The sequence below is a fragment of the Phacochoerus africanus genome, chromosome 16, assembly GCF_016906955.1.
Source record: "Phacochoerus africanus isolate WHEZ1 chromosome 16, ROS_Pafr_v1, whole genome shotgun sequence".
Lineage (NCBI taxonomy): Eukaryota > Metazoa > Chordata > Mammalia > Artiodactyla > Suidae > Phacochoerus > Phacochoerus africanus.
The window spans coordinates 48423580-48494794 of record NC_062559.1 but is presented as its reverse complement, the minus strand read 5'-3'; the positions used below and the strand labels follow the sequence as shown (position 1 = coordinate 48494794).

General features: G+C 45.9%; 2 protein-coding genes and 1 pseudogene across 5 annotated transcripts; 1 reads left to right on the top strand and 2 right to left on the bottom strand.

Annotated features, from left to right (window-relative positions):
- Nucleotides 1–4975: 4975 nt before the first annotated feature.
- On the bottom strand, nt 4976–21619 carry HUS1 (HUS1 checkpoint clamp component). 4 transcript variants are annotated; one of them, XM_047763224.1, is made up of 9 exons: nt 21462–21618; nt 20720–20847; nt 20447–20623; nt 18502–18609; nt 17453–17527; nt 13619–13718; nt 12005–12124; nt 9583–9762; nt 4976–6241 (listed from the first exon to the last, which is right to left on the bottom strand). In XM_047763224.1, the coding sequence occupies exons 1-8, from the start codon at nt 21511–21513 to the stop codon at nt 9680–9682; spliced, it is 843 nt and encodes a 280-aa protein (XP_047619180.1). In that variant the 5' UTR covers nt 21514–21618; the 3' UTR covers nt 4976–6241; nt 9583–9679. The 4 variants fall into 4 exon arrangements, with proteins under 4 accessions (XP_047619180.1, XP_047619181.1, XP_047619183.1 ...); XM_047763225.1 differs by having other exon boundaries at nt 21436–21498; XM_047763227.1 differs by lacking the exon at nt 13619–13718 and having other exon boundaries at nt 21462–21619.
- Nucleotides 21620–25279: 3660 nt separating this feature from the next.
- Nucleotides 25280–61846, bottom strand: SUN3 (Sad1 and UNC84 domain containing 3). The gene is made up of 10 exons (XM_047763600.1): nt 61725–61846; nt 53939–54000; nt 44627–44730; nt 40961–41001; nt 39234–39405; nt 38729–38813; nt 31742–31857; nt 29868–30035; nt 27651–27743; nt 25280–25583 (listed from the first exon to the last, which is right to left on the bottom strand). Exons 1-10 carry the CDS (start codon nt 61844–61846, stop codon nt 25464–25466), a joined length of 1083 nt encoding a protein of 360 aa, XP_047619556.1. The 3' UTR covers nt 25280–25463.
- LOC125117744 (alanine--tRNA ligase, cytoplasmic-like) lies at nt 54381–58035 on the top strand (annotated as a pseudogene).
- Nucleotides 61847–71215: the final 9369 nt, after the last annotated feature.

The window sequence follows — 71215 nt, the reverse complement described above, 5'->3', positions numbered from 1 at the left end:
AGGGTTAACAAAAACAGTGACAAAGCCCAATGCAGTCCGTCCAGATGAATAAGGTGAGATGCCAAAGAAAACTTATAGTTTGGTTGTCCTGGATCTCATGAACGTAAAGTTTATATTTACCACCACCAGAACCATCAGATGCATCCTTTTAAAAGGGAAACAGGAGATTTCAGACACACAGAAAGGAGAAGGCGGTGAGACCCGAGAAGCAGAGACTGAGTGACGTGGCTACTGGCCCAGGAAGGCTGGCCCTCTGAAATAGTCCTCCAGCAGGAATGTTTTCCATCAGCACGCTCCGATGGCTGTAGTGAGCCATCCTAGAACCACGTGGCACAAATCTTACGACAAAAGCCAACTCCAAAGAATGCACGGCAAAAACAAACCACCACCACCAACAAAAAATGAATCTGGGTCCTTAATAGCGTCACTGAGCCACTTAACCACCCCCGAAGGCATCCTACCTCAGGACAGACTATACAAGAGTAACTGATTCTCCCTCCTGGTATGAGACATTATTCAAGCCAGTTAGATGGGAGTTTTCTGTTATTGCAGCAGAAAGCATCTCAACAGATGGAAAAGCACTGCTTTTGTAAATGAGAAAATACTTTTTTAAAGAATGCAGCTGTCACCCTATGGTCTTACTCTCTCTGCCCCTTGGTCACATCTGGAATAGATGTTATCACTGAGGTTAATGCTAAGCATCACTATTTTAAATAGGCCACACTTTAATTTTAAAAATTACTTTCATCTTCATTTAATATCCTACCAGCTTGCATGTTTCTTGGGTTAGAGAAAATAAATACACATTAGAATTTTTAAGGCTATTGCTGAATATATAAACCTTAGACCTGACACAACTACAGAAAGAACAAACCCAAAGGGAATAGAAGGGAAAAAATCATAAAGATCAGAGCAGAAATAAATGAAATAGAGCCAAAGAAAACAAATAAGGTCAAATGAAATTAAGTTATTTGAAAAGATAAATAAAATTGATAAACCTTTAGCCAGACTCATCACAAAAAACAAAAAACAGAGAGGGCTCAAATCAATGAAATTAGAAATGAAAAAGGAGAAGTTACAACTGACTCCACAGAAATACAAAGGATCATAAGAGACTAGAACAAACTAAGAAATATGTACAACACCAAGAAATGGACAAATTCTTAGAAAGGTACAATCTTCCAAGACTGAACCAGGAAGAAATAGAAAATATGAACAGACCAATCACAAGCACTGAAACCAAAACTGATTTAAGTCCTATTGCGGCGCAGCAGAAATGAATCCAACTAGGAACCATGAGGTTGCGGGTTCAATCCCTGGCCTTGCTCAGTGGGTTAAGGATCCAGCATTGCCATGAGGTAGGGTGTAGGCTGGCAGCTGAAGCTCCGATTAGACCCCTAGCCTGGGAATGTCCATATGCCGCAGGTGTGGCCCTAAAAAAGCAAAAAATAGTAATTAAAATAAAATAAAACAAAACAAAAAGTTCATGCTTGCTTTCATACTTGTGTCACAAAACACAGTGGCTGATCTTCTGCTTGCCTCTGCAGACAGGTCTCAGCCCGTTTTACAGGGTCAGTGCCCAGGAGGCTGACCTTGGACATAAACTGACTACAGGCTCTTGCCTTCTGACTTCCTGTTGGCTTGTCAGCGGTAACACACTGCTCCGCAGGCCGATGTGGGCTAGTGTGACGCTTGACCCAAAGTTGCAGCAACTGGCAGATCCCAAACTTTACGAAGTTTTCTGTCTGAGATTGAGTCCTGGCAGAGGTGCCAGCTCAGGCCCAGGGAGATGGTGGTCCTGCCCCCGTTACTTACCTGCACTGCAGCATCATTCCTTGAGATTCCTTACACTCTGCTTTTACACCTTTGCTAGCAGTGCCTTTACTGATATTTTTCTGTAAGGACTCTGAACCCTTCAGTTGGCACCACTTTCCTAATTTTACAAATGTGAAAGCGGAGGCAGGAGGCATTGAGGAGTTCCCGTCATGGCTCAGCAGAAACAAATCTGACTTGCATCCGTGAGGACGCAGATTTGATCCCTGGCCTCGCTCAGTGGGTTAGGGATCCAGTGTTGCCGTGAGCTGTGGTGTAGGTCACAGATGTGGCTTGGATCTGGCATTGCTGTGGCTGTGGTGTAGGCCAGTGGCTACAGCTCTGATTCCACCCCTCATCTGGGAACCTCCATATGCTGTGGGTATGGCCCTAAAAGGACCAATAAATAAATTAATTAAATAAAACAAAATCTTGTCAGAAATCATGCAGCTATTGTATGCCCAGGCCCAAATGCACATTTGAGTTTAAAGCCAGAGCTTGTAACTATTGTCGCCCCAAGAGATGTTCTTTGTTGGAGATTGCACTGGCCACACGGTTTCAGACAAGAAATCCTAAAACTCTGCAGGAAGGCCTGGCATCTGGAGGCTGACTGCTTGGGGTGTATGGAAATACAGACTGCCTTTGTGACAGTTATTAAAGCCATTCACCCAATATTTCCAAGTCTTCTTTCAGGGACTCGTCTGAGCTCTTCCAATCTCCTTAGAGCTGGGCGTGACCACACCACTTTCTTTGGCTGGTGGAGGCGGGGAGAAGTGGCACTTCCAGGAGAAATCGCCGCGAACCAGTGGGTGACTCCCCTCTAGTTTCCACCCCCAGCAGCTGCGGCGATGACTGAGGCATCTCCCTCAGCCCGCGGTTCTGAGTTTGGCTGACAGAGGTAAGCGCTCCCTCCCACCCGACCCACGAGAGGCACCTAAATTAGGGAAAAGCTTCTCTGAGCCACTGAGACTTGGGGGCTGTTACGACAGTATAACCAAGCCTAACTCCCTGCTGCAGACGGAAGTGTAGGTAGAAGACACTGCATCTGGGGGAGAGATGTTAACGGGATTAAAACAGGGCTCGTATCTCAAAGAACACCGAGCACTGTGAGTTACCGGGGTGGCTATGAAACATGTCCTCACTACAATACAATCAGCTTTGCGGATAAGACGTCCTCGTGCGTCCACACCGTGACACTTCACTGAACAAGGACCAAAATCCCCCCTCCCTTCGAGAGGCTTCGGCTGGAAGGAAAATTAAGGAAGACGACGCCCAACTCCCCCCTTCTCAGTGAATATTCCACCTATTCGTTTGAATGCCCCTCGTAGCCAGCGTGCCAAAGGAACAGGGCAGTGACTGGCCGCCCTGCCCCTCTCTTTAAGAGGTGAATTGCTCACGTAAACAAATCCTCACTTTACTTTCTCCACTTCCGTCTTGTTTCTGATTCCTTCTGCGATGAAACAAGAACCTTCCCTTCGGGACCATTCTGGTGGAGCCAGTCAGGAGGTTTTTGGTAAGCCTCTACCTCTCCTCCCTCGCACTGGACAGGGGCTGCCTTCCTTTCTGCCATTTCCCTCTTAGCTCGCCCCCTTGTGGGCTGGAGAGGTATTGCCTTACTTCTTCCCACAACACCCACTCTCCCCCCACGGCGCTCTCTTCCACGGTCTGTCAGTCCCATTTTCTGACCTATTGCCACAAAACAAGTGGGTGTGAGACACACAATTAAAAGGCATCAGGGGAGGTCCCGTCGTGGCGCAGTGGAAATGAACCCGACTAGGAACCACGAGGTTGCTGGTTTGATCCCTGGCCTTGCTCAGTGGGTTAGGATCCCGCGTTACAATGAGCTGGGGTGTAGGTCGCAGACGTGGCTTGGATCTGGCGTTGCTGTGGCTGTGGGGTAGGCCGGCAGCTGTAGCTCCAATTGGACCCCTAGCCTGGGAACCTCCATATGCCACGGGTGCGGCCCTAAAAAAGAAAAAAGGGGCAAAGCCATCAGGGTGTGTGCCACGTAAAAGACATCTGTGTTTCAAAGGGTAAGTGGACTGTAGAACAGACTAGAGTGAGGATGGGTCTGTGCCCGCCTCAAGGCAAACTCCACACAACATTTTTAGGTGCAGTTAAAAAAGCCTAACACTGACCCTCCCTGCGGCGACCCTTCCAGGCTCATTATTGGCCCACCTGTGCCTGACTATCCTGTCTCCACTCTGCACCCACCTCACGCTTCCTTCCCACTCTTCTTCTGGGCTTTACTCTGCTAGAAATGAGGAAAGAAATCTGCCAGTTTTCCTGCCTTTCCACTCGTCCCCTACTTCCTACTATTGTAAAGCACAGGTCGTGTCAGGGGACACTTCCAGCCATCCTCTAAGGACCGGAGCTAAGGGCTTTGCCTATCGGTCACTTCATCACCCGCCATCAGGTTCAACTGTGCAGGAATATAAAATGCAGGCGTCCTCAGAGCGTGTGCCATGGTTTTGGCCTCAGGAGCTCCCTCCCGTGGTGTGTCCGTGGTCCGTGTGCACCCTCCAAGATGGGGCGGGAAGGTCCTGTGCTGCCCAGCTGGACTCCTGAAGTCTGGGCCGCCACCTTCGCAGACAGCCCCGATCGCTGCCTGGTGTTGGGCAGTTTTAACACCCAACTCTCAGTGATGGATAGAAAACAAGACAGAATACAGGTGAGGGAACAGAGAGCCAAAAACACAGCAAACCAACCAGACTCACCAGGCCTCACACGTACCAGGCACTAAGTAGACGTCACATGCAGGGGACACCCTACTTAACAGCAGGGACACATTCTGTTCAAGAGCACAGGGGACATTCTCCAAGAGCCTGTACCTTAGGCCTCAGTAGACTTTAAAAGATAAATATCACATAAAGTAAGATATCTTCTCTGAACACAACAGATGAAGTCAGAATTCATCAGCAGAAGAAAAATGGAAAATTCCCAAACATACAGAAATTATACAACACACTCTAGAACAACCAGCGGGGCAGAGGAGAAATCAATGCAGACTAGAAAATACTTGGAAATGAATGAAGGCACCAAAACTTAGGAGATGCAGAAAAAGGGAAATGCGGAACTTTAAATGCCTACATTAAAAAAAAGGATCTCAAACCAACACCTAACTTTACAACTTAAGGAACCGGAAGGACCAACCAAACACACATTTAAAGCCACGCCAAGTGTATTCTTTTATAGAATTGATATCCTAAAACATGAATAAAAGTCGTCCTTAGAAAGCTCTGCATTTACATCAATCCAGACCACGTGACAAAAGTCAAACCCTGCATTTGCAAGGCAAGGCTGATTCAGGACAACGCCACGGTCCCTGGCAGATGGCCCCGCTAAGCTCCCCCTGCAGAGCTGAATTTGAGCCACCACTGTCTCCTGGTTGTTTCCGACACGTCCAGTCTGAAGGGAGGTCTGCCTGCATCACTAGGAACAGAGTGATGCAGGCAGACCCCCAAGTCACACTGAGGCTTCGTTCCCGTTTGGTAAGACCACAGGCTCCAGAAACTGGTGATGCCCCGTCATGAGCTGCTTCGGAGGATGTGCTGTGAAAATTAAGTCTCAAGTCCAATATTTAGGAAACTACAATTGCCAGCTGATTATGTACTGCATTCAAATAACAAGTATTACTCAGTCCCGTAAAAATGATTTATTTTCGTTACAAAGCCAATTATAAAAGTTTTAGAAAATACTTAAGTTTACAAAAGTTGAAATCAAACATCCAGAAATAACCACGTTTAAATGCTGGTACCTATTTTCCCAATCTTTTTCTATCACGCACACACATACATTGTTATTCTCCAAACTGGGATCAGACGGTACACACGGTACACACGAAAGCCTGATCTGCTTTTTGTAACTTAACTGGAAGTCACAGACATTTTGCATTATTAGTACATTTTTTTCTGCAACATTAGAGTATGAAACACTGTATCAAACTATAGATTGTTTAACCAATCCCCCCTATTTCATGTTTTTTTAGTAGAACTGTATAAAAGACTCTTTTTTTTTCTTTTTGGGCCATACAGAGTCATGTGGGAGTTCCTGGGCCAGGAACGGAATTCCAGCCACAGCTGCGGTAACACCAGATCCTTAAGCCGCTGCGCCAGGCCGGGAACTGAGCTGGAATGGCACCGCGACAAGCCGGATCATCAACCCACTGCGCCACATCAGAAACTCCTCAAACACCTTCGAATATGCGAATGTGTGTGTAAATTCCTAAAAGGAGTATTAAAGCAAAGGGCACACACCCCTCTGAAGGCTTTCATACGTCACCCACACCAGACTGGACTCCGAAGAAGGCGCACACACAGAGTCCACACTCCCACAGCAGTGGCTGAGGGGCCTCATGCTTCCCCTGGTCGTCTCGTTACGGAGGCTAACAGTCAAAGAGACGGCTCGTCCCTCCTGCACTGAGAAGCAGCTGTAAAAACACAGAAAAGTGTCCAAGCCTCCTTGCAAACCCCCATTAGAATCCGCATAAAAGGGCAGACCTGCAGCTCTTCAAAACCATGCTCTGCTCACTGGGCCACACCCACCAAGAACGTGGGCACCGTGAAACCCCCGCTGCTCCTGCAGCAGGGCCGGGATTCCAGCCCAGGGCTGCCGCTGAGGCCGCAGTCCAGGACTGCCCCCACCAGGCCCTGGGGACTGTGGTGGGTAAGAGGCCCCGTAGGGAGGATGACCAGGAGCTCGGACAGTCTCTGCCCACTGGGGATCAGGGATTCTTAAACACCCCTGACCCTGAACAGACTGAGCTCCAGACGTGGTTCCCAAAGCGACCTGGGTCTGAGCATGGCCACCCGGAACAGCCCTCCACACAGCTGAGTCTTACACGAGCACCATCGAGGTGTGTCTCTAAAAGCCAGAAAGCTATTTACAAAGAAACCTCAACACTCTGGACCTCCCTCTGTGGCTCAGCAGAAACGAATCTAACAGGCATCCATGAGGACACAGGCTCGATCCTTGGCCTCACTCCGTGAGGATCTGATTGCTGCGAGCTGTGGTGTAGGTCACAGATGTGGCTCGGATCCCGTGTTGCTGTGGCTGTGGTGTAGGCTGGTAGCTGCAGCTCCAATTCAATCCCTAGCCTGGGAACCTCCATATGCCTCGAATGCGGCCCTAAAAAGACAGAAAGAAAGAAAGCTCAACACTTTGAGATGTCAGTCTTGAAATAAGTTAATTTTTCAAATTATATTCCTTCCTCTAAATGGACTAAACTGCTATGTCCTGGCCCAGCGACCTTGCTTTGGTAAACTGTGCAGAGAAGCAGCACTGCTCGCTGCCCCGGGCTGCAGTTTCCATCAGCTCCCAGCAGTGCGGGAAGAAGGGCCACCCTCGCTCAACAGCTCTGTGGGAGGCGGAGGCCGAGGCAAACACAAAGCAGCAAGTCTCACCAACCATCAGCAAGAGACCCCAGCGCCTCAACTCCAACTCAGAAGGCCCCCTTGGCCACACCCACCCAGAGAAAACCTTGAGCCATCCAGAAAACCATCAAATCAGGTTTACTTAACTATATGGGGTGAGGGGAGTTCCCGTCGTGGCGCAGTGGTTAATGAATCCGACTAGGAACCATGAGGTTGCGGGTTCGATCCCTGGCCTTGCTCAATGGGTTGAGGATCTGGCGTTCCCCTGAGCTGTGGTGTAGGTCGCAGACACGGCTCGGACCCCGTTGCTGTGGCTCTGGTGTGGGCGGGTGGCTACAGCTCCAATTCGACCCCTAGCCTGGGAACTCCATGTGCCGAGGGAGTGGCCCTAGAAAAAGTCAAAAAGACAATAATAATAATAAAGCGAGACTTTAAAAAACAAACATACAAACAAAAAAAACTATATGGGATGATGGAAATTATGTCTGGTTTGATTCTAATCCCAGCCCTGCCATCAGCTATGTGGCCTGGGGCAGGTCACTTAACCTACTCTGCCAAATCAAGCCTCAGAATGCCTGTGCTGCTCTGATCTGCCCAGGCCCTGCCTGCGTCCTCCGCACAAGGCCTGCGTGTCTGACACCTGGACGACGGGGGGCTGAAAACTGAGGGCGCTCTGTGTGACGCAGGTGAGGAGATGAACTTACACCATCTTCATCATACACCGAAAACCATCACTGGAATAATCAGGAAGAACTAATCTTCCAGGTTGGTAAGCCACTAGCACATCTTAACAGAAATCTAAGTTTCATTAAACTATTTTCAGGTATTGCTTCATTGTACGTCATGATTTTTACGTTTCATCACTATAGCTAGAATTAATTTTGCTATAAGCCATAAAGGGGAGACTTCGAAATTCAAATGAGGAGTTCCTGGCTCAGCAGGTTAAGAACCCAACTAGTGTCCATGAGGAGATGGGTTTGACCCCTGGCCTTGCTCAGTGGGTTAAGAATCTGGCACTGGCGTGAGCTGTGGTGTAGGTCAGAGACTCGGCTCAGATACTGCACTGCTGTGGCTGTGGTGTAGGGCAATTCAACCTCCTAGCCTGGGAACTTCCATACGATGCAGGTGCGGCCTTAAAAAAAAAAAAAACTCAAAGGATATTCTGACTCTGATTTTAAAAGTGTTAGTTTAACAAAATATTACATCCCATTTAAACTAACATTAGTAAACACTGGAGGAGTCATTCAAAAACAGTGCTTTTACCAAATAATGGGAAAATACATAGAATAATTTCTCAGTGTGGCTGTTGTCCCATTTCTTCCTTTTCTCCGAAGCAATTGCCTTGCTTTTCACGCTGGTGTGGTGACGGTAAGGTCATGCTTATGATGTCCACCTCCAGAGGACAGGTGAGAGTCACTCAAAATAGGAATTACGATGAAAAATGAGAAAGCGGACCCACCAGCACCCACATCAGCCATGACACCCAGACAGAAACATCATCTCATTGCTGAACACAGACACTGGCTGAAACTTCTTGTTTGTTTCTCCTGTAAATACACAGCTGTTCTTTCCAGAACAACAGATCCACTGCGATGGGGAAGAAAGAATTATAAGGATTACAACCTGGGACCACACCGGCCTCAGGAAGGCACTGGAGGAGCAAGGGCCTAGAGAGCTGGGTCAGCTGGACCAGCTCTCACAGCACCACCAGGGGCCGACTCGTGGATGTCACATCAAGACTCCACACGCTACATACAGCCAGACACCCACTGATGCTCTGGGTGACCGAGGTGAAAGGAGAGTCTCCAAGTGATGGCCCAGGATAGGCAAGTGCATGGAAACTTAAGGGCTCCAGGTCTGTCCCCTACAACATGCTGAGCTGGAGACAGGGCCTTGGAGACAAAAGTGTCACGCCCAACAAACATTATTTTTGCCATTTTTTTTTTTTTTTAGGGCCGCACCTGCAGCATATGGAGGTTCCCAGGCTAGGGGTCTAATCGGAGCTACAGCTGCCAGCCTACACCACAGCCACAGCAACACAGGATCTGAGCCATGCCTGCGTCCTACACCACAGCTCACAGCAATGCCGGATCCTTAACCCACTGAGTGAGGCCAGGGATCGATCTCTCAACCTCATGGTTCCTAGCTGATTTGTTTCTGCTGCACCATGACGGGAACTCTTATTTTTGCCAATTTTGATTACCACACCAATTCTAAATACAGGAGAATGTTCACAACTTCGATAAGAAAGTTTAAAGTCTGAAAAAAATTAATTTTATCCTTTCAATCTCTTAGCGGCAAAACAAAGCAGACAGAACAAAGAAGTAATATAAAGAAATATATATCATTAATTCAATTTCTAGTTAAAATATTATAGAAGGAAAAAGTAAAAACACACCGGATCGGCTGTGCGAACACAGACAATGACTTAGAAGACATCACCCACTGCCTTCGGGCTGAGACCCAGGTCCCAGGCCCCGTCCGGGGAGGGGGTGCTATGACAGCGCGGGGATGAAGTACTGCAGGGAAGCATCCTCGTGCAGCAGGTCAAAGTGGACAATCTTGTTCCTCACGATATCTGGGGGGAAAGAAGCCTCCGCTGTACAGACCCGCTCCAGCAACACGTTCTCCCCTCGCAAGGCTGCCGCAGCCTCTCCCCGCATCGCCCCTGAGGCACACGGCCTCCCCCACCTGTCCACCAGCCCCTGGGACACCACGGGGCGCCACCTCACCCACAGACTGCCCCCAGGAAGCTGCTGAGGTCTCCGGTGAAAAACACACAGGGCAGACTTCCCAGAACCTCCCCAACCCCGGTCAACGTGCCTGGGGCAGGCAGCGTCGTCCCCCGCCCCCCTCCCCCGGCACAGCCTGAGCCAGCCGTGGGACGTGCAGGAGGCAGCCTCCGAGGCTGGGGCGGTGCCAAGGCCCCAGGCCTGGGACACAGAGCAGCGAGCCAGGGGAGGTCACGCCGCCGAGGCAGGTGAGCTGCGGGGCAGGCCACCCCTGAGGAGAGCTGGCCGAAGCAGATCAAGCCAGGTGGTGAGGGGAAGGGCGGACCGAGAGCCGAGCCTGGCTGCAGAGACCAGTCCCAGGAGGAGGGAAGGTGGGGAGGGGACCCCGAGGACCAGCAGAAAGACACTACTCAGGAAAAGTGCTGACAGAGGCAGCGGAGCCAACACCTGGAGGACGATGCCCCAAAGACAGAACTGCTGGCAGAAAAGGAGGTCCAGGGGCGAAAGAAACGGTGTGAGAAAGTCAGCTCTGGCTGCCTTCATCTGCCAGTCCCCCTCTCTGCCACCTTTGGGTGCACCAGTCACCTTTCTGAGTCAGGAGCCGCTGGGATGCAGGCTCAGGCCTGACGCAGCGCAGCTGGGGCCACACCCCTCCCCACGCTTCCACTATGCAGACGGGAGGGGTGGCTGCCAAGGACCTGCGTGGGGCATCACTAGGAGCTTTTTCCGAGGACAGACTCCAGGCTCTGAAGAGGCATCAGCACTTAACAAGGCCCCGGTGATGGGTGTCCACGCTGACAATCTGGGAAGCACTGGCTGAAACCTACGAGGACCTTGCTCCCTCAGCCCGAGGAGCACCCACACCACAGCTGCTCAAGATGCAGCGCAGGTGGATCTGGCACCTCGCAGCACGACCCCAGAATCCAGGGGCTCTCGCTGCTCCTTTCCCGACAGGGTTCTCCGACCCTCCTCCTGGGCTCTCTCCCCACCTAATGCCTTCCTCCTGCACTCATGCTTCTCCCCTCCCTTTAACAGAGCCATCTAGAATTTTCTAATGCTTCTCTACAGAGTGCTGACCATTTGATGATTACCAGTCATCCTGGGCCACCCTTCTCAGCTCTGTTCACTGGAGGCTGAGTGCTCAGGCTGGGAGTTCACACGCATCTGGTGTCACTTGCAAGCAAGGCCACAGTTTACTTTCAATGGCTGTGATCTCGATAGCAAGGAAACAGAGCCTTGAAAAATTCTCAGCAAGTGAGCCCTTCCTCATATGATCAAGGAATGAAGGGTGATGAAGCAGGTGTGAAACTGAGAAAGACAGGCCAACCAGAATCAAGAGACTAGCGTTAAAAACCACTGTTAAAAATCAGGTAGGAGTTCCCGTTGTGGTGCAGTGGAAACAAATCCAACTAGTATCTATGAGGACACGGGTTCAATCTCTGGCCCTGCTCAGTGGGTTAAGGATCAGGCACTGCCATGAGCTATGGTGTAGGTCACAGACACGGCTCAGATCCCGCACTGCTGTGGCTGTGGCGTAGGCTGGCAGTTGCAGCTCTGATGTGACCGCTAGCCTGGGAATTTCCATATGCCGTGAATATGGCCCTAAAAAAGGCAAATCAATCAATCAATCAATCAGGAGTCGAGAGGAAGCATGGATGACAAGACACAGGATAAAGGAAAAGGTCATGTTTAGACAGAGGGAGGGAACAAATGCACTGAGATGGGAACTTAAATCCAAGCCCAGTGGCGTCAGGGACTCCGCACAGGTTAACACTGGATTAACACAACCAGGCTGGGCTGGGCAGGCCCCTGCGGCTGCTCTCCTGATGCAGACCCCATGTGACGCCAGACGAGGCAGCCCAGGCCCATCTCCATGCACTATGGCTGCAGGCCTCCAGGAGCCAAGAGTCCTTGCAGGTGTTTTTGTAGCCAAAAACACCCAAATACTCAAAACACCCAATACCCCAGAAACTGGAGTCCACGTGCCTGAACTGTTTTGCGGCTTTTACGAGACTGCATACAGCTTGTTAACACTACAACTGATTAAAGTATCTGAAATATGAAAAACAAATCAAAATGCAAACTTACTGCATGTGGCCTTTGTAGGATTTACTTGTTGTCCAGCAAGAAACTGTAAGAGCTTCCTAATATCTATTTGCACTTCAGCCATTTGTTCTGAGTTTCCATCTTGCGAAGTGTTTTCAGAAGCTAAAATGACAGAACATTTTAAAATACAATTATCTTTAGGTGGAACAGGGAACCCAGAGACAGCACAGTGACTGTTTAGTTAAGTAGACGCCTTAACGTTACCACTGATTTGGGCAGCCTGCAGTACTGCATGATACTCAGGAATCATTCGCTAAGCAAACACTGAAGTGCTCACTCTTCAAAACACTAGGCTAATTTCCAGGGAATCCTCATTTACAGGGATCTGAAATATGACCCCATGTCCTCCTTCAGGTCAAAGAAGCTGGTTATCTATTAGAAACACATACACAGCGAAAGGAAGGCCTCTCATGATCAAGTGGAATGAAAGGAACTGTCCTCCTCTCCACTGCAGGAAGGATCAAAGCCCTTCTTTATTATCAAACAAAGTGAGGAATCCAAAACACGTCACTCGGTGCAGCTGCTATCAAAGCTGTATTCACACGGATTTCACTTTGCTCCAGCAGCGTGCCCTTCACTACAAAGTGCCAGCCCTCTCAATGCTGCGCTCAAGTGTGTCTGTAATAAGGACACATGCAGTAATAAATTTTAATTCTTTCTTTTTTTTTGTCTTTTTTTGCTATTTCTTTGGGCCGCTCCCGAGGCATATGGAGGTTCCCAGGCTAGGGGTCGAATAGGAGCAGGAGCCACTGGTCTACGCCAGAGCCACAGCAACTCGGGATCCGAGCTGCGTCTGCAACCTACACCACAGCTCACGGCAACGCCGGATCGTTAATCCACTGAGCAAGGGCAGGGACCGAACCCGCAACCTCATGGTTCCTAGTCGGATTCGTTAACCACTGCGCCACGACGGGAACTCCTAATTCTTAAACTGACAGGGGCCTTATCAGATCTACCTGGGAGCCCATGGATGACGAGAACCGTTTTCATGCTAGTGAGCACTGTCCCCAGGGCCTCTGCCTGGCTCCCTGCTGGAACACTGCTTCCAAGGCCTGCCCACTGCTGTGTGCTCTGCAGCACAGCTTCTAATCCCTGAGTCCATCCGCTCAGCCACAGCTTATTGTACAGATTCCATAGTCCCTCAGCACCTTGTATGAGACAAAAAATCTGATGATGTGTGAAAAGCTTGTATTTGCGAATATAATTTTCTAAGTACCAAAGAGACTAAAGTAGGAGAAATTAAGAAATGTTATGTACATTTCTGACTCCATCTCAGATGAGAAACTGCCATCTTTAGTAGCAGAAACAGGAATTCAAGGACACTATCCAGCCCCAGCCCAGACTTCTGCACGTGGTGAGCGCAAGGCCAGTCCTTCAGCCACCCAGCGGAGGCAGAGCCCCTTATGCCTGGAGGCTGACCTTCCCACCACACTGCAGCAACAAGGGACTCAACCTCAATTATGTGTTCCCTCCCCAAGCACTGCATTGTTCCGAATTTCAACCATTTTCCATTTAGAGCCCTACATCTAGAGGAAGGCGTGTCATCTGAAACAACTGATTTATCAAAAGCACAATAAGGCCCACTGGGAAACATACCTAACGGAGGATTTCCAAGATCTTTAAAATGAGTTGTAATACACACTAGTTCAGTTTCTATTTTCAAGTTCAATTCTCCATTTAGGTTTGCTTCAATAATCTGCAAATTGAGTATTTTACAGTCTTAAGAAGGAAAAGCAAAAGGGAAAAAACAAAGTGGATGTCAGCTTCCAACAAACTAGGTGACAAGGTGGCCCCCCCCTCAAAGCCCAGTACATCCTGACAGCACCAAGTCCCACACGGCATCAGTGACAGATCAACAACAAGGCTGGAGAACCGGGAACTCAGAAGTCCCCAGAGCAGCCCCTCTAAGCGCAGAAGGAAGACCTGAGCATGGGAAAGGGGGGCGGGGGGGAGGTGGGGGGGCCTCTGCCAGGCACTCTGACTCTGCGGACATCATGTAACTGGCGTGAAATGGAGCAAGGAGGACAGCGGGGAACGTGGAGGTTGTAAGCTCGCCAACTGCCTTATTTTTACAAATGGGCCAAACCACCTATTTTAACTACCAATTCGACGTAACCAGAAAGCCTTCAGAATTTCAGGGCAACATAAGTGTTTACCTATCAAGTAAAGTCAGATGTTGGGAGGGGAGATTTCCACATTTGGAGAGGCCCAGAGATACTGTCCAGGGCCCCGTGGGCGCTGAGATCTCTGCATTCACAGCACATCTGCACTTGGTGACCCCGCCCCCCCCCCAACGCCAGGCCTCCCGTGTCGCCCCTCACTCCCAACAGTGCCCCGGATTTCTCCCAGGATCGAGGGGCCCTTTCCTTTCAACCTCCACCCTCCACCAACCAGCTGGGTCTCTGGACTGAGCAGAACCTAGAAATGAAGTTCAGAGAAAGATACATGTACCAAGATATGGCTTAAGATTTTGTGAATTGGCCCATGGCCTACTGCACTTTTTTTTTTTTTTTTTAATTTTATGGCCTCGCCCATGGCATATGCAAGTTCCCAAGCCTGGGATTGAATCTGAGCCACAGCTGCAACAACACCGGATCTTTTAACCCACCGTGCTGGGCAGGGGATTGAACCTGTGCCGTGGCAGCAACCTGAGCCACTGCAGTGGGATTTTTAACCCACTGCGCCACGGTAGGAATGCCCCTGCACTACTTTTGATGTTGGCATCTCCCCATTTCTAAGCCTGGCAGGTGTTTGGGAAGCCCAGGCAGTTCCCAAGTCCGTATTTACTCAAACAATAATTCAAGACAGCCACCCGTCCAGTGGAAAGCCAAAGGCGGCGGTCCACTTGGGGCTGAGGTGGGCCGAAGGCGCAGCACGGAGGGAGGAGGGGTGAGACTGGTGGAGAATGAACTCCCTGCTCCTCTGGGCTGTGCCACAGCTAAGTCTGTCTACACTTGGGAACAGGATCTCGAATTCCTCATTCATGTTCCTCCAAATTACTGAACTCCTAATAGTTCTCATTCTAGAAACAAAATCAAAAACATTGTTTAAACTTGGGTGAGCTGATATCTAAAGCTTTGATATTGCACGGAAAAAGAGTCTTCCCTGCTTCCTTGCATAGCCTAGCAAACGCCCTCTGATGGGAGGTATTCAGTTCAGGACTGCTCCCTCTCCACTCAGGAATACATGGTTATGCTGCTAAGCCAACTCTACTATACAGAAACAACACCTGACTGACATAAAATATGTAAAGCGACCCTTGTGAATATTCCGGACTTGCTTATTGGGGCTCTGTAAAGCCAACACCTGACACAGGCCTGGCTGTTTCAAATAAGCACACTCAATATTTACCTGTAAATTCTCATCACTTTTGAGAAACAGTAGCTCTATATAAAGATTTAGTCAAGAAAGCAGTTTGAGGAATTCCCTCGTGGCACAGCAGGTTAAGGCTCCCCTGTTGTCACTACAGTGGCTTGGGTTGCTGCTGTGGCACAGGGTTTGATCCCTGGCCTGAGAACTTCCACATGCTGGTGAGGCAAAAAAAAAAAAAAAAAGCAGCTTGAATGTCCTAGATTCACTTTACTTTTTTTTTTTTTTGCTTTTTAGGACCATGCTCGAACATAAGGAGGTTCCCAGGCTAAGGGTCAAATCAGACCAACAGCTGCCGGCCTACGCCACAGCCACAGCCAACACGGGATCCGAGCCGCGTCTGTGACCCACACCACAGCTCAGGGCAACACCACATCTTTAACCCACTGAGCGAGGCCAGGGATCAAACCCGCAACCTCATGGTTCCTAGTATGATTGTTTCCACTGTGCCACAACAAGAACTCCGGATTCACTTTATTTATTTTTTTGTCCTTTTTTTGCCTTTATAGGGCTGCTCCCTACTCTAACTTGCCATATGCTCGATAAACTTTCTGTTTAGTATTTCAAATTGCAGTAGCCACTCCACAAAATTCTTACTTGTTTTTAAACACTCTAGGGAAGAGAAAAACACCACGGATGATTTTATCTAAGCAACTTTGCTGACTCATTTCCACTCGACCAAAAGAAAAAACAATTGGATCCTTGAATTAATTGCCCTGCCTTTTCTCTCCTGGGCCTCTCTGAACCTCTCTGGGGGTGCCCAGGATACGCCCAGAGGAAGCTTCCAGCCTGACAACTGGATCAACATCAAGGGCGGCACAGGACACCAGTTCTGCACAGCACACACTGCTCCACCAGAAGCTGACTGTAAATTAAAATGAAATCTATAAAGATTAAGTCACGAAAGAAAAACACTCCTAAGTGAACACAACTGCAGAGATAAAACAGCCCATAAACGTTTTCTAGGCTTCACAAAACTTTTGTAATTCCAAAGATCTCCTAAATCTACACATCATTCCAGGTCCATGCACTAATACCTATAAACCGCCTACAAGTGGCAACCCACAGTGGGTGGCTACCACGCAGAGATGGTTAAGACAGTTCCCCTATTCAGGGAGCCGCCGGCTCAACGGGGCTTTTAAGATGTTAGCAGGTAACTTATCACGTAGTGCTGCGCAGAGCAGCCCAGCAGAGGGGCTTACAGCCAGGGCAGCGGGAGACGGTCTGGGAATTTCGAGGGACTGTGAGACTCTCCCAGGGGAAGGTGGGAGAGAAGCCGCTGGATATGAAATGGCAGAGAGGGACTCTGGAAAGAGCTGGCATTGCGGGGTGGGTGAAGAGTCTAGAGTGGCTCTGCAAGGAAGTGTGGCCATGTGGCAGGTGACGAGGCCTGGGGACAGTGAAGGGCAACAGCTGATGCTTCCTCAGGGGGACCGAAACATACTCAGACGAGTTTTGGGGAGGGCGAGTGAGGAACTCAGGAGAGGCCCAGGAGTGAAGGAGGACCCACACAATTCCCCATCACTGTCACATTATAGCATCCCTGACACCAGACCTGCACAACAGGAAAGTCAGCCCGCCCGTCCACCTGGCCTAGGAGCTGCTCGGAGGAAGAGGCATGTATTCTAGGGGCTCTTTGTCCCAGGCTCACTGAGACATGTGGCAAGTAGACAGACACTCAACTCACTGCCAGCATTAGTGGTCATAAAAACGCATGCACGTTCTCAGACAAGACAGAGAATATTCTATCCAAAACAGAAGGAAAGAAAGCCAGAACTGCGCAATGTCTTAACACACCATAAATATAAACGGGAAACAAGGGCAAACACAAGTGAGGAGAGCTGAAAAGCACTGGAATGGGTTTCTAGGAGCACCCGTAAAACCGTAAAACCGCAGGCTCTCAACAGCAGGCCAGCCCCCAGGGCTGGGGGAGGGACCCGCCCATGCAGGTCCCAGAACTTGAACGTGAGGCCCCCAAGCCTCCACCAGAGGAGGCCCCTCCCAGGACACGGAGCTCAAAGCATGCACTTAGGAGCTCTTTCTGAAGAAATGAGAACTTACAAGGTGATTGCTGATGTTTTTCATCTTTTCCACAACACTTTTCATCGTCTTCAAGGCTGGTAAATAGATACTAACCTATGAAGCCAACGAGAAAGATCGGGAGTGTGAAAAACAGAACACAACCAAGTACTGAAAAGTGCTGGTTATCTCCGGAACATGTGTACGCTTAAAACCCCTGGAATCCTGTTTTTAAATTGTCTGAAAAAGGTGTTTTTAAAATATAAAAACTCTACAGCTTCACCAACTCCTGCCTGCCTCCGGTTACCTCAGCGACCACGTCCCTGCGGGCTTTCTTCTGGTTCTAGGACTACAGCCCTGCAGCTGAGATGCCCCGTACACGCCCTAGGGGAGTGAGACAGCCCGGCAGAGGCTGTCCCCTGCGGGGCTCACACCTGGCCTTCTCCTACTCGGTGCAAAAACACGGGGCAGCGCCTGCGGCAGTGCTCAGACTGGGATACAACAGTGCCGGCTTTTTCCCAGTGTAGATGTCTTCCAGGAGAGGTCGTGTGAGGACTCCGTTCAGTGTATGTTCACAGTCTCTTCTTCAGCGAATTGTGAGCAGGAGGCAGAGGACCCTTTGGGATCAGCTTCATTTCCAGTGGCTCCGGGGCTTGTGTCAGAAGATCTACAACAGCCTCTCCTTTCGGCCCTTACACACACCTGGGACATCACTCCTTATAAGACGAGGAAAAAACCAAGTCCTGAGAAACCCACCCTGGGGCCGAGGACCATCGCTCCTGAGAGGTGCCACGGTCCTCCACGTGCCACTTTAGTTCTAAGCACCATTATTGAGCAAGACTATCTCCTAACTGTAAGGAGCGTGGTGTTTCTGTCATACACAACACTATTTTAAGATGTTTTACGTAAGCAACTAAAGGCAAATATTCCAATTTCTTCCCCCGGAGTATCCTTTAAAAATGAATGCCACTTGCTTTTCAGATACCACACAACTCTTAAATAAAACATACGGCAAGACTGTAACTGAAATCAGAGACTTCAAATCACACCATTTACTGTGCGGTGAGGAGAGGACAGGAGGCATCACTCACGTCAGCCTCTGGGACTGTAGGTTCTTGTAAGTCCTTCCACAGTTTTCTAGGAATAACCTTTACGGGGATGTCATGTGTCACAATGCGATTACTGCTTGACAAGGATAACTGCCAAGAGAAGAATTTAAACGATTTTTATAACTTGAAAAAAGAACTGAAAGACAAAAAAAGTTGATACCAAATTTAATAGAATGTTCTCAAGTCACTCATCAGAGTCCATTTAGCACATATTAATGAGGTGCTGTTCCAGCTCTGGGTCCTCTTAGGAGCTGGAAGTGTCCTCAACAAGAACGAGATAAAGCCCCCGAGGTGCCAACGGTACGCATGGGTCAGTAAGGAAGAGAACGCACAAACTGTGTGAGCTGATGCAATGTGTACAATCACTACTGCAGTCAAACAGCAACCAGGCGAGCATGTGAGGAGGTTCTTAGCTAGGAGCTCAGGAAAGCTTCTCTGAGAGGTGATGTTTCAGATCGGACCAGAACAAGAAGCTGCCAGCCACAGAAAAACAGGGACGAGGGGCACAGTGTTGTCCCAGGCAGGGGAACAGCGTGCGTAAAGTCGTGAGGCATACTCGCTGTGCAGAAGGGACCGAGAGACCCTTCACTGGAAGGATAAAACTAGGCTTGTCTATGTGCAGAGGCTCCTATGAGACTCATAATGAAGCAAGATATCCTGCACTTCAAGATAGAAAAGTAGTATATGTTACTATTTTGCTTTTCTTTAAGCATCTGGAGAACCATACTACCCTTACATTGTGAAGTGAAATACTCTGATTAGCTCTAAGAACTGCCTAACTGCAAAGAGCTGAGAAAAAAGTATGAAGAAAAGGAATCCTCCTCCATAGAGCATTAAATTAAATGCGGTGCTCACACATCAAATAAAAGTACACAGGAGTTCCCGTTGTGGCTCAGCAGGTTAAGGACCTGATGTTGTCTCTGAGAGGATGCAGGTTCGATCCCTGGCCTCGTTCCACCAGTGGGTTAAGGATCTGGAGTTGCCACAAACTGTGGTGTGGGTCACAGATGCGGCTCAAGATCTGGTATTGCTAAGGTTGTGCCACAGGCTGGCAGCCACAGCTCCAGTTTGACCCCTAGCCTGGGAATTTGCAAAGCCTCAGGTGTGACTGTAAAAAGAAAAAAAAAAGGTGTTAATGGCAGAAGAGGGGAAGAAGGGAGGGACACACAAACACTTGAAAGGTGAAAATGGAGAGAAACAACTGTTTCTAGACTGGGTGACAATACCAGTAAAAGAAATGGAGATGCTGGGGGGTGGGGGGATGTGCCTGGGCTGTGGGGTGGAAATCCTGTGAAATCAGATGGTTATGATCATTATACAACGACAGACGTGATAAACTCATTGGAGTAATTAAAAACGAAAAAAAGAACCATGTACCATACAAAAAAGAAAGAAAGAAAGAAAGAAATGGAGATGCTGGAATATGCAAATCTAAGAAAAAAGATGCAGATGTGTTACTTCATAGGCGAAGCAGGATCCTACTTGAACAGTATATGATAACATATACTTGCGTTATTTAAATGCAAGGAGGACCTGGGTGGCTGGGATCCATGAGGATGCAGGTTTGCTCCCTGGCCTCGCCCAGAGGTTGAGGATCCAGAGTTAAGGATCTGCAATGGCGTTGCCACGAGCTCTGGTGTAAATCGCAGATGCGGCTTGGATCCTGCGTGACTGTGGTGTAGGCCAGCAGCTGGAGCCCCGATTAGACCCCTAGCCCTGGGAATTTCCATATGATGTGGGTGCAGCCCTAAAAAAGCAAACAAACAAACAAACAAACAAAAAACCTTAAAAATAAAAAATAAACACAAGGAGGACAGAGCTTTCATTTCAATAAAACCAATTAGCTTCCCACATAGCGTTAACATGCCTAGGCTTATAACTTCTAATTCCTTCTGGGAAGCTTAAGAAACGATCCCTTCCTACTTACCAGCTCTATAGAAACTGTGAGGCATGGAAAGTGTTTATTAGTCAGCTTGATTTTCAAAGATCTGGCATTCTGGGCAGTTTTCAAGGCTCGAGATAAATTTTCCGACGTTAGCTCTAAATAAATCTCGTTGTTTTGTGCAGAGACACCTTCCATTTGAAATTCGCTGAAGAAGTTCTCCTAAGGGAAAAAAGGCGGGGGGGGGGGGGGAACATGTGCGCCCTTCCCAATGGCATTTAGGGGGAGTCTGCAGGCCTCTCAGGAGCTGGCACTCACCTGTTCCAGCTCACACCACATGCTCACCCCTCCATTGGCCACCTTGTCAGAGAGGATGAAATTCAACTTATCCGGGCTGATGCGCAGCGTGCAGGTTTTGGCAAGCTTGGCTATCATGTTACTGACTCCTATAGCAAAGGGTTAAAATAAGAAATCACTAAGAAGCAAGCCGAGTATCCCAGACGCCACGTCAGCCTGCAGAACTCCCGATTCAGTTCGGCATGGTGAGCTTTCCCGGTGGAGAAAATCCCGTTTACACTACGACCCACCGGGAATACCGCTTTATCCCGCTGAAGTCACGCCAGCCTCTCAACAGGCCTGCACGGTAGCATCGCCCGCCGCCCTCAGGATTGGAATAAAGAAACCCAGACTCAGAGGCTAACTGGTGCCTATCGGCCGCATTCGTTCATTCCGGGTCCACCTGCGGCCGCTGGGTCCTGCAGGGGGCAAGACTAGGCCGGCAGGGGCGGAGAGCGCTCTGGGACCGGAGTGGAAATAGAGGTCTGCGTCTTTGGGGGCCGGCGACCAGGTTAAGAAAAGCCACGCAAGGCAAGTCCGGTTTTAGGAACCATTCACGTCCACCTGCGCCCGCCGCCATCCTCCGGCTGGGCCCCCATCCCTTTCGGTCCCACCCCGCCCCTCCTCGCAGGGCCCCAGCCGCGCGCACTGCCTCCTTCCCGGCCGCCCTCCCTCCACTCTGCCCTCCTCTCCACGACCTGGGCCGACGCGGCCGCTCACTCACGGGTGAAGTGGTTCAGACAGGCCCCGTCCACAATCTTGGCCCGAAACTTCATGGCGGGGCGCGGCCCGCCGGGGGCGTCTGCCTGCGACAGACTCCAGTGCGTCCCGCCTTAAGCTTCCCGCCGGAAACGCCGCAGACGCCCTGGGTTCCGCCCGCCTCTTTGGGGAGGGGAGCCGGGCCTTTGGGTCCCGCCCCCGGGGTGTGGCAGCATCTGCCGGAAGTGACACCATCACCCGCCCTCAGGTGCCGGAAGTGGTTCCGAGGCGGCCCAACTTGAAAGAACTTTTGCGATACTTATTTCCAGTGCTGTTTCAGAACCTCAGAAATAAAATCAATCCTTTATTTATAAAGTACTAGGTAAAATTATCGCTTAAGTATACACCTCTGATGTAGGGGAGCTTTAAAACCTCCCCTCATGTTGGATGATGGCTTTAAAATTGCTTTAAATTTCAAATTTGAGTCCGGTTGTGGCTCAAAGGTCACTAGTAGCCATGAGGAGGCAGGTTCAGTCCCTGCCTCGCTCGGTGGGTTAAAGGACCCAGAGTGGCCATGAGCTGCGGTGTAGGTCGCAGAGGAGGCTGAGATCTTGAGCGGCTGTGGCTCTGGTGCAGGCGGGCAGCTGCAGCTCCCATTTGACCCCTCGCCTGGGAACGTCCATATGCTGCAGCTGCGGCCCTAAGAAAAGAGTAAATCATTAAATGAAGTGGTTGCTCTGGAAGTCAAGGATGTGATTAAATAATGTATCTGAATAAGCTTTGTAAACAGTGTTTCATAATACATTGATATTTACCTTAAATCACTTAATTTTTGGCCATTTAAAAAAAAAATTTTTTTTAGGCATAACAACATCTGTGGTGTTGGGTGTTTGGGGAAAATTGTCTAACCATAAATGACTGAGTTGATTTGTTCAAGAGGAAAAAAATTAGGAGTTCCTGTCATGGCTCAGTGGTTAATGAATCCGACTAGGAACCATGAGGTTGTGGGTTCGATCCCTGGCCTCGCTCAGTGGGTTAAGGATCCGGCGTTGCCTTGAGCTGTGGTGTAGCCCACAGAGGCGGCTCGGATCTGGCGTTGCTGTGGCTCTGGCGTAGGCTGGCGGCTATAGCTCTGGTTAGACCCCTAGCCTAGGAACCTCCACATGCCACCAGTGCAGCCCTAGAAAAGACAGACAAAAAAAAAAGGAAAAAAATTAACTTTTGGCGATATTAACCCCCCAAAAATAGAAAGTTTTTTTTTAAAACTTCCTAAGAAGATATGTGAGTATATATGCTGTACAAAGGCCCAAATAATACAGGGAATTTTGAAATTAAGCTGTAACAATCTTTTCTTGAAAGAAAATAGGGATCTTACGTTTTCTTCCAGTCTTCTTAAATAGGTTTAGCAAATTAATAATTCAGTAGTTTCCGTATGGGTAACTAAATATATTGATGCTACTTCACTGCTTAGCTACATTTTTTCCAAACAATTTGGAGGCAGGGAATGAGATCACTAGAGCTCTCTAGAAAGAAGCCTGTGTGCTACTGAGTTTTCATATTGTTGTCTGTCTAGTTAATACTATCTTCTCATTTAAAAAATGGGCAAACCTCAGGGGTTTAGTAATTAGTCACAGGATGATCTGGAGAGCGGTAATGATGTTATTCATTACGTTTGTTTATTGTGCAAGGAAATGACCTTGTCTTGAACACAGAAATATAATTAGAGTACATCAGTCAGCTGTGGAGTTGGAAGTAAGGAACTGATGTTTTTGTAGCTGCAGAGATGGCAAACTCTACCCACATAAGTATCATGTACTTCTTAGCTATCACCCAGCCCTGCATCTGCCAGGGCCTGTCAGGTGCCTGCTTCTCCCTCCAGTCCCAGAAGGAAGATTTGCAGTCCTGTTGTTACCAGTTAATGATGGAAAATTTACCCAAGGGGGAAGAGACTGGCATAGCTCAGAGGTTCTGCATCAATCCTGACAGGCAGTATTTGCCCTTTTTTTTCTTCTTCTTCTTTACAGGAGAAAACTGTCACATGAGGGAAAGCATAGTCTGGGGTGGCTTGAGTGAACGTGTTTTGAGAATTATACGAGCCTAAGGAGGAATTTTGCTTAAGCAGTTCTTCAAAAACTCTTCTCAGCTTTTATTTTATTTTAAAAATTGTTTTGTGGTTCTGTTTGTTTGTTTATTGGCTGTAGAAGTTCATCGGCCGGGATTGAACCTGCACTGCAGTTGCAACTTGCACCACAGCCGTGGCAATGCTGGGTCCTTAACCCATTGTACCAGAAGGGAGCTTCCCTCTTCTCATTTTTCAGATGTTAAAAAATACTTCAGGAGTTCATGTTGTAGCTTAGTAGGTTAAGAACCCGACCAGTACCATGAGGATGTGGGTTCTATCCCTGGCCTCCCTCAGTGGGTTAAGGATCCCACGTTGCTGTGGCTGTAGCTGTGCAGGCCGGCAGCTGCAGCTCCGATGCGACCCCTAAGCTGGGAACTTCCATATGCTGCAGGTGCAGCCCTAAAAGAAAAAAGAAAAAAAAAAACTTCAATAGATTTCATAATAATATAAAAAATTAGCATCTGGGGAGCCTGTTCTATGCGTCAGGTACAGTGCTGGGGGCTGGGGCTCCAAGGGCTCCTCCCCGCAGAGTGGGGGGTCAGCAGTTGTTAAGTGCTGTGTTTCATTTGGACGTAGTAGAACTTTTTTTCTTTTGTGACTTCTCAAGTCTGAGTCACATTCAAAAAGATCTCCCTTTATCCAATCCTATACAGAAGTTATTTCAAGTCTTGTTCTACTTTTTATGGTTTCATTACACCTGCACATCTTCTACCATATTGGGAATTCATGATGTTGCAAACTGAGACGTATGGATACACTTTTCTTAACGACTAGATAATTGTTCCAAGCCATTTGTTTGCTTTTTCCATCCATTTTGAGATGCTGCCTTTATCATATATACTATGTTCTGACATAGCTATAACATTATATGTCTAAATATAAGAAGTAGACTTTTTTTGTCTGTTCCATTGGTCTTCAATGTTCGAAGGCCACGAAGTTTAAATTATTTCTATCTATGTCATTAATGTTTCTATGACACCAATTCCAATGCTTGGGTTTTTTTGGCCCCACCCCTAGCAATTCTCCAACAGCAGCTGAGTGTCCTATGATTCGTCTGACATTATCTACCTGGAGATGGTGTCACACCCCACATGTCCCAAAAGACTGCCCCCTCCATTCAGATGACATTCACAGGTCCAGAATGTCACCTGAGCTTCTGATCAAAGGACTGTAAATTGGGATACCATGATCTTCCTTGGATTTGATTATTTTGCCAGAGCCACTCATAGAACTCAAGAAAAATATTTTACTTACTAGATTACTGGCTTATTATAAACGGATGTAACTCAGGACCAGCCAGAAGAGATGCAGAGGACAAGGTGTGAGGAAGAGGCACAGAGCTTCCATGCTCCCTAGAGCTTGCCACTCCTTCCTGACCTCCACGTGCTCACCAACATGAAGCTCCTGGGAGTTCCTGTTGTGGCGCAGTGGAAACAAATTTGACTAGGATCCATGAGGACGCATGTTCGATACCTGCCCTTGCTCAGTTGGTTAAGGATCTGGCGTTGCCATGATCTGTGGTGTAGACGTGGCTCAGATCTGGCGTGGCTGTGGCTGTGGCCGGCAGCTGTAGCTCCTATTTGACCCCTAGCCTGGGAACCTCCATATGCTGAGGGTGCAGCCCTGAAAAGCAAAAAAAAGAATGTTGAAAAATACCATCTTCTAAGTGCAAATTCATTCTTCAGTGCTTCAAAAACATGATTCCTTCTCAGACGCTAAACTAACACAGAGATATTGAATTTAGTTTCATATTTTTATTAGTAAAATTCATGCACTTTTTACTGGCAGGTAGGAACCGCTTTGAGTTTCTCTCCCAATCCTGGTGTTTTTTTGATTCCTAAGGCTGCAGTATAATCTAAGAGAATCCAAATACTTGACTATTTTGGCCCTCGGGCACCAGTTCTTCTAGGTGTCATCTCTTGGGGTGCCATGAACTCTGAATCTATATAAACAAGAGTACTTGGGGTGTCCCCAGTTGCTGAGGATTTTAAGTTTCACACATAATAAGAATTCAGAAACTTCATGCTGAAAATACAGAAAAGATTAAAATTAGTGCCTTCTAAAATTAACCATCTCAGGAGTTTCCGTCGTGGCGCAGTGGTTAACGAATCCGACTAGGAACCATGAGGTTGCGGGTTCGGTCCCTGCCATTGCTTAGTTGCCGTGAGCTGTGGTGTAGGTTGCAGACGCGGCTCGGATCCTGCGTTGCTGTGGCTCTGGTGTAGGCCTGTGGCTACAGCTCCGATTAGACCTTTAGCCTGGGAACCTCCATATGCCATGGGAGCGGCCCAAAGAAATAGCAAAAAGACAAAACAAAACAAAACAAAAAACAAAAACAAAACAAAAAATAAAATTAACCATCTCAAAGGATCCCAAGTAATGCTGACATAAAAAAAAAAATAAGGATCCTGCTGTGGCACAGTGGGTTAAGAATCCAACTGCAGTGGCTCGGGTCACTGTGGAGGCGCAGATTCGATCCTTGATCTGGTATAGTGGGTTAAAGGATCTGGCATTGCTTGCACCTGTGGCATAGGTTGCAGCTGTGGCTCAGATTCAATCCCTGGCCTAGGAACTTTCATATGCCACAGTTGCGGCTATAAGAAAAATAAAACACATTCTTTCTTTCCTTTCAAATACCAGTCTAATGGATGACGTAAGTAAAGAGCTCATAAAAAGGCAAATATGGGGAGTTCCTATCGTGGCTCAGTGGTTAATGAATCTGACTAGGAACCATGAGGTTGTGGGTTCAATCCCTGGCCTTGCTCAGTGGGTTAGAGATCCAGCATTGCTGTGAGCTGTGGTGTAGGTTGCAGATGCAGCACGGATCCCACGTTGCTGTGGCTCTGGCGTAGGCCAGCGGCTACAGCTCTGATTTGACCCCTAGCCTGGGAACCTCCATATGCCGCGGGAGCGGCCCAAGAAATGGCAAAAAATAAAATAAAATAAAAAGGCAGATATGAAGGAGGAAGCTAAATGGTGGTCCAGACACCCTGGTGCCTCTTAGGCCTCATCATCAGGCCTCCTTAGTGCTCTTGCTTGGCTGCTCCAGGGAGAGAACTCGGGGTGACATGGATACACATTGCAGTATGAAACTCTGCTAGTACGTTCATTTCTGACATGTATATTGTCTTCAGCTTAGATTTTCTCAGCACTGGCCAGGAAGTATTATAACACACTTGTTTTTACACGGTTTGTGATGCCTTCTATATCTCTTCATTACTTCCTGTGACTGATGAGAAATAATGAAATAGATTGCACATGCCTTAATGACTTTCAGGGGCTTATAAGTTACCAGTTGGTATTCTCTCCCCATTGAGTTAAGCAAGAGAGGTGTTGCTTCTATTGTCTGGTATTAAATATTTATTCTGAGTTCCTTTCTGCCAGTCATCTCATTTTGTACCTTCATCCCATCCCCTTTACCCACGGAAGGTGAGAGTGACCATCAAACAACATTGTCAAGGGAATCTAATAAGCAAGATAAGGACCGAGAAAGGGTATATATAATATACATATACATACACATATGTATACATGTTACTATAAATAGTATATGTATATTACTATATATAGTGTATACATATTGTATACATAATTAAAATAACAGCAAATGACGAAGAATTGGCTTAGAAACCACTTCTGTATCTTTGCATTGAAATTTATGTACTTGATTGGAGCTAAGAACTGAACTTCAGCTAAGCCTTGCTTATCTTTCTCTCTCTCTTTTTTTCCTTTTTACAGTCGTACCTGTGGCATATGGAAGTTCCCAGGCTAGGGACTGAATCAGAGCTGCAGCCGCTGGCCTACGCCACAGACACAGCCACAGCAACAGCAACGTGGGATCCGAGCCGTGCCTGCAATCCACACTGCAGCTTGTGGCTTAACCCTGAGTGAGCCCAGGAATCAAATTGGCATGCTCAGGGACACTATGTTAGGTTCTTAACCCACTGAGCCCCAAGGGGAACTCAGAGCCTTGCTTATTTCATACTTCTGTCATAATTATTCTCACACAGCACTTTGCATCAAGCAGCCCCAACCAACCCCTCCCTGGGATGACGCCACTGATACCCCACCTTTTCCCAAGGCTCTCATTACCTGGAGCGTAAATGTTTGAACAGTAGTTCCTGTTTTGTTGTATATAAACTGGCCTAGGAAAATTTCTTCTCCTTCACATTGTTTTGAGATGCCCTGTAAAGAAAGCAACAGACATGGAGGCTGTAATGAATGATGTTCAGTTCAAATGTCAGCAATTGTCTGTTTAAGCAGTGACAATTCTCTACGCATCTTTAGGTGCCCACGAGGGACACAGTGCTGTGCTGAGCGCCAGTACCGCCCTAGGAAACCAAAAAGTGTTTAACTCAAGGGTTTGGGGAGTAAGAAGTGAGATTATAGAGCACATTCCAACTTACCTTTGGCCTAAGAACTGTATTTGCTACATTTTGAATAAAATAAACCAAAAATGGGAGTTCCTGTCGTGGCGCAGTGGTTAACGAATCCGACTAGGAACCATGAGGTTGCAGGTTCGATCCCTGCCCTTGCTCAGTGGGTTAAGCACCCAGCGTTGCCGTGAGCTGTGGTGTAGGTCACAGATGCGGCTCGGATCCTGTGTTGCTGTGGCTCCGGCATAGGCTGGCAGCTACAGCTCCGATTAGACTCCTAGCCTGGGAACCTCCATATGCCATGGGAGCAGCCCAAGAAATGGCAAAAAAAAGACATAAATAAATAAATAAATAAACAAACAAACCAAAAATGAGTCCCCATATGAACACAATGTTTTCTGAAATGCATTAAATGTAACCAATTTGCCAAACTTTGATCACACAGACAGCTCCATCCAAAAAGTAAGTTTCTGTTGGCTGAAAGAAATATTGATATTTGTATGCAATTCCCCTTGTGCTTTTGACTTTCCTTCTCTGCTCTTCAAAATTGAAGATTTTTGAGAGAAGAAAACACTGGTGGAAATTTACTTTGTAAATCTAAAGTTTATGGTCTGGTTCTTTAAATCAGAGTAACATAACAAATATTTCATGAATTCAACCATTTTATAATGAAAAATCTTAAATATTTAAACTATAGCTATATTGGTTTAAAGAGATATATCATCAAGTGATCCATTCAATAATTTTTTCATGCATACATTGACATATATAAATACGCTTATTTCATATTTGATGTATACATATATACCAAGCCTCACATAGTTCCTTTAGCCTGTTAAGAGAGGCATGCTAGTTTTATTTCCACCTTCTTGGGAGTTCCCTTTGTGGCTCATTAGGCTAAGAATCCGACTAGTATCCATGAGGATGCAGGTTCCATCCCTGCCCTCGCTCATTAGGTTAAGGATCCAGCCTTGCTGCAAGCTGCAGCAAGGGTCACAGATGAGGCTCAGATTTGGCATGGCTGTGGTGTGGCATAACCTGGCAGCTACAGCTCGGATTCAACCTCTGGCCTGGGAACTTCCATATGCTGCAGGTGTAACCCTAAAAAAGAAAAAAAGTTTTATTTTCAGCTTATTTATCATCTTATTTGAATTTCACTTGGTTCATAAATTTGCTAATTTAAAAGAAAAACAATGAGAAGTAATTTTTCTTACTAAAGCATTCTTTTTTAATTCTTTTCTAATTTTTAATTTTTTTTTCTTTTTACGGCCACACCTGGGGCATATGGAAGTTCCCAAGCCAGGGATCAAATCTGAGCTGCAGCTGCCAGACTACACCATAGCAATACCAAACCCAAACTGTGTCTGCGACCTTCACTGCAGCTGCGGCAATGCTGGATCCTTAACCCACTGAGCAAAGCCAGGGATCGAACCTGCATCCTCACAGACATTATGTCAGGTTCTTAATCAGATGTGCCACAACAGGAACTCCAGAAATGTTTCATTTTTTAATTGTACATATATAACTTTGATTAAATAAAAAAGAGGCATTCCCGTGGTGATGAAAGAGGATAGTGGCGTCTTGGGAGTGCTGCTTCATAGGTTTGATCCCTGGCCTGGCACAGTGGGTTATGGATCTGGCATTGCCACAGCTTTGGCTTAGGTTGCAACTACAGCTCAATCTGATCCCTGGCCTGGGAACTCCATGTGCTGTAGGGTGCCCAAAAAAGAAAAAAAAAAAAGAATTAAGTAATAGAAATCATCTGGTCCAACCCTCTTACTTTGTAGATGACAGAGGAGAGATCCAGGAAGTGAAGTGACTTTCAAATGGTGCTACAAAGGGTAAGCTGCACAGTTCAGATGAGATCCCAGCTCCCAAGTCCCAGCCAATCACCAGTAACCCACTGTGAACAAAGATTTCGTCAGCTTCTTACATAGACAGAAAATTCCTTGGGTGCACTGGAGATGTTTCCTGAGGGGGACACCTTCTCTGAGATGTGCTCCATGGTAACAGCGGTGGGTATGATCGTCCTGGCCAGTTTGATCAGGGCATGACCCTGGGAACCTGGAAAGGCCCAGCACTTCCCAGGATGGACGTCCGGCTGGAAAGAAGGCACTGAGTTAATCTATCTGGTTATATAAGTCCGCTCCTACAATATTGGCCAGCTAGTCACTATTGACCATAGCGCTTGCTTATGCCTATAATATGAGGCACTGTGTGGGGTATATTGAACAGGAAATCTTCCTGATACCCATAGGTTTGCTTGTTCTTCCAGAGCACATTGGGCTGATGTTAGTCAGACCCTTTATCACATGAGTTGTTTTCTTTCATTGCTCGAACTAGACTGTAAGCTGCTAGAGGCAGCTAGTGTGTGAATGGTCATGACACTGGTAAAGACAGCGTGGTACTGTTAGTGAGGATGATGGTGGCAGTCATTGTGGTGACCACGAAGGCAAGTGACGTGATGGTGGTAATGGTGGTGGTGGTGGTGGTGGTAATGGTGGTGGAGGTGGTGGTAGTGATGGAGGTGATAGTGGTGATGATGATAATGGTGGTGGTGGTGATGGTGGTGGTGGTAATGGTGGTGGTGATAATGTGGAGGTGGTGGGGGTGGTGGTGATAGTGATGGAGGTGATGGTATCTATGGAGATGATAATGGTGGTAATGATAGAAGTGGTGGTGACGGTGGTGGTGGTAGTGATGGAGGTGATGGTGGTGATGGTGGTAATGGTGGTGGTGGTAATGGTGGTGGTGGTGGTGGTGGTGATGGTGGAGGTGGTGGTGGTGATGGTGGAGGTGGTGGTGATAATGTGGAGGTGGTGGTGGTGGTGATGGTGGTGGAGGTGATGGTATCTATGGAGATGATAGTGGTGGTAATGATGGAGGTGGTGGTGACGGTGGTGGTGGTAATAGCAGTGGTGGTGGTGGTAGTGATGGAGGTGATGGTGGTGATGGAGATGATAATGGTGGTGGTGGTAATGGTGGTGGTGGTGATGATGAGGAGGTGGCAGTGGTGGTGATGGTGGTGGAGGTGATGGTATCGATGGAGATGATAATGGTGGTAATGATGGAAGTGGTGGTGACGGTGGTGGTGGTAATGGTGGTGGTGGTGGTAGTGATGGAGATGATGGTGACAGTGGTGGTGGTGGTGATGGTGGTGGCAATGGTAGAGATGCTGGCATTGGTGGAAAGGAAGAAGAATGACGTCTACCATTTCTAGATCTAGATTGTACCCTGGAATGAGATCTGCAGGTTTGCCCCTGAAATTACCTCTAAATGGAAAATAATTCGGGTGTGTAGATTATGGCTAAGAAGGCCTCTACCATCAGGTGGTGTCTAGTGCCTTTTGAGCTGAACTGAAATGTTAGGGAAAATCTTACTTGGAAATTTCTTCTGTTATAATTGGACTTCATAAAAATGTGTTGGCTTGAACAGCACTTAACACAGTACTGGCACTTAGAGGTCATGCACCATTGACAAATGTTTGTTGAGTGACTGAAGATTTCAGTGGAAAAGGAAAAGCACAGAATCAACTTAAAGAAATGATATGGAATGCGTGTGTCCTATTGGAGAAGTACATAATCTAGTTCACTGATCTTAATGAATTATTACTGAATAATTAATCATAGTTTACTTCCCATAAAATAATAATTCATGTAGTTTGATGACTATAAAAATGCAAGGGGAGGGTTGCAGGTTCTGTGTCAAGTTCAGAGTTGCCTCCATTTCAGACATTAATATTTTCTATATGAGTAATAGGAATAAAATCCTAAAATATAAACAGGTTATTTTTAATCCAGCTTTTACCTGAAGAATAATATCTGGAGGCATTTCATAATTCAAGAACCCAATCCCATGCCAGTACAGTTTTGCTTTATTATTTTTGTAGCTCTCTGAGGTCCCAGCTTCAATGACAGAGGCTCCTAAAATTATAAAAGAATTTTTAGAATAAAAAATAATAATAAAATTCAAAAAATCATTTAGTTTTTAATGTTGTTGGGAAACTACCAGTGGGCAACTTACAAATAAGGTAAAAATCATATGAGGGATTTGGTAGGAAAATTATGACTTTCAGCTTTCCTTAGCACAGAAATCTTGTCACTTTGAGAAAAACATGCTTGCCCTGTGTGGTTTCACAAAATTTCTGAAACTGGTATTAAGATAAAAAATTGAAATCTGGAGCAATTGATTTAGAGATGGAACTATTATGTACACTTATTGTACACATAAGTGTACTAGCAAGTTGTATTAATAATAGCTAGCAATTCTGCTATTCCTTGAGATTTTATTTTATTTTTTTTGCTTTTTAGGGCTGCACCTGTGCCATCCCAGACTAGGGGTCAAACAGGAGCTGCAGCTGCCAGCCTACACCACAGCCACAGCAACAAGCGATCCAAACCAAATCTGCAACCTACACCACAGCTGACCACAATGCTGGATCCTTAACCCACTGAACAAGGCCAGGGATCGAACCCACATCCTCATGGATATTAGTCAGGTTTGCAACCCACTGAACCACAAGGGGAACTCTAATTTTAATCAAAGAAATAGAAAATATATTCATCAAATATTATCCTTTCAGGTTACTTCATTTTAGAAGTAAAATGTATTTTATACGTAAGAAATAAAATGCAAATCACTGCCTTAAATTCTGTCTGGGTATCACAATACAGCATTAAAAAGGCACATGGCTGAGTGAATATCAGATTACCAGTGCCTTTTCTAAGACGGCAGGATTTGAAAGAGTGAATGTGGACTCAGGGTGCAGGATTTAGCAAGGAGAAATATGATTCCCGGTTAAATTTTAATTGTAGATAAATGATGAATAATTTTTTAGTCTAAGTGTGTCCCATACAATATTTGTGACATATACTAAAAATTATTTGAAACTCAAATTTACTGGGCATCTTTTATTTTATCTGGCAACCCTGAGAGTGCCTTGTTTTTGAATGCTGATATAGCCGCTCAGTCAATTAATATTCCTACTCAGCTGACTGGCTGGGCAGGGATTAAGCTTTCACACGGCTGACTGAGGACTGACTCCCCACTCCCACTCCCAACCATAAGCTATTCAAGAAAAACTCTCAACAAATGGGAACTAATCAAACTTACAAGCTTTTGCACAGCACAGGAAACCATAAACAAAAAGAAAAGGCAACCAAAGACTGGGAGAAAATATTTGCAAACAATACAATGGACAAGTGCTTCATTTCCAAAATATACAAACAGCTCATACAACTCAATAACATAAAAACAAACAACCCGAAAGACAAACGGCAGCAGTCACTCCCCACTGCCCCACCCAGCCCCAACTCCCCATCCCTAGGCAATCGCTGATCCACCTGCTGTCTACATTTGCCTGTTCTGGATCTTCCTCTTGCTGTCTCTTTGTCGTCAATCACAGTATTCGGCCTTTTAAATATAACCACGACATTTAGCACAATCAATACACTTGAGATTCCTGGGTGTTATAACGAGTACCCAGAGTTTGTTCCTTCCTTTTGCTGAGTAGCGTCTCACTGAATACATCACAACTGGCCATTCATTCATCTATTTCCAGTTTTCGTGATAACGAATAAAGAAGCTGTAGATATTTTCATACAGGTGTTACTGCGAACAGAAGGGTTTTTTTTATAATCTTTTTTCCATTATAGCTGATTTACAGGGTTCTGTCAATTTTCTACGGCACAGGTGAATGGAAGTTCAAGCTTCTCTTAGGTAAATACCTAGAGACAGGATTGCTAGGTCATAAGGTAAGGGTTATGCGTAACTTCTTAAGACACTGTCAAATGGAATACCCTGCATTTTAAGTCAGAGAAATGAAAATCAGTGAAGTAAGGCAGAGAAAGGCAAATATTGTATGTTTTCACTTATATGTGGAATCTAAAAAGGAAAACGAGTGAGTGAATATAAAAACAAAAACAAAAACAGAAACAGGCTCACAGCACAAGAGAGCAAAGCAGTATTTACCAGAGGGGAGTGGGCTGGGGGAGGGGCATCAGGAGGTGCAAACGACTATGTATAAAATAAAAGGATATGAGGTACAGCACAGGAAATAACCAACATTTTATAGATAACTTTAAACAGAGTATAATCCATAAAAATATCCAATGACTGTATTATATACCTGAAACGAATATAACATTGTAAATCAACTATATTTCAATGAAAAAAGAAAAAGAGAAAAATCAGCAGATGGTTTCCAAAATGTCTGTTACACTTTCAGCAGCCACGTGTGCAAATTCTGTTTGCTTTCTATTGTGGCCAGCCCATCATGTGTCAGGTTTTACAGGTGTATCATGGTACATCTACATTTCACTAGTGAATACTAATGATGAGCATTTTTTCATGTGTTTTTTTGACATGCATATGTCGTCTTTGATGAGGCAGCTTTCAAATCATTTACTCCATTTTTATGGAATTGGCTGTTTTCTGACCATTGACATTTGAGAGGGTTTGTAAATTCTGGATTAAGTCCTTTGCCAACTACATGGTTTGCAGTACTTTCTCCTGGCCTGTGATGGGTTTTCATTCTCTTCAAGGTCTTTTTTTGTGTCTGTTTCTTTTCTTTCTTTCTTTCTTTCTTTCTTTTCTTTCTTTCTTTCTTTCTTTCTTTCTTTCTTTCTTTCTTTCTTTCTTTCTTTCTTTCTTTCTTTCTTTCTTTCTTTCTTTCTTTCTTTCTTTCTTTCTTTCTTTCTCTTTCTTTCCTTTTTGCTTTTTAGGGCCACACCTGGGGCACATGGAGGTTCCCAGGCTAGGGGTCGAATCGGAGCTACTGCTGCCGGCCTACACCGCAGCCGCAGTAACTCCAGATCCGAGCCGTGTCTGCCACCTACACCACAGCTCACAGCCACGCCGGATCCTTAACCCACTGAGCCAGGCCAGAGATCAAAACTGCATCCTCAAGGATGCTAGTCAGATTTGTTAACCACTGAGCCACGATGGGAACCCCCTTCAATGTCTTTTGATGCAGTCCAAATTATCCATTCTTTTCCTTTTATGCATCATGTTTTGGATATTGAGTCTAAGACATTTTTTTCCCAAGTCGAAGTCACAAAAGTTTTATTTTTATTCTAGAAGTTTTATAGCTTTAAGCTTTATGTTCGGATCATACATTTTACATTTAATCCATTTTGAGTTAAGGTTTGTGTTATGAGTCAAGGTTTATTTTTGCGTATGAATAATGCCAACTCCTGCAGCACTATCAACTTGCTTTTTCTCCTTTGTCAAAAGTTAATTAGTGTCGGACTATTTCTGGACTTCCTGTTATATTCCATTTTTACGTATGTATGTATGTATGTATGTATTTGCTTTTTATGGCCACACCCACTGCATATGGAGGTTCCCAGGCTAGGGGTCAAATTGCAGCTACAGCTGCTGGCCTTCACCACAGCCACAGCAATGCCAGATCTGAGCCACATCTGCAACCTACACCACAGCTCATGGCAACGCTGGATCCTTAACCCACTGAGCAGGCCAGGGATGGAACCTGCAACTTCATGGTTCCTAGTTGGATTCGCTTCCGCTGTGCCACGATGGGAACTCGTTATTATTATTTTTTTGTCTCTTTAGACCTGCACCCATGACATGGAGGTTCCCAGGCTAGGGGTTGAATCGGAGCTACAGCTGCTGGCTTACACCACAGCAACAGCAATGCTGGATCCTTAACCCACTGAGTAAGGCCGGGGATTGAACCTGCGTCTTCATGGATGCTAGTCAGATTCGTTTCTGCTGAGCCACGAGGGGAACTCCTGACATTCTTATTTTTTTATTAATATACAGTTGTTTTACAAGTGTTCATTTCTACTGTACAGCAAAGTGATTCAGTAGTGTATATATATATATATATACACACATACACATTCTTTTTAAAAAATATTCTTATCCATTATGGTTTATCATAGGACATTAAATATAGTTCTCTATGCTATATAGTAGGACCTGTAGTCCTATCTTCAGATTTGATAACTTTTATCAATCTATGTTCAGTTTCACTAATTCTTTTCTCTGTCACTGCTGTATTATTAAGCTCACAGGACACATTTTTTTTCAGATGTTATATTTTTATCTGGTTCTATTCTATTGTTTCTCTTTCTTGGCTGAGAGCTTATCATCTTTTCATTTATTTCAATTATATTTACCTTTACCATATGAAGCCTAGTTACACTAGCTGCTTCAAAGTCTCTGCCTGATAATCCAACATCTGTGTCATTAGGAGGTAGTCTGGCATCTGCTGATTAATTTTCCCTAGCAAATTGGTTTCATTTTCCTAGGGCTTTGTGTCGACTAATTTGGAATGGTATTCTAGTCACCTTGAATATGATATTGTGAGACTGGGTGCTTTTGTTTGTTTTATCAGGTCATCAACCCAGAAATGCTCAGACTACAAATGCTCCTCTCTTCTGTAGGAGGTGGTTCCAATTTCAGTTCAGTTTTCAGAGCATTGACAATAGGCGCGTTCTGCCCACATGCCACTCAGTGGACTTGAGCCATGGCTTCAATCTTTGTCAGATTCTCAGAGCCTTCGCTATGGGCTATGAGTCTGTCCCCAGAAATGAGAGCTGAGAGCTGAGAGCTAAGCCCAGAAGTTGGCTTATGTGATGAGGACAGCGTCTCCTCTGCGGTTCTGTCTTCTCAAACATCCTGCCCACACTCTGGCCCATAGGACTATTTTGTTCTGGTTCTTTCTAGAACAGTGGAGTTTCTTTCACACTTTAATCACCCATCCCACTGTCACTGCCTTGCAGCTCTGTAACTGCAGCCAGTCTCAATTCAAGCTTCAAGAGAAAAGAGAAACAGCAAATTCACCCCCACGCAAGTCACATTTCCAGTTTTTTATGTCCCTCTACAATCTGCCTGCTTTTACTTTTCATCAGACTCAGGTAGTGGCTTTTTATATTTTGTCTGACTCTTATTTTTTGCTTTGTTTTGTTTTTTAGGGCTGCACCTTCGGCATATGGAAGTTCCCGGGCCAGGGGTCCAACCAGAGCAACAGCTGTTGTCCTACACCGCAGTCACAGCAATGTGAGATCTGAGCAGTGTCTCCAAATTACACCACAGCTCACAGCAACACCGGACCCCCGACCCACTGAGCCAGGCTGGGGATCGAACCTGCATCCTCAGGAATACTAGTCGGATTTGTTTCTGATGCGCTACAATAGGAACTCCCTGTCTTTTAGTTGTACATAAATAACTGGGGAAAAGGTTGACATGGGCTTTCTCCATCTTATCCCAAGCAGCAGCTGGCTGTGCTTTTTTTTGGTCTTTTCAGGGCCGCACCTGTGGCTTTTGGAGGTTCGCAGGCTAGGGATCGAATCAGAGCTGTAGCCTGTGGCCTACACCACAGCCACAGCAACACCAGATCTGAGCTGCATCTGCAACCTACACCACAGCTCATGGCGATGCTGGATCCGTAACCCACTGAGTGAGGCCAGGGATCGAACCTGTATCCTCATGGATACTAGTCAGATTCGTTTCCGATGAGCCACGGCGGGAACTCCCTGGCTGTGCTTCATGCTAACATTTATTGAGAAGCCATGACATTCTCTGCTCTTCCTTGTTCCACATAGGCTATCTATGGCCCTTTATCATGATGGATTTTCCCCAGTGGGAATCATAAATATATTCACTAGAATAGGAAAAAGGCATAGAAAGTGTGTATCAGGATGCCCAGACTCAACAGACAAACGGCCAAAGCACTTCGCGTTTACCTTCCCTATTTTATCTCAGTGCTTATGCTACTAGGTTTCAGGGGCTTCAAACTCAGGCAAGTCTGCTCTCTTGCTCTGCTGCTCCCCCAACACACACACACACACACACACACACACACGCACACGCACATGCACACACACACACACACACCTAATAATCATTTTGGTTCACACTCTCGCCACTCCATGCAGGGTACAAATTTATTTCCCCAGCATTCGTTTGGCTTTGTCAGATGAGAAAGACTAGTGTGACTGTGTGCTTAATATTTCCTGCCTCTTTCTCCTGCATCCTCTCCGCCTCCTCTGTCCCCCACGGCTCACGGAGCACGTGCTGCTCATAGACTGTCACAGGCAGGGCCTTGCCGGGAATATGAAGGTTAATGACTCATAGCCTAAGCATTTAAGAATGTATTTTTGGAGGATATTAAGAGCATTATATACAGTCTTTAGACACTATCATTTAAACACGAACAGTGCATTTCAATTAGGCAGTAGGAGTCATTTTAGTATATAAATGATAAAATGTTACAGGGTTTGTGACGCACCCAGCCTCGCGGTGGCGGGCAGGCTTTCGCTGCGGTCCTCCACACATGCCCCAATGAACATGCACAGTTGGTGCACCTGAGATTCTCACCCAGAGAGCTATCAACTACCACCACTTCTATTCTCTTCCTTGTTATTTAGATTTGTTTGTTTTTCCTCCTTCTCCAGTTACCAGATAGATAAGTATGTTTTCCTAATGAAGAAATACAGAGGAGTTCCTGTCATGGCTCAGTGGTCAACAAATCTGACTAGGAACCATGAGGTTGCAGGTTCGATCCCTGGCCTCACTCAGTGGGTTAAGGATCCAGCATTGCCATGAGCTGTGGTGTAGGTCGCAGATGTGGCTTGGATCTGGCATTGCTGTGGCTCTGGCATAGGCCGGCAACTACAGCTCTGATTAGACCCCTAGGCTGGGAACCTCCATATGCTACCTTAGAAAAAGACAAAAAGACAAAAAAAAAAAGAAAGAAAGAAATACAGAGAACAGAGATACTTTTGAAGCACCGCCTTTTTACACTGGCCTTGTCATGTCTTTTCTCACCTGCTGACTTAAGGGCATAATCAGCCATCTGGACTTGGTCTTCTCTCAACTTTTTAAGTATGTAATTTACCAAGTGTGACATTTCCTGTACAAAAATAAAGAGTTTTCAGTTAACCATCTCTGTCAACTGCTTTCTTTGTCTTTTTAGGGTTGCACAGAGCATATGGAAGTTCCCAGGCTAGGGGTCAAATCGGGAACTGCAGCTGCTGGCCTACGCCACAGCCACAGCCACAGCAACACCAGATCCAAACCACGTCTGTGACCTACACCATGGCTCATGGCAATGCCAGATCCTTAACCCACTGAGCGAGGCCAGGGATGGAACCCAGTTCCTCATGGGTCCCAGTCGGGTTCATTAGTAGCCATGATGGAACCCCTTGGGGAAGAATTTTCAAGTGACACAGACATATTAGTCATCACTCCGTTTCCCCTGAAAAAAGTCATGGAACGTGACATCAGAAGGAACTAGAAACCATGTCCCTGCCTCCCTCTCATCCCACCTCACCTCGTCGATGACCTCGGGGTGGTCCTGGACTCCAGTGGGGTCTCCATCGGTGTTCCAGCTGTAATTGTGCAGACCAGCCTGCATATCTCTAAGTAATGCCTTTAGAACATCTATTTGTTCCATTAAAAATAGAATTTCCCGGAAGTTGTTTTCCAGAATCTGGCTTTCCTTCCTGTGAATGGAGAGCTTCAATGAGAAAGGAGGAAGCTGTGGGCGCCCTGCCATCCCCTGGAATTGATCTCCAGGAGCAGCCAAGCCAGGAGGCGCTTTACACTGCAGAAGAGATTGACTCTGAGTGAGGGGCTTGGGGAGTGCCCAGTTGTCTAAATCGCTGCTCCGTGAAAAGCGAGGACATTCCAGGAAGCTTTTCGGAGGGCTTGGGCTCTCTGCAGGCAGGGAGGGCTCAGCCATCCTGGCCGTCCCTCCCTCCAGGAGCCCTGCCACCCTGCTCTGAGCTGGGTGACTTCACAGTGCTGGGAATCCTAAATTCCAGCTCTCACCTCCTTAGCACTGGGAACACTTTGCACTGAGTGTGGTAGGAGCACGGGATTGCAAACTGAGCCCTGAGGCTCTGTGGATCAGCCTCAGGCTGTGGGTGGCTGGAGGATCTGGGGTGAAGGGGCAGCTGCCTTTCACCAGCATGTGGGTGTAAAGATTTTACTTTCAGGAGTTCCTGTCATGGCGCAGTGGTTAACAAATCCGACCAAGAACCATGAGGTTGCGGGTTTGATCCCTGACCTCGCTCAGTGGGTTAAGGATCTGGCATTGCTGTGAGCTGTGGCGTAGACGCAGCACGGATCCCACGTTGCTGTGGCTGTGGTGTAGGCTGGTGGCTACAGCTCTGATTCGACCCCTAGCCTGGGAAGCTCCATATGCTGCAAGTGTGGCCCTAGAAAAGACCAAAAAAAAAAAAAAGAAAGAAAAGATTTTTACTTTCCAACAATGGGCTCTGCTACTCACACAGTTTGTAAGCTACTGGTAGAGAGGAAAAGAACGCGTCAAGCCAGTAGGTATTTCTTTACGTTGAAAAAAATGTAAGCATTATTTATCTAGTATTTTTTTTTCCAATTTGTAAAACATATGTTCGCAATTTGGAAAATACAAAATTTTGAAGAAATAAAAACTTAAATTTTGGTGCTTTTGTAACAGTGTTGTTGGTTTTTTTTAATCTTTTCTTTTTTTTAGGGCCCTACCTACGGCATATGGAAGTTCCCAGGCCAGGGATCTAATTAGAGCTGCAGGTGCAGGCGATGCTGAACCCAAGCTGCACCTGAGACCTACACCACTGCTGTGGACAACACCAGAGCCTTAACCCACTGAGCAAGGCCAGGGATCAAACCTGCAACCTCACGGATACTAGTTGGGTTCTTAACCCACTGAGCCACAATGGGAACTCCTGTAACAGTTTTTTTTCCATGCAAAAATATTGTAACAAAATCCTTTTGCATCCCACTGCACTTCTCAGATCATTTAATATATTTTAGAATTATTTTAATGGCTTCATAATTCTCCCGTCCATGGATATACTCTAATGTATTTAACCCTCTCACCTGGGTTGTTTTTCATTTTTTTAAATCATAAATAATATTGAAAGCACCTTCCAGCATACATTTCCTTAAGAAATGATCGATAGATATAGAAATGATTTTACTTTTATAATTTTACAAAAGTGTTTCGGTGTTTGGACTCATATCAGAAAGTTGCCCACATATGACAATCTCACTCACTTTAAAAGTTCCAGTTGCTCTTTGGGCATTCGAAGCCTGGCCTGAAAACAAAACAAACCACACCATTCTGAGTGCTGCCTAGTCAGATGGAGTTAATTTGCCTATTGGTGAAAGGGAAGGGACTCACACTACCACCCTTGGGACACCCACAGCCTCTGGGACACCTCCTACCTCTTCCTGTAAATAGCTATGTTTGGAGGAGGTGCAGTCGCATCCAGATCTGCTTAGTGATGAGCGATGTTGTGGGGAGCTTTGAGATGAGAGTAACGACCCCTGCTTTCAGGATCGGGAAAGTGCTGAATGCCTCTCAGGGCACCACCAAGGAGGCAGAAGGAGAAGGATGAGTGTGTGCCTTGGGCCCGCGGTTCCAGAGGCAATGGGTGCCGGGGAGGGGGTGGGAAGGGGGTAGAAGGGAGGCTGGGCACGATTGGACAACAGAGCCAGGGGACCCTAGGCTCGTCCCTGTGAACAGTGAGGGGCATCCCCTTTCTACATAAGGATCCTGATCGCTGGATTCCATTAGCAATAACGTCAGGAGAATTGCAGGCATTAGCTGAATGCTGACAGGGTGTCTGAGCGGACCGTGGGGATGGCTGCCAACAGTGGGTCTGCTACCCAGGCTGCAGCACCCCTGACCCTGGCTTCCTCCCACAGCCCCTCTGTGCCAGAAGGTCCATGGACCACGTGAGCTCCAGGCTCTCCCACGAATGGCTGCCAACCTGGCAGCTTAGAATGACAGAAATGAATTCTCTCATAGGCCCGGAGGCCAGATGTCCCAGATGTCAGTGTCAGCAGGGCCGCACTTTTCTCTGTGGCCCCAAGAGATGCTTTCTTGCTTCTTCCGTCTTTGGTGGCTCCAGGCCTTCCTCACTTGTGGCTGCATCGCTCCCCTTTCAGCCTCGTCTCCATTGGTCTGTCTCCCCTGGGTGTTTCCTCCTCTCTATGTCTCTTATGAGGACACGTATCAGCAGGTTTAGGGCCCATCTGGGAAATCCGGGACAATTTCATCTCAGGATCTCGAATTATACTTGCAGAGACTCCTTCCCAATAAAGGCCCCAGACGCGGGTGATGGGGGTCAGGCCATGAGGTAGCTTCTTGGGGGTCACCTTCAACCGGCTGCACTGACCATCAGTGCGTTATCCAGGAAACGATGCTCCATCATTCTCAGCAGACAACTCTGCTCTTTGGTTTCAAAGACTCTGTCTTTCTCTCGCTTGACTCTGCCAAAAATTGTGCAGCGCAAGAGGGACTTATCATTCCTGCTTTGTGTGGCAGTGGTGTTGGGACGGAGCCCAGTGCAGTAGAGAAAACAATGACCTCACTTTTTTTAAGGGGGAGGGACTGTCGCGTGTGTTGGTCCATCTACAGCTGAGAGGTGGACAGGAAGGATGCCTTTGCAAACGGGCAGGACAACACTCTCACCCATTCACTGTCATTCATGCCAATGTCTATGGAGCTTCTATGTCTCTGGGACAATGTTAAGCTTGAGACAAGCTCCCTGCTTGTTCCAACAAGTCAATGAAATGTCCGCAGTAGTGAAGAGACGACACTGAGATGGGTGGGTGCTGTCCTAGGGAGCATGTCGGTCACAGAATATCTCCGAGGCGACACGTGAGCTGGGCTGGAACGTTAGAGAGGAGCCAGCCTGCAAAGATCTGGGGCAAAAGACTGTAGGCAGGGGGAGTGTATGAGCCAGAGTTCTCCAGAGAAACCGAACCCGCGAGATGTGCACACATACAGAGAGAGATTGACGATAAGGACTTGGCTGACATGATGGTGCAGGCTGTGAACCGAGCACGGGTGGAGCAGAGGCCAGCAGGCTCAAGACGTGGAGAAGAGCCGATGGTGCAGTTCAAGCCTGAAGGTGTCTGGAGGCAGAATGCCTTCCTCTCCAGGGGACCTCGGTCTTTTTCCCTTAAGACCTCCATCTAATTGGATGAGGCCACTCACCTTGTGGAGGATAATCTGCTTTACTCAAGGACTACTGATTTAAAAGTTAAAATTATTTTTAAAATAACCTCACAGCAATATCTAGACGAATGGTTGGCCAAACATCTGGGCACCACAATGTAGTGAGTTTGGCCCATAGAATTAGGCGTCAAAATAGGGTTGATCACAAGTAGGCAATAACTGGAAGCCACGATTGTCCACTCTGAATTCTTATGTTTCTCCAGTGATGCTCTAACTCTCTGGCCCCAGCTCCTATGGGTCTGGGGCCTGGGCTTTGACGTGGGGATCTCGTGGTATAGGAATTACTTCGGGCCTTTACAACCCCACCAGGGGAGTCCTTTCATCTGGGATTGGTGCTCATACATTCTCAGTGTGGGCAGAGTGAGCAGCATCCTTGAGACTGTGGGCAGTTCACGTGTGAACTCCCTGGGGAATGGTCCTCACTAGGCTGGAATGCTGCTATACCAGCTCCATCACCCCCTTTAGGGGCTCCTCATGACAAGGACACTGAAGTTCCATAGTTGTTGGATGAGCTGGGAAACAGGATTTCAGAGGCCCTGGGTGCAAAGGGCACAAACTCAGGTCCAAGGTCACTTGATGGGATAGACTTCATTGGTCTGTCCCTTCTTCCCATGGAGCAGTAGTTGACTTGACCAAAGTTCTCCTCTCTTGTCTTCAGAGGCCCAAACCTGGGATGGACACGTCTCCATCTGGAGTGGTGGGAGGTGTGGGGGGCGGACACCAGAGAGAAGACATCAGGTCTGAGCTCATGCAAAGTCCACGTAGGCCTAACTGGCTTCAAGACAAAAAGGAGGCTGTTCTTGGCCAGAGCATTACGCAGTGGCTAACTGAAGTTCTATTTGCCACTTTTTCATGTGCTGAAGCTCCCCATGGGGCACTGGCTTTGTTTGCTCAGGTTGCTGTAGAACACCAGAAACCGGCTGGCTTATAAATAAGTTTATTTCTCACTCAAGAAACCACCGGCATATTTGGTGTTTGGTGAGAATTGCTTCCTGGTTCACAGACAGCATCTTCTCACTGTGTCCTCACATGGCATAGAGGGGGCAAGGGAGCTCTCTGGGGTGTCTTTTTTAAAGGCCCTAATCATAATCATGAGGGCTCTCCATGGCCTAATCACCTCCCAAAGGCCTCACCTCCTAATACCTGGGGGTCAGGTTTCAACATAGGAATTTGAGGGGGACACCAACATTCAGTCTATGACGTTCTGACCCCACCCTCCCCAAGTTAATGCTCTTTTGCATGCAAACTACATCCATTTTATACCAACAGCTCCCCAAATCGTACTGAAAAGTCTAAGTCCAAAGGCTCATCTGGACAGTGTCCTAGTCAGATATGGATGCGACCCTAGGTTTAATTCATCCCGAAGCAAACTTTCCTCCAGCTCTGAAGCTATGAAATCGATCACGTTATATGCTTTCAAAATACAATGGTGGGACAAGCATAGGAAAGACATTCTTGGATGCAAAAGGGAGACACAGGGAAGGAGAAAAGGAGGATGAATCCACAAGCATCCAGTCTATGGCAGGAGCCTGCAGGGGTAGGAAGCTATGGAGAATTTTTAGGGTCTCTCAGTCATAAACTTAATTCATAGAACTCTGGCCCCAACAAAACCAAAATAAAGTATTGTACATTGGACTCACAGCATATTCAAATGTTAAATGAGTGACATACAAAATGTTTAAACAAAACATCACCTGATAATTATAAAGCCTTGAACCATATTCTGCAATTACTGCAAAAAATTGTCTGGATTTCTGAGGAAACTCTTTTTCTTTAAGCCTCACGTGATTTCTAAATCCTGTTAAAGAAGAGATCAACTTTGGTTAAAGAACTTACCTGGAAACATTCATAAGATATTTTACACTGATGAAACAAAATTTATATTTTAAGGCAGGACGAGAAAATATTAAAATTCTCTGTCCATTTGGGCCTCCTCCCTCCCCCTCTAATGTCCAGTATGCATCTGCATTACACACTTACCAGAACTCCTCAAAGGTGGGCTGAACTTTCTAGAAACATCGGTGTGTCATTTTGACATATAAGACTTTGTCTCAAAAATGTATTTGAGGAGTTCCCGTCATGGCGCAGTGGTTAACGAATCCGACTAGGAACCATGAGGTTGCGGGTTCGGTCCCTGCCCTTGCTCAGTGGGTTAAGGATCCGGCGTTGCCGTGAGCTGTGGTGTAGGTCACAGACGCGGCTCGGATCCCGCGTTGCTGTGGCTCTGGTGTAGGCCAGCAGCTACAGCTCCGATTTGACCCCTAGCCTGGGAACCTCCATATGCCGTGGGAGCGGCCCAAAGAAATAGAAAAAAGACCAAAAAAAAAAAAATTGTATTTGACTGTGCTTTTGATTCCTAACAGGTGAAACAGTTCTCAGAGCTTCTGAGAATCTGTCTCTTGGGATATAATCCTCCATTTGCTTTGAGAAGAATTCCTCTTTTCTCTTTTAACTTGAACATTGATTGACTTTTTCTTGACAACAACTATTAATAAAAATCTCTCTAGGAGTTCCCGTCGTGGCGCAGTGGTTAACGAATCCGACTAGGAACCATGAGGTTGTGGGTTTGATCCCTGCCCTGCTCAGTGGGTCAAGGTTCCGGCGTTGCCGTGAGCTGTGGTGTAGGTCGCAGATGTGGCTCGGATCCCGCGTTGCTGTGGCTCTGGCGTAGGCTGGCAGCTACAGCTCCGATTCGACCCCTAGCCCGGGAACCTCCATATGCCGCAGGAGCGGCCCAAGAAATGGCAAAAAGACAAAAATAAATAAATAAATAAATAAATAAATAAATAAATAAATAAAAAATAAAAATCTCTCTAAACATGGAAGCTATAGCAGATTCCTGGGTGACAGTGTTTTTCTTTTTTTCTTTTCTTTTTATTTTTGTCTTTTTAGGGCCACACTCACAGTGTATGGAGGTTCCCAGTCTAGGGGTTGAATCAGAGCTGTAACTGCTGGCCTATACCACAGCCATAGCAATGCCAGTTTCCAGCCATGTCTGAGACCTACACCGCAGCTCATGCCAACACTGGATTCTTAACCCACTGAGCAAGGCCAGGGATCAAACCTGCATCCTTATGGATGCTAATCAGATTCATTTCCGCTGAACTCCATGTGACAATATTTTTCAATAACAGCATGAGGTGTTCAAAAAATTGGTCCTCCATTGAAACAATCATAAGTTGGCAAAGACTAACAGGATCAACTTTACTGGAATTCTGAAGAGGAATCCCAAACTTATAGTAAGCAGAGGACTGAATAAAAGGGCAGATTATTTTTCGCAAGAGAGTAGTGTAGCATTTTTTGCTCACTTACCATCTCCCACTCCCCAGGATGGTGGCAGTGGTTGTTGGATGGCAGCCAACATTTCTGGTACAGCTTGCTTGTGACAGGGGTCGAAGGCCTTGTTCTTAAACTACTGTGACTCTGAGCTTTGACCTGCTCAGTGTTCCCCTGAGTAGCTGGTGCAGTGGGTTACCTTTGTTTCTACCCACTCCCTTGAACTAGAACAATTTTCCAGGATGTGCAATGTCTATTGAAAGATTTAAGAACATAAACTGGCCATGACCACCTGGACAAGGGACTGTGAATGGAGAAAGTGGCAGCAGACCCAAAATCATGGGTGAGAGAAGGCAGAGGAGGAAGTCTTTTGTGGGAATAGGTCCTAGAATGGAAAAGAGAGTGCAACCTACCTGTCAGAGACCTGCAGAATACCATCAAATGTTCAATGTATACTGGTTCCAGAAGAAGACAAAGCAAAAGACAGAAAGAATACTTGAGGCATTCCCATTATGGCTCAGTGGGTTAAGAACCTGACTAGTGGACATTCCCATTGTGGTGCAATGAAAACGAATCCAACTAGTATCCATGAGGATGAGGGTTTGATCCCTGGCCTCACTTGGTGGGTTAAGGATCCAGAATTGCCATGAGCTGTGGTGTAGTTGTCAGACATAGCTCAGATCCCAAGTTGCCATGGCTGTTGTGCAGGCTGGCAGCTGTAGCTCTGATCCGAGCCCTAACCTGGAAACTTCCATATGCCATGGGTGCAGCCCTTAAAAAAAAGAAAAAAAAAAGAGAGAGAGAGAGAGAATCTGAGTAGTACCCTGAAGATGCAGGTTCAATCCCTGGCTCCACTCAGGGGTTAAGAACCTGGTGTGGCTGCAAGCTGTGGCATAGGTTGGGCATAGACCAGCAGCTGTGGTTCTGATTCTACCCCTAGCATGGGAACTTTCTTTCTTTTTTTTTTTTTTTGTCTTTTTGCTATTTCTTGGGCCGCTCCCGTAGCATATGGAGATTCCCAGGCTAGGGGTCGAATCGGAGCTGTAGCCACTGGCCTACACCAGAGCCACAGCAACTCGGGATCTGAGCCGCGTCTGCAACCTACACCACAGCTCATGGCAACGCCGGATCCTTAACCCACTGAGCAAGGGCCGGGACCAAACCCACAACATCATGGTTCCTAGTCGGATTCGTTAACCACTGCGCCACGACGGGAACTCCTAGCATGGGAACTTTCATATGCTGCAAGTGTGGCCCTAAAAAGAAGCATAAAGAATACTTGAGGAAATCATGGCTAAAAACTTTGTGATTTAATGGAAAGCCTAAATCTACACATCCAAAAAGCTCAACAAACTCCATGGAAAATTCAAGAGACTTATACCAAGACACATTATAATCAGCCAGTCAAAAGCCAAAGAAAGAATCTTTCCACAGAAAAGAAACTCATGGACTGGAAGAACTGACTTTTGGTTGCCAATGGGGAGGGGGAGGGAGTGGAATGGACTGGGAGTCTGGAATTAATAGATGCAAACTATTGCATTTGGAGAGGACAAAAAAATGAGATTCTTCTCTTTAGCACAGGGAGCTATATCTAGTCACTCGTGATGGAACATGATGGAGGATAATGTGAGGAAAAGAATATGTGTGTGTATATATATATATATATGTATGTATGTATGTATGTATGTATGTATGACTGGGTCACTTTGCTGTACAGTAAAAATTGACAGAACACTCTAAATCAACTATAATGGAAAAAATAAAAATCATTTAAAAAGCCAAAGAGTCTTAAAAGCAGAAAGAGAAATACTACTTGTCATATTATCATATTTCTCATCAGAAACCATGGAAACCAGAAGGGATGGGATGACATTTTTAACATGCTGAAAGAAAAAAAACTCCAACCAAGAATTCTATACCCAGCAAAACTATCCTTCAAAATGAAGAGAGAAATTAAGACCCTCCCAGAAAAAAAAAACCTGAAGAAGTTATTGCCAGGACACCTGACCCATAGTAAATGCTAAAGGGAATCTTTTAGGCTGGGGTAAAAAGACCCTAGGGAGCCAATGTCATCTGAAGAAGATCAGTATCTCCAGCAAAGGTAACTCTTAGTTACAATAAGCAAATATAAAAGCAAATATTACTGTATTTTTGCTTTGTAACTCTTCTTTTTATATTCTATGTGATTTAAAAGATAAATGCATAAAAATAATTATAAATATATGTTAATGGATACACATACATAAAAGTGTACTTTTTTGTCACCACACCCCTTGGTGTATGGAGGTTCCCAGGCTGGTGGTTGAATTGGAGCTGTAGCCTCTGGCCTACACCACAGCCACAGAAATGCCAGATCTAAGCGGCCTTTGTGACCTACACCACATATCATGGCAACATCGGATCCTTAGCCCACTGAGTGAGGTCAGGGATTGAACCTGCATCCTCTTGGATACTAGTCAGATTCATTTCCACTGAGCCATGGCATGAACACCCCATAAAAGTCTAACTTTTGACAACAGCAGAAAGGAGGAAGGGACAGAGCTTTATAGGACCAGAGTACTTATATACTGTTGAAGTTATGTTGGTATCAATTCAAGCTATATTTTATGAATTCAGAATGTTCATTTTAATCTTCATGGTAGCCACCAAGAAAGTTTCTAAAAAATATACACAAAATGAAATGAGAAGAGCATCAAAACAGTGCACTACACAACAAAAAACAAAAAACAAAACAAAACAAAACAACCAAGTAAACACAAAGGGTAATAATGAATGAAGCAAGGCACAAACCAAGAATAAAACATGGAGAAAAAATAGGAAAATGGCAGAAATCTTTTCTTATTAGTAATTATTTTACATGTAAATGGTTTAAACTCCTATCAAAATCTGAGATTGGCAGAATGGATTTTTAAAAAATGATCCAACTATATGGGGCCTACAAGAGACTCAATTTACAACCCAAACTGAAAATTATAAACAATGATGAAAGACACTTTTAAAAGATCTAAATAAATGAAAAGATAAGACATGTTCATAGATTGGGACACTTATTATTTTTAAGATAGCAATACTGGTAGTTCCCACTGTGGTGCAGTGGGTTAAGAATCTGAAGGCAGCAGCTTGAGTTGCTGCAGAGGCACGGGTTTGGCCTGGTGCAGTGAGGTATAGGATCCAGCATTGCCACAGCTGCTGTATAAGGTGCAGCTGCGGCTCAGTTTCAATCCCTGGCCCGGGAACTTCACATGCCATGGGTGCAGCTGAAAAAGAAAGAAAAGAGATGACAATACTATCTGAAACTATAGATTCCCAGAAACCCCTATCAAATTCCAACAGTGTAGTCCAGGCACATAGACAGACATGTAGACCAATGGGATAGAATTGCCAATCCAGAAATAATCCCACACATGTATGGCTGGCTGAATTTTTTTTTTTTTGTCTTTTTGCTATTTCTTTGGGCCGCTTCCACGGCATATGGAGGTTCCCAGGCTAGGGGTTGAATCGGAGCTGTAGCCACCGGCCTATGCCAGAGTCACAGCAACGCAGGATCCGAGCCTCGTCTGCAACCTACACCACAGCTCACGGCAACGCCAGATCGTTAACCCACTGAGCAAGGGCAGGGACCGAACCCGCAACCTCATGGTTCCTAGTCAGATTCGTTAACCACTGCACCACGATGGGAACTCCTGGCTGAATTTTTTGACAAGAGTGACAAAACCACTCAAAGGGGAGAAATAGTCTTTTCAACAAATGATGCTGAGACAATTGGATCCATTTGCTCAGTAACGAAGTTGGATCCCTACCTCATACTATATACTAAACGTAACTCAAAATGGACCAATGAGCTAAATATAAGGGTGAAAAGCATGAGGAGTTCCTGTCATGGCTCAGTGGTTAATGAATCCAACTAGGAACCATGAGGTTGTGGGTTCAATCCCTTGCCTTGCTCAGTGGGTTAAGGATCCAGCATTACCGTGAGCTGTGGTGTAGGCCAGCAGATGTAGCTCCGATTCCACCCCTAGCCTGGGAATCTACATATGCCAGTGGGTGTGGCCCTTAAAAAAAAAAGGCAAAAAAAAAGTGAAAAGCATGAAACACTTGCAAAGATATAGAAATAAATGATATCTATGAATTCTGGGTCATCATGACTTAGAATTTAGTAATGGATTCTTAGATATGACGCCATTGAAATTAAAACCTTTCATGCACCAAAGGACATTATATAACAAGTGAAAGGACAGCCTACTGAATGAAAGAAAATATTTGCACATTATGTATCTGAGAAGGGTCTAGTATCTAGAATATATAAAGAACTCTTATAAGTCAACAAGAAAAAGACAAACACCGAATCAAAGAATGAGGAAAGGACTAGAAGACTTTTCTCCAAAGAAGATGTGAAAATGGCTAACAAGCACATAAAAAGTTGTTCAACATTATCAGTCGTTAGGGAAACACAAATTAAAACCACAACGAGACAGCATTTCACATCCACCAGAATGGCTACAATCCTAAAAAAATGGAGACCAGCAAGTGTTGGTGAGGCTGTGGGGAAACTGGGAGCATCATACGCTGCTGGTGGGAAAGCAAAATGGTGTAGCTTCTCCAGAAAACAGTTTGGCAATTCCTCCTTCGCAATTTACTAGTATCAAAAACAGGTATTCCGGAGTTCCCGTCGTGGCGCAGTGGTTAACGAATCCAACTAGGAACCATGAGGTTGCGGGTTCGGTCCCTGCCCTTGCTCAGTGGGTTAAGGATCCGGCGTTGCCGTGAGCTGTGGTGTAGGTTGCAGACGCGGCTCGGATCCCGCGTTGCTGTGGCTCTGGTGTAGGCCGGTGGCTACAGCTCCGATTCAACCCCTGGCCTGGGAACCTCCATATGCCACGGGAGCGGCCCAAGAAATAGCAACAACAACAACAACAACCACAACAAAAGACAAAAGACAAAAAAAAACCAAAAAACAAAAAAAACAGGTATTCCAACAAGTACAGGCACACACGTTCACGGCAGCACTGTTCACAACAGTCAATACCCATTTATTGTTGAGTGGATAAACCAATTGTGGTCTAACTGCACGATGGAATATTATTCAGCCACATAAAAGGAATGGAACACTGACACATCTACAACATGAATAAGCCTCAAAAACATGCTGAGTAAAAGAAGCCAGACAAAAATGGGCACATGGTACTACTCAGTTTATACGACATATTCAGAACTTGTACAGCCATAGAGAGAAAGACTGGTGGTTGATAGGGGATAGGGGAGGGGGAAATGAAAAGTGACTGCTTAATGGGTATGGGGGTCCTTTTGGGGATGATGAAAATGCTCAGGAATTAGAAGTGGTAGTTGCACAACATTGTGAATGCATGAAATGCCTCTGAATTGTTCAGTTCCAAAGAGTTAATTTTAGGAGTTCCCTTGTGGCACAGTGGGTTAAGGATCCCATGTTGTCACTGCAGCAGCTCAGCTTGCTGCTGTGGCATAGGTTTGATCCCTGGCCCAAGAACTTCCACATGGCACGGGTGCAGCCAAAAAAAAATTGGTTAGTTTTGTATTATGTGGATTTCACCCTGATGAATGAAAAAAGGATCACTGTCCAATTTATTATTATTATGTTCTTTCTTTATTTCCTTTTAGGGCCACACCTAAAAGTGTGGCACATGGAAGTTTCCAGTGTGGGGTCCAACTGGAGCTGCAGCTGCCAGCCAACGCCACAGGCACAGCAACACCAGATCTGAGCCACATCTGTGACCTATACCACAGTTTGCAGGCAACACCAGATCCTTAACCCATTGAGCAAGGCTGGGGATCGAACCCACATTCTCACAGACACTGTGTCGGGTTCTTAAGCAGCTGAGTCACAATGGGAACGCCCCTAGTCCAGTTTCATTCTATGGAAGTGGTGACTAAAATGGATCTGGCACATTTGTGGGCAAGTGGGCAAGCTTACAGCAGGGACATCCCAGGAAGCAGTTTGTATGCATGTGAAGATGCATATATTGCAATCTTAAAAAGATGCCAAAGGACTATAGGGTATTAATTTCCAAAACAAGGAACATTCTGAGCACAAATCACTCTACTGTTCATGTGACATGTTCCTGACCCAGGCGGTGAGGTGGAGACTAAGAGCAGGCTTGGATCACTGTGTCTGGGGTTAGGGTAGAGCTGTAAGAAATTTCATCACAGAGGGTTTGGAAGTCAAGGGCAGCAGCAAGGAGGGGGTGGCCTGCGAGGGGTAACAGTCTGAAATCAGCAGAGATGAAGACAAGAAGTTAGGAAGCAGCAGAGCCAAAGAGTGTGCAGTTCTCAGTAGAAACTGGAATATTCAAGGTCTAGTGTAGAGGTTCATGGAGATGGCATAGGTACCTAGGGCACCTGATGCAGCTAAAGGAAGGGTGAGCAGATGTCAGGCTGGAGCAAGCTCAGGACAGCCATTGGTCCAGGTAGCCACATGCAATAACAAGAGCACCTGCTGACATTCTATAAAACAGCATTTTGTGACAATATCTGGGTTGGAACTCTCATGGGCATTCTACACTTCAAGTTGTCTACAGACCAAAGTGCAGTTTTATAGTGTACTAGGGTTTGCGATGTGTAATACTGACAGTCAGAAAACTGCAAACTGCATGTTCTGTCATTTCTTCGAGAATCCTGTGATGAGGAGTTCCTGTTGTGGCACAGCAGAAATGAATCCGACTAGGAACAATAAGGTTTTGGGTTCAATCCCCGCCCTTGCTCAGTGGGTTAAGAATCTGGAGTTGCCGTGAGCTGTGGTGTAGGTCACAGATGAGGCTCAGATCCTATGTTGCTGTGGCTGTGGTGTAAGCCAGCAGCTGTAGCTCTGATTCAACCCCTGGCCTGAGAACTTCCATATGCTATGGGTATGGCCCTAAAAAGAAAAAAAAAAAAAAAAAGAACTCTGTGATGAGCCAGGGTTTTTGGTTATCAAAATCTATGGAGTCACCCAGTTTTAGAAAAAGGTCAATTGCCTGTGTTTGCAGTAAAAATACAAAGGATTCTTAACTCCCAAGCACTTTCTTTAATTTTAAACCATGATTCTAGGAGAAATAGAGCCCTTGCTAAATTTTCAATAAAGAAGCTCATACTTCTTTTATAATCAGTAATAAAAGACAAAAAAAAAAAAAAAAAAAGGAATGGTTCTGGAGTTCCCCTCATAGCTCAGCAGTTAATGAGCCTGACTAGTATCCATGAAGATGTAGGTTCGATCCCTGGCCTGGCTCAGTGGGTTAAGGATCCAGCATTGCGGTGAGCTGTGGTGTAGGTCACAGATGAGGCTAGGATCCCACGCTGCTGTGGCTGTGGTGCAGGCCGGCAGCTACAGCTCTGATCCCTAGCCTGGGAACCTCCATATGCCACGGGTACGGCCCTACAAAGCAAAAAAAAAGGGGGGGAAGGTTTAAGACTATTCAGTCGTGATCCTGCTGTTTAGCACAGGGAACTATATCCAATCAATCACTTGTGATGGTACATGATGGAGGATAATGTGAGAGAGAGAAGACGTGTACATGTGTAACTCGGTCACTTTGCTGTGCAGCAGAAACTGACAGAGCATTGTAAACCAACTATAATAAAAAAGTTGTTTTTTTTTTTTTTTTTCACAAAAGAACATGCAGTCACTTCTAGGGCATTTACTTACAAATGCAAATCATCTCACTGCAATCTCAATACATTCTGTAAAGCAGTTTTAAGGATCATGACTTAGAAAGACTTACCCAGAAGAAGAAAAGTCAGTATAAACACCATACTCATGACAAGCTTCGGTGACCGAGTTAACCTAAGAAGAATAAAGACAACAGCAAAAAGATTTTAACATATCTCCCTTAACCTTTCATTTGAACATTGACCACTACAACCAAGTCAGCAGACATAACTAGGTTGAGTATGTGAGTTAATTCAATTTCTAATCCATTATCTTTGCAATTGATGGTAAATAGTACTCAGGCTGGTTTATTTACTATTCACACACACATACGTACAGACCCCTTTCTTTCACACACATTACTGTCATGCTGTTACATGTTTTTATCCCTATAAATGTTTATAAAGAAGAAAACAAGGGAGGTTGTCCTGGAGGTCAAATGCAGAGGGAACAATTAAGAAAAAGGCAGAGTCTAATTCTGCGGAAATTAAATATTAAGCTAGAGAAATATGACAATGAGCAACTACCTGAAAAAATTATTTAAAGCAGCAGTTCTTGCTGTGGCGCAACTGGATGTGGGGGTGTCTTGGGAGTGCTGGGACACAAGTTCAATCCCTTGCACGACACAGTGGGTTAAGGATTCAGAGTTGCCGCAGTTGTGGCTTAGGTCACAGCTATGGCTCGGATCTGATCCCTCGTCCAGGAAATCCATATGCCGTGGGGTGGCCAAAAAAGAAAAAAAAATGTAAAGCAATCATAACCTTTTCTCAACTTTTTATTGAACTACTGCACACATATAGAAAAGAGCACAAATCTTAACTGGACAGCTCAGTGTCAACGCCGAGCAGAGCTGCCAATACCCAGAAATGGATCCAGGCTGGGGAGCAGAGCTGCCAATACCCAGAAATGGATCCAGGCTGGGGACAAGCGCAACAACCCGGATGACGTGGGCAAGGATGTTGATCATCACACCTTTTCTGAGATGTTGGGCTTCCAGTCTTTTGGAGATTACTTCAAGGAACTGACCAGTAAGATGGCTCTAGAATATCCACGAGTTTGGCATTCCAGTTGAAAGACTCTATGTTACTTTGGTGGTAAAGCAGGTTGGCTTAGAACCAGAAATGGAGTGCAAGCAGATCTGACAAAACTTGGGGCTGGATGACAGCAAAACCCTCCCTGAAAGGATAGCCTCTGAGAGAGGAGTGACACGGGCCCACGTGGTCCCTGCAGAGAGGTCCACCATGACCAGACTGGTGGCTGGAGTGCAGCACATCTCGTCAACCGGGATGACTGCCATGGGCTGGTGACCTGGAACCTTGCATCCATCCAGTATAACAAGGAAACCAAGGGCATATGGAAACCTCTCCCAAGGAAAGCTGTTGACACAGGGGTGGGCCTGGAGTTGACGGTGTCTGTGTTGCAGAATAAGACGTCCGACTACAACGATGACCTTTTTGTCCCTTACTTTGAAGCCATTCAGAAGGGCACAGGTTGGGAAAGTTGGTGATGCTGCTGCTGATGGGATCAACGCGGCCTCCTGGGTGCCGGCTGACCCTGTGTGGACCATCACCGTGGCCCTGGCCAAGGGCCGCTGACCTGACAACACAGGGCAGGGGTATGTGTTGAGACGGATTCTCCACCGGGAATGATAACCCCGGTGAAAAACTCCATGCCAGCAGGGGTTTCTTGGCTACATTAGTAGATGTTGTCCAGTCCCTGGGTGATGCATTTCCTGAGCTGGTGAAGGACATCATTAATGAAGACGTGCGATTTCTCAAGCTGCTCAGCAGAGGGCACGTATCTTGGACAGGAAAATTCAGAGCCCGGGAGAGAGCAAAACCATGCCCCGGAGCACTGCTTGGCTCCTCTGGGACACCCCTTTGTTTCCAGGGGATTTCACTGGAGACTGCTGAAGACGTGGGCTTGCTGGTAGATATGGATGGCTTTGAAGAGGCGAGGAGACTGGTCCAGCTGAAGTCACAGGTCAAGGGAGCAGGTCGGGCAGACCTCATGATGCTGGATGTTTATGCTACTGAAGAGCTCCAGGAAAAGGATCTGGAGGCAGCCGGTGATTCCCCAAAGTACGGCGACCATTTGGACACCAGTGGGAGCTACGCGCCTGAGAGGTGATGGCCACAGTGGTGACTCTGCATGGGGACAAGATGTCATGTCTGCGGGCCAGGAGCGTGGAGCGGTGCTGGGCAAGACCTGCTTCTATGCCGAGCGAGGAGGGCAGAGCCACAACCAAGGCTACCTGGTGGAGGGTGATGACAGCAGTGAAGACAGAACTGAGTTTACACTGAAGAACCCTCAGGTCTGAGGAAGGTACGGGCTGCACAGAGGAACCATCTATGGCAGCCTGGAAGCGGGGCAGCAGGTCCAGCTGGTTACCGATGAGCCCCAGTAGAGGCCTGTCATGAGGGATGAACCTCACCCTGTCCTCCGTGCTTGGGGAGGCTGACCAGAGGGGCTCCCTGGTTGCTCCTGACCACCTTCCATGTGACGTCACTGCCAAGGGAGCCTTGCCTACCCAACAGATCAAGAAGGCCGAGGAGCTGAGTTCCCACTGTGGCTCAGTGGGTAAAGGATCTGGTGTTGCTGCAGCTGTGGCGTAGGTCACAGCTGCAGCTCGGATTCAATCCCTGGCCTGGGAACTTGTATTAAAAAAAGAAGAGGGGGAGTTCCCATCGTGGCGCAGTGGTTAACGAATCCGACTAGGAACCATGAGGTTGTGGGTTCGGTCCCTGCCCTTGCTCAGTGGGTTAACGATCCGGCGTTGCCGTGAGCTGTGGTGTAGGTTGCAGACGCGGCTCGGATCCCGCGTTGCTGTGGCTCTGGCGTAGGCCGGTGGCTACAGCTCCGATTGGACCCCTAGCCTGGGAACCTCCATATGCCGCGGGAGCGGCCCAAGAAATAGCAACAACAACAACAACAAAAAAAAAAAAAAAAAAAGAAGAGGGAGTTCCCATCATGGCACAGCAGGAGCGAATCCGACTAGGAACCATGAGGTGGTGGGTTTGATCCTTGGCCTTGCTCAGTGGGTTAAAGATCTGGCGTTGCCGTGACCTGTGCTGTAGGTCGCAGATGTGGCTCAGATCCCACATTGCTGTGGCTGTGGTGTAGACCAATGGCTACAGCTCCGATTAGACCCCTAGCCTGGGAACCTCCATATGCTATGGGTGCGGCCCTGAAAATAAATAAATAAATAAAGTAAAACAATAAAAGTAAAGTTTTAAAACACGAAGAAGAAGAAGAAGAACGCCGAGGAGCGTGCTGATGAGAGGAGTGAGGCAGCCAAGCTGTGTACACCAAGGACTGTCCTCTGGCAGCAGCCAAAGCCATCCAGGGCCTGAGGCCAGTGTTTGATGAGACCAGCCCTGACCCTGCGTGAGTCACCTACATTGGGAGTCCCCGTGTCTGAGCTATCGGATGCCTCCTTGGTCCTGCTGGCTTGCTCACGTCTGCGCCATCTCTAGGGGACACGTCTGCAGAATTCAAGTCCCGTGGGAGCTTCAGTGGTGGTGAGTGAAGAGGCTACTGCCAAGGGCATCTGGAAGAGTGTTGCCGTCACAGGTGCTGAAGCCCAGAAGGCCCTCAGGGAGACGAAGAGCTTGCAGAAAGCCCTCTCTGCTGTGGAGGCCAAAGTGAAGGCCCAGCCTGCCCCAAATATGGATGTGCTGAGGGAGACTGCTGACCTGGGGGAGGCCCTGGCAGAAAGAAAAGTCTGGGAGAATCACAAATCCTTGAAGAGGGCATGGATGACAGATACGGGGCTGGTAAAGCTGATGTCCAGAAGACAAAGCAGCTCCCTGACAGCAACCCCAACTCGCCCCTTGTCCCCTTGGAGAAGCAGAGCAGCACCTCAGCCAAGGCCCTGAACGAGGCCCTGAAGCTCTTCCAGACGCATCCCCCTCTGCCATCTGCCATGCTCTTCACAGTGGACAAGGAGGCTGGCAAGATCACCTGCTTATGTCAAGTCTCCAGAATGCAGCCAACCGGGGCCTGAAAGCCAGTGAGTGGGTGCAACAGGTGTCAGGCTTGATGGATGGCAAAGGTGGTGGCAAAGATGCAACCGTGCCGGCCACAGGCACCAAAATGGGCTGCCTGCAGGGGGCGCTGCAGGAGGCCACTTCCCTTGCCCAGCTGGGCCTGGGAGGCACGGAGAACTGAGGGAGAAGGGCAGCCCCTCAGCAGAGGGAAGAGCTGTCCATCCAGCACTAGGACATTTTAATCTTGGGACTTTAAGCAGCCCCGTCTGTCCTCCTAACCCAGCAGTCACTGAAACTTAACCTGGGAGCCAGCCTGTGACTCAGTGCCCATGTCACCCTTCTGCCCTGAGCATGTCAGCGCCGTCTGCCAAAACCCCCACCCCAGGACTGCTCTTTCTGGGCGTCACACTGTGTCTACAGAAAGATTTCTCTGCATCCCAGGGCTCCGGGCTGGCAGGGAGGAATCATTTCTGCGGCAGAGAATAAAAGGACCAGGTGCCACACCTGATAATGCCATGTGATCTCTTATCTCCCTTCCCCCACCTCCACCACCCAGAGGCGCCCCCATGTGACAGCCTGTGGCTCCCTGGGTGTCTGAAATAAATGCTGTGGCTCTAACTGGCAAAAAAAAAAAAACCCTACCATCTTCAGCTAAAGACGAAAGAGGAGGTAGGGGTAGGGGTTAGGACTTCAAAGGGGAGGAAGGCGATTCACACGGGGATGGGAAAGCGAAGGTCCAGTAAATAAAGAGAGGGACAGTGGGACCTGGAGTGGACTCTGATCTCCGGGCCCTGCCAATTCCCCACACCCTTCATCCAAATTCTTTGCCGATCTCTCTGGTGATAGCTCTGGTCTAGCAACAGCCCCTTCCTCTCAAATCTTTAGGCAGCTAAGGGGGAGGTAAGCCTTCTGTTTCTTGAAAATATTCAGTGTAAATTAACCCTCCTGCCAACGAGACATATTCTGGCTGGCAAATTTAGTTCCCCTACATGATGAGCCACCTAATTCCCCCCAATCTAGACTCTTTAAGTAGCTTATCTTCCTATAAAATTCAGTTACGCCTGTTGGTGTCCAGGGTAGTGAGAATGTGCTAAAAGGTTTTCCCAACTCTCCTCTCTGAATGGAATTGCATGCTTTTTCCTTTTTTCTTTCTTTCTTTTTTATTAGGGCCTCATCTGCAGCATATGGAGGTTCCCAGGCTAGGGGTTAAATCAGAGCCACAGCTGTCAGCCTATACCACAGCCATAGCAACTCAGGATCCGAGCTGCATCTGTGACCTATACTGCAGGTTGAAGCAATGCCGGATTCTTAACCCACTGAGCAAGACCATGAGGATACAGGATCAAACCCGTATCCTCACGGACACTATGTCGTGTTCTTAACCCACCAAACCACAATGGGAATCCTGGAAGTGAATTCTTGGAACCACCAGACTCCTTTAAATATCACTGATCACATAGGGATCCACTGTCTAGAGAGTTATTCAAAAGTCATAGAACCCTCCCAATGGACTTACAAAATGAAAATTACCATACTGCTTCCTGAATCAAAGGTTAATTAAGTCTTTGTATAAAAACTTAACTGTTACCACAGGGATGGCTATTTTATTACTTTTTTTTTTAGGGCCACACTCGCAGCATATGGAGGTTCCTGGGCTTGGGGTCAAATTGGAGCTGTACACTGTTCATAATAGCCAGGACATGGAAACAACCCAAATGTCCATCGACAGATGATTGGATTCGGAAGATGTGGTATATATACACACTGGAATACTACTCAGCCATAAAAAAGAATGACATAATGCCATTTGCAGCAACATGGATGGAACTAGAGAATCTCATACTGAGTGAAATGAGCCAGAAAGACAAATACCATATGATATCACTTATAACTGGAATCTAATATCCAGCACAAATGAACATCTCCTCAGAAAAGAAAATCATGGACTTGGAGAAGAGACTTGTGGCTGCCTGATGGGAGGGGGAGGGAGTGGGAGGGATCGGGAGCTTGGGTTTATCAGACACAACTTAGAATAGATTTACAAGGAGATCCTGCTGAGTAACATTGAGAACTTTGCTCAGATACTCATGTTGCAACAGAAGAAAGGGTGGGGGAAAAATATAATTATAATGTATACATGTAAGGATAACCTGACCCCCTTGCTGTACAGTGGGAAAATAAATAAATAAACAAAAAAAATTGGAGCTATAGCTGCTGGCCTACAGCCACAGCAACGCGGGATCCAATCCATGTTTGCAGCCTACACCACAGCTCACAGCAACACTGGATCCTTAACTCTCTGAGCAAGGCCAGGGATCAAACCTGCATCCTCGTGAATGTTAGTCAGATTCATTTCTGCTGCGCCACATCGGGAACTCCTATTTTATTACTCTGTTTTCCCAAGAGGCAGAGCACAGGGGGCAGGTGAAGCGGCTTGAGTCTTTGGTCCCACCCACGTGGGCGGGGCTTTCCTGCTGTCTCCCTACAGGCGATTCCCCAAGGGCTCTAATTAGAGGAAACACAATTATTAGTTCAAAGCGTATACCCACTACCAGCCTGTTTCATCAGGTCTCACCCAAGGATGTACCGAATGCCACCATGTCCAGAATGCTGAAGACTGGTCCTGCTCAGGGCAGAGGCTGGGCCAGCCAGGCCACTGTCAAGAAGGCGGATAATCGGTGAGGCTGCAGGTCACAACCGTGAGTTCATACTGCCACCCAAGCTCATTCTTTTACAAAGAATGTCTTCCCTTTCATAAGAAGACATGCCCCCTCTTGCTGTGATTAATCAAATACCCCCAGGACAGAAAGAAGACCGCAGGCCACAGATGCAGATCAAGAGAAACCTTCAGGTGTTCCTGTGGCTCAGCAGGAAACGAATCTGACTAGTATCCATGAAGACGCAGGTTCGATGGCTGGACTCAGGGAAACAATGCCCTTTGTAGCTACATGGATGGACTGAAAGATGATCATATTAGCAGAGTAAGCCAGACCGGGAAAGCTAAATGTCATATGATATCGCTTATATGTGGAACCTAAAAAAAATTATACAAATGAACTTATTTACAAAACAGAAACAGACTCACAGACATAGAGAACAAACTTACAGTTACCAAAGGGGAAAGGCTGAGGGGAGGGATAAACGAGGAATGTGGAATTAACAGATACACCCTAGTGTATATAAAATAGATAACCTATGGGATCTACTGTACAGCAGAGGGAACTATACTCCATATCTTTCAATAGCCTATAGAGGAAAATAAATCTAAAAAAGAATATATAGGTGTTCCCATCGTGGCACAGTGGAAACAAATCCGACTAGGAACCATGAGGTTGCACATTCAGTCCGTGGCCTCGCTCAGTGGGTTAAGGATCCAGCATTGCCATGAGCTGTGGTGTAGGTCGCAGACACGGCTCGGATCCTGCATTGTTGTGGCTGTCACGTAGGTCGGTAGCTATAGCTCCGATTAGACCCCTAGCCTGGGAACCTCCATATGCTGCAGGTGCAGCCCTGAAAAGACAAAAGACAAAACACACACACAAAAGAACATATATATATAACTAAACACTTTGCTGTATGCCTGAAACACAGCACTGTAAATCAATTATACTTCAAGAAAAATAAATTAAAAGAGAGAGAGGAGTTCCCACTGTGGCCTGGCATTGTCTTCGTTCCGGTGCAGGTTCGAACCCTGGCCTGGGAACTTCCATATGCAGCTGGTGCATCCAGAGAGAGAGAGAAAAACCTTCAGAGGAGAGTGTTTGAAAACGGTAAAGGAGGGTTACTTTCAGAGTGAACGGTAAAGGAGGGTTACTTTCAGAGTGAACCGAGCACATGTGATCTCCTACGGCGATCACTCTAGTTACGTACCCATTGGAATCAGGGTTTTCCTGCTCTGAGAGCTCAGCACTCCTGCTGGAGCTGCTGCTGGCTTCTTCAGAACGACCCCTGAAAAATCTCGCACCCCTTCTCAACTTTGGTCTGCCACTCATTTCCCCTGCTGAGTAAAAACTTGCTGGTAGAAGGAAGAATACCGTTCCTTTTCTCTTTGCTACTTTCTAGAAACCATGACGCTGTGAGAGTGAGTTTAGGTTGGGCTGGGTTCCTTGTCTTCTTACTTCTCAGGTGTTTCTCCTTCGAGGGGGAAACTGAGAGTGAACGCATCTTGAGATGCTGCGGGCCATTCTGTTGCATCACCTTCTGTGACACGTCACAATGGCCCAGTGCCTGAGTCAGGGGGGGTGCGCAGCCCGCCCCACCAGCCAGGACCTCATCCTGAATGTGCATCGCAGGCTCCTGGGCCACGTCTCCTGAACCTGCCACGAAACGCCTAGGGCGCCCCGTACCTCCTCTTCTGCTACAGCAAATCCATGTGTTCCTATGGGCGTTGTCTTCAGACCACACACAATACGAGACCACAGAAAATCATTTCTCAGTCTTACCCCTCTCCTTTCTTTCCCACACAGTAATGAAAACTGGTGTACCTATTTCTCTTGCTCATGAGCTTAGGAGAAACAAGTATCCACTGTAGTCTTGGGGGGTTATTTTATTTTTTGAAGGAGAAAGGAGTCACTTTTATTGCTTTGCCAGGCAAAGGAGGCCACCGCAGGCTAATGCCCTAGAGACTGTGCCCTCCTTTGGGAGAGAACAGGAAGGGGTCTTAGAGTTTGGGAGTGGAAAATAGGGCCGCAGGTAAGGATCAGAGGAGACGCACGCTTGCCTTCTTCCTCCAAGTGGGTGCTCCTCGGCAATGCGGCAATGCTGGGATGGGTTCCGGAGTCCTCGAGATGTACTGCCCCTTGACCTTCTTTCTGGAATGAAGAATGCTTCATCAAGCAGTTGACATCTTCCACTTGTTGGGGGGTTTAGTTCTGGTGTCTGGACTTACTGAGGCTCAAGTTCTCCGTGCCTTAGCGCAGAAAGAATTTAGCGAGAGGCACATAAATATGGATCCCTAAACACATGTTTACATGCTATGAATTTAAACAACATACTCCCCTTGGTTTTCTTACATTATCTATCTTGAAACAGACTGAGTCCAGCTCACTCATTTTAAGGGCTGAACTTTATTGCACACACATCTGTTGATGGAAGAATAGTGCACAACCTCAAAGCTGTGAGTCAAGGCTGGTTCAGTGGTAATACGGACGACTCTAGCCCAGGACACAGCCTCTCCCATAGCCCCGAGGAAAAAGCATCAGATCCTTTATGGGTTCAGTCTGAGGGCTCCCGCGTTTCTTCAGCTCCGGAATATTTTTCAGCCATTAGTTCTCCAAATGCTGCTTCTCCGCCATGGCCACTGTTTTCTTAGCATGGCCCAGCTGCACACCTGTGACTTCGTTTTGCTTTATTCTTCACAGCGCAATAGCCCCTTCGTAGTCGTTTCTGATGTTTTCCTCTTTTTTGGGTTTTCTCTCCTTATTATGCTGGCTTCAGGGTACATTTATACGGGCTATTTTATAACTGACTACTTTTCTTTTTAACTTTGTAAAGTCTAGTCCTATCCCAAGAAATCCCACGATTCCTAATTTTTTACCTAGTGGTCCAAATTCAAAAGTTACCAAATGAAACACAGCAAAGTGTTGATTTTATCCACAGTTCTACCTTATAGCTATTGGTTGCCCACCCTTTTTGCATCCACAGTATCATTTTCTTTTATTTTCTATCAAAGATATGATATACATTTGCCAATATATGTACAAATATATTTATGTAAAATACATAAACTTACATATGAATATATGCATGTGTGTATGTTCATCTATCTCTCTCTCCATCTATTAATCTCTTCACTTTGTTTAAAGAATATGGTAGCTTAGCTCGCCATAAACCATGACCTGCATCTTGCTTTTTCTTTTTTTTTTGGTCTTTTTAGAGCTGTACCTGCAGTATATGGGGGTTCCCAGGCTGGGGGTTGAATTGGAGCTGTAGCCACTGGCCTACCCCACAGCCACAGCAACACCAGATCCGAGTTGCATCTGCGACCTACACCACAGCTCATGGCGATGCCAGATCCTTAACTCACTGAGTGAGGCCAAGGATTGAACCTGCATCCTCAAAGATGCTAGTCAGATTCGTTTCCACTGAGCCACGACGGGAACTCCAGTATCTTGCTTCTTTCACTTAAAAAAATATCTTGGTGATGATGGTGGTGGTAGGGTTGAAAAAGAAGAAATTTAAATAGTAACTTTGATTTTAGGGTAGTAACTTTGCTCTATCAGTAAATGTTTTATGTAAGTTCCAGAGACTCTTTAATCTTTTACAAATATATTGTAAAGTCTGCCAAGTATAATAAATTAATTTCTACTAGGAAAAAATACAGCTCAGGAGTTTTTTTCTTTTTCTTTCTTTTTTCTTTTGAGGGCTGCACCTGCAGCACATGGAAGTTCCCAGGCTAGGGGTTGAATCAGAGCTGCAGCTGCCAGCCTGCACCACAACCACAGCCACAGCAACACCAGATCCCAGCCATATCCTCAACGTATGTCCCAGCTTGTGGCAACACCAGATCCTTAACCCACTGAGCAAGGCCAGGGATCGAACCCACACCTTCATGGATACTACTCGGGTCCTTAACCCACTGAGCCACAAAGGGAACCCCCTCAGAAATTTTTCTGACTCACTTTGAGATGGTCTTCATCATTCTTTTATGGCTGCACAGCGTTTCATTGTATGAAGGTGCACTAATCTAACTTGTCTCATGCTGACGAGCCTTTCAATGTTGAAAAGAGTGTGCAATACATAACGATATGCTGAAGTTACTCTGTGTATGTGAGTACATCTGTAAGGATGTACAGCCAGAAGAGGCATTGCTGTGTCAGAGCGTGTTTGTCATTTTGATGAATATTGTTTTCATCATCTGCAGAGACTCTACCAGTTAAGTTTCTATTCGTAATTTGTGAGATTTTGCTCCTATTCACTGACATGGTTTATTACCAACCTTTTTATCTTTGCCAATTGAATAGCTTTTTTTTTTCCTTGACTTTCTAGGGGCGCACCTGCAGCATATGGAAGTTCCCAGCCAGACGGGATTAAGATGGCGGAATAGAAGGACTGGAGCTCAACTTCTCTCTTAAAAACAACAAAATTCACAACTAAAGACTGAGCACACTTCACCAAAATGGACCGGAAACCTTAAAAAAAATACCCTACTCCTCTCCTAAAAACAACAAAATTCACAACTAAAGACTGAGCACACTTCACCAAAATGGACCGGAAACCTTAAAAAAAATACCCTACTCCAGAAGAAAAAGAGGAGGCCACATCAAGAGGTAGAAGGGGCGATTTCATGATATAAACAACCCCATACCTCCTAGGTGGGAAGCTCCACAGACTGGAAACTAACTGGTTCACAGAGACTCACCTACAGGAGTGAGAGTTCTGAGCCCCACATCAAACTCTCTCGTGTGGGGATCTGGCAGAGGGAGAAAGAGCCCCGGAGCATCTGGCATTGAAGGCCAGTGGAGCTTGTGCACAGGAGCTCCACGGGACTGGGGGAAACGGAGACCCCATTCTTAAAAGGTGCACACAGACTTTCACGTGCACTGAGTCCCAGGGCAAGGCAAAGTCTCCATGGGAATCTGGGTTAAACCTGACTGCAGTTCTTGGAGGACATCCTGGGAAAACAGAGGTGAACGTGGCTTGTTGTGAGGGAAGGACATTGAAAGCAAAGCTCTCGGGAATATTCAGCAGCAGTGCCTTTCTCTGGAGGGGGCCATTTTGGGAACACCTGGCCCCACCCGTCAGCCAGCTGCTGAGAAGCCCCAGGGCAAACAACAACCCAGGTAGGATCACAGCCCCACCCCTCAGTAAACAGGCTACCTAAAGACCCCTCAGGCACACAGCTGCCTCTAACCCCATCCAGAGACTAAGCCCCACCCACCAGAGGGATTAGAATCGGCTCCTCCTACCAGGGGGCAGGCATCAGCCCCTCCCATCAGGAAGCCTACACCAAGCCCCCATACTGACTTCAGCCACAGGGGGAAAGACATCAGAAGTAAGAGAGGCTACAACTCTACTATCTGTAAAAAGGTCACCACACCAAAAACCTGTAAAAATGAAAAGACAAAGAACTATAACTCAAATGAGGGAGAAAGGAAAAACCCCAGAAAAACAGCTAAGCCATGAGGAGATTCTCAGCCTCCAGGAAAAAGACTTTAGACCGTTGATGCTGAAGAAGATGCAAGACATTGGAAATAAACTGGAGGCAAAGATGGATAACTTACAGGAAACACTGACCAAAGAGATACAAGATGTCAAACTGAAACAAGAAGAGATGCAAAATACAATCACTGAAATAAAAAATTCACTAGAAGCAGCTAACAGCAGAATACAGGAGGCAGAAGAATGAATAAACGAGGTGGAAGACAGATTAGTGGAAATTACGGATGCAGAACAGAAAAGAGAAAAAAGATTGAAAACAAATGAAGAGAGTCTCAGAGAACTCTGGGACAATGTGAAACGCACCAACATCCCGTATTATAGGGGTGCCAGAAGGAGAAGAGAGAGAGAAGGAGACAGAAAAAATATTCCAAGAGATAATAGCTGAAAACTTCCCTCACATGGGGAAGGAATCACTCACTCAAACCCAGGAAGCACAACGAGTACCATACAAAATAAACCCAAGGAGGAATACCCCGAGACACATACTAATCAAACTGACCAAAATTAAAGACAAAGAGAAAATCTTGAAAGCAGCTAGGGAAAAGAAACAAATAACATACAAGGGAACCCCGATAAGGCTATCAGCAGATTTTTCAGCAGAAACTCTGCAGGCCAGAAGGGAGTGGCATGATACACTCAACGTGATGAAAGAAAAAAAACCTCCAAACAGGATTACTCTACCCAGCAAGGCTCTCCTTCAGATGTGAAGGAGAAATCAAAACCTTCTCAGATAAGCAAAAGCTGAGAGAATTCAGCAACACTAAACCAGCCTTACAACAAATACTAAAGGAACTTCTATAGGCAGAAAAGAACAAGAGAAGAAGGAAAGAAAAAAAGAGCAGCACAAACAAATCCAAAGTAATTAATAAAATGGCAATAAGAACATACATATCAATAATTACCTTAAATGTTAATGGACTAAACACCCCAACCAAAAGACATAAACTGGCTGAACAGATACAAAAACAAGACCCATATATATGCTGTCTTCAAGAGACCCACTTCACTTCTAGGGACACATACAAATTGAAAGTGAGAGGATGGAAGAAAATATTTCATGCAAACAGGAATCAAAAGAAAGCTGGAGTAGCAATACTCATATCAGACAAAATAGACTTTAAAATGAAGAATATTTTCAGGGACAAAGAAGGACATTACATAATGATCAAAGGATCAATCCAAGAAGATGTTATAACAATTTTAAATATCTACGCACCCAACACAGGTTCACCACAATATATAAGGCAACTGCTAACAACCTTAAAAGGAGAAATCGACAATAACATAATCATAGTGGGGGGCTTTAACACCCCACTTACAGCAATGGACAGATCAACCAGACAGAAAATCAATAAGGAAACACAGGCCCTGAATGAAGCATTAAACCAGATGGACTTAATAGATATTTATAGGACATTTCATCCAAAAGCAACAGAATACACATTCTTCTCAAGTGCACATGGAACATTCTCTAAGATCGCTCATATCCTGGGCTACAAATCCAACCTCGGTAACTTTAAGAAAATTGAAATCATATCAAGCATCTTTTCTGACCACAATGCTATACGACTGGAAATCAACAACAAGAAGAAAACTGCAAAAAACACAAACACGTGGAGACTCAACAACATGCTACTAAACAACCAATGGATCACTGAAGAAATCAAAGAGGAAATTTAAAAATACCTAGCAGCAAATGACAACGAAGATACGACACTCCAAAACCTATGGGATGCAGCAAAACCCGTGCTAAGAGGAAAGTTGATAGCAATACAAGCCCACCTCAGGAAACAAGAAAAAGCCCAAATAAACAAGCTAACTTTACATCTAAAGCAGCTTGAGAGAGAACAGACAAGACCTAAAGTTAGTAGAAGGAAAGAAATCATTAAGATCAGAGCAGAAATCAATGAAATAGAAACAAAGAAAACCATAGAAAAGATCAATGAAACAAAAAGCTGGTTCTTTGAAAAGATCAACAAAATTGATAAACCCCTAGCCAGACTTATCAAGCAAAAAAGAGAGAGGACTCAAATCAATAAAATTAGAAATGAAAAAGGAGAAGTAACAAAGGACATCACAGAAATACAAAGGATCATAAGAGACTACTATATGCAACTATATGCCAATAAAATGGAAAACCTAGAAGAAATAGACAAATTCTTAGAAAAGTACAATCTTCCAAGACTAAACCAAGATGAAAGAGAAAAGATGAATGGACCCATCACAAGAACCGAAATTGAAACTGTGATTAAAAAACTTCCAACAAACAAAAGTCCAGGACCAGATGGCTTCACAGGCGAATTCTATCAAACATTTAGAGAAGAGCTAACACCTCTCCTTCTGAAACTATTTCAAAAAATTGCAGAAGAAGGGATACTCCCAAACTCATTCTATGAGGCCACCATCACCCTGGTACCCAAACCAGACAAAGACTTCCCCCCCAAAAAAAGGAAGTTCCCAGCCTAGGGGTCAAATTGGAGCTGCAGCTGCCAGCCTATGCCACAGCAATGCCAGATCCTTAACCCACTGACTGAGACCAGGGATCAAACCTGAGTCCTCGTGGATACGAGTTGGGTTCGTTACTGCTGAGCCACGATGGGAACTCCTTGAACAGCTTTTTAAAAATTGTGTCCCAGGAGAATTTCCTTTTGCATTCTAATGAGTGAGTTTGAGCTCTCTTTTACCCCCATGGCTAAGATCCTGTTCTCCTGGGTTCTGCTTTTTTTGTCTACCTGCTTTTGCTTTATTCCCTTTGCATGGAAATATTTTTGTAATCATTATCATTCTTTCATTTATTTTTTTAAGTGTATACTTATTTCTTTAAGTGTGTCATTATTTACAATGCTTTACAAACCACTGGATTAAAAATAAAATCTATCTACAGCACATTCATCTCCTGATGAGTCACCATCTTTCCATGTTGTGTTTCCTCAGTGGACTAGGGATTTAGATGGCAGATGGATTTTGAGTGAGGAATTTCCTATTTTCACTCCCATTTCTGATCCTCCAGGTTTATTGGTACTCCATGGCTTCTAGGCTTATTTTTTCTATTTGTATTTTATCTATTATTGCTATACGTTTGTAATAAGGAGGTACTGGAGACCACAACCCCCAATTTTATCTTTATCAGAAGACTCAAATGTATTTTTCAAAAAAGTATGGTAACACAGACCTCTCAGCCTCCTACCTGCAACTGGGTTTCCTTTCTTCTGTGAAAACAAAGAAAGGAAAACCTCATTTTAAATGGAAACAGGAAGCTCTGAAGGGGGAGCCCTCGTGAAGGTACCAGCAGGAAAAATGCAGATAAGAATTACTTCAGCAAAAGGTCAGTTTGTACAGAATTCTTTGTGTAAAATTCTCTTGGTCTCGACTACCTATCCATGATGATAACGTTACTTTTTTCATACCACTCAGCCTTAAAGAAGAATGAAATAATGCCATTTGCAGCAACATGGATGCAACTAGAGATTCTCATACTAAGTGAAGTTCAGTCAGAGGGAGAAAAACAAATACCATATGATATCACTTATATGTGGAATCTAAAACATGGCACAGGAGTTCCCGACGTGGCGCAGAGGAAACTAATCCAATTAGGAACCATGAGATTGTGGGTTTGATCCCTGGCCTCCCTCAGGGGGTTAAGGATCTAGCATTGCTGTGAGCTGGCGTTTCTGTGGCTCTGGCTTAGGCCGGTGGCTACAGCTCTGATTAGACCCCTAGCCTGGGAACCTCCATATGCCGCGGGTGCAGCCCTACAAGGACAAAAGACAAACATAAATCAATAAATAAAACATGGCACAAATGAACCTATCTACGGAACAGAAACAGACTCACAGGTATAGAGAACAGAGTTGTGGTTGCCAAGGGAGAGGGGGGAGAGATTGTGATGAACTGGGAGTTTGGGGTTCATAAATGCAAACTTTTACATTCAGAATGGAAAAGCAATGAGGTCCTGCTGTACAGCACAGGGAACTATATCCAGTCTCTTGGGATAGAACATGATGGAAGATAACATGAGAAAAAGAATATATATATATACGAATGACTGGGCCACTTTGCTGTAGAGCAGAAATTAACACAACACTATAACTCAACTATATATTAATTCAAAAAAAAGAAAAAAATGTTACTTTTCTTCCGGTCCATGGAGGGCATTCTTCACATGGGAGTTTCCTCTCTTGCTTTTAACGAAATGAAGGACGACCCCTCCCTGTCCCATTACTCCCCTGGAGTGAGGGAAGGAAGCAGAATATAATAGTACATTAATATAAAAAATTCATCTCATTTTTCGATGCAAAACAAAAATCCTACAGCTCTGCTCTAGACCTCGGTTTCTGATAGCCAATAACAATTTTGCCTTTTAAATAATAAATCATATATTATAAATGGTCCTACTTATTATTTTTCATGTATAATTATTTATATTTCTTCAAAAACAATAGCAAAAACACTAGCATTGTATACAAATTGTTATATTACAGAAATTTAATATGAAATGATTTAAACTGTTCTGGCATAGGTAAATTTTGTTTTTACTCTTTGTCACTTTCCCCAAATTTCTTATCGTACAACTCAATCTCATGAAAAGTATCTTGCTTAAATTTATTTTAAAATGTGAAGTTTGGAGTTCCCATCGTGGCTCAGCAGAAATGAATCTGATTAGTATCCATGAGGTTGCGGGTTCAATCCTTGGCCTCGCTCAGTGGGTTAAGGATCCAGCGTTGCCATGAGCTGTGGTATAGGTCGCAGAGGCCACTTGGATCCCACGTTGCTGTGGCTGTGGTGTAGGCCAGTGGCTACAGCTCTGATTCGACCCCTAGCCTGGGAACCTCCATATACCAGGGGTGAGGCCCCCAAAAGACCAAAAAAAAAAAAAAAGGGGGGGGAGTTTTTCTGCCAAAGAAAAAGATCATTATCACTTTAACACATAATTCAGGGCAGTGGAGAGGGTGCTAGTAGGGACAAAAAGAAATCCTGCCCCACTCTGTGCCTACAGAGAAGAGCATCTTGTTTTTTCAACAGGGCCAAAAACCTGAACTGCTTCGTAATATTGAAAGACACAAGTGTGTTGAAAAGGAATTGTTTATCTTGAAATAATTAGATTATCATGAAAGAGAGAAAACAAATCTTAGAAATTCCTGCAGTCTGTGAAACCCTGGTCTAAAGAATATATTGTAGAGGATTGGATTTCCTGAGGGGGA

What these genes read in the sequence shown, in the direction of transcription:
- HUS1 (XM_047763224.1), bottom strand. Translation starts at nt 21,513, where the DNA reads ATGAAGTTTCGGGCCAAGATTGTGGACGGGGCCTGTCTGAACCACTTC. An exon ending in CTGTCTGAACCACTTCACCC is followed by an intron (nt 20,848 to 21,461) that starts GTGAGTGAGCGG and finishes CCTTTGCTATAG; the next exon opens with GAGTCAGTAACATGATAGCC. An exon ending in TCACAGTTTCTATAGAGCTG is followed by an intron (nt 18,610 to 20,446) that starts GTAAGTAGGAAG and finishes TTCTCTTGGCAG; the next exon opens with TTATCCTTGTCAAGCAGTAA.
- SUN3 (XM_047763600.1), bottom strand. Translation starts at nt 61,846, where the DNA reads ATGAGTGGCAGACCAAAGTTGAGAAGGGGTGCGAGATTTTTCAGGGGT. An exon ending in CAAGGCTTTATAATTATCAG is followed by an intron (nt 41,002 to 44,626) that starts GTGATGTTTTGT and finishes TTTTGTTTTCAG; the next exon opens with GCCAGGCTTCGAATGCCCAA. An exon ending in TTATGCCCTTAAGTCAGCAG is followed by an intron (nt 31,858 to 38,728) that starts GTGAGAAAAGAC and finishes TTATAATTTTAG; the next exon opens with GAGCCTCTGTCATTGAAGCT.